The sequence below is a fragment of the Manihot esculenta genome, chromosome 11 (genome assembly GCF_001659605.2).
Source record: "Manihot esculenta cultivar AM560-2 chromosome 11, M.esculenta_v8, whole genome shotgun sequence".
Classification (NCBI taxonomy): domain Eukaryota; kingdom Viridiplantae; phylum Streptophyta; class Magnoliopsida; order Malpighiales; family Euphorbiaceae; genus Manihot; species Manihot esculenta.
The window spans coordinates 4150671-4214528 of NC_035171.2; the positions used below are offsets into that span (position 1 = coordinate 4150671).

Here is a 63858-nt window from a genome sequence, read left to right on the forward strand (position 1 = left end):
GTGCCATCATGCACATCAATTTTTGTTCTGGCTGTGCTCAAGAATGGTCTCCCAAGTAGGATGTCAGAGGTGATTTTGCCCTTATCCTCCTCCATATCAATCACATAAAAATCTGCTGGAAAGACTAGTTGGTCAACTTGTACCAACACATCTTCTAGCACTCCCTTGGGATAGACGACGGATCGGTCAGCCAATTGGATCACAATGCTGGTTCCCTTGAGTATGCCTGCATTCAACAAGTTAAAGATGGAAATGGGCATGACATTGATTGAAGCCCTAAGGTCACACATGGCCTTCTTTATCCCAACGTTGCTTATTTTGCATGAAACAGCGAACATTCCTCTATCCTTGCATTTGGTTGGAAGTTTTCTTTGAATGACAGCTGAGACACACTCCCCCACACTTACCTTTTCACTTTCAGCAAGTTTCCTTCGGTTGGTGCATAGCTCTTTGAGAAACTTGGCATATCTTGGAATTTGCTTCACAGCATCTAATAGGGGAATGTTGATTTCTACCTTGCAGAGTGTCTCAAGTATTTCTTTCTCCTCTTTCTCCTTTTGGGACCTTGCAAATCTCTTTGGGAAGGGAGAAGGTACCTTAAATTTTTCCATTGGTTGCTGGTCTGCCTTGGTCTGCTTGGAGCTGGACTCTGCTTGGATTATTGATTTGGGCAGATTGAATTCTGCCTTGTCTGGCGATTTGGGCAGATCACTGCTGGGCAGCTCAGTCTACCTAGCGATTTGGTCAGTGATTTGGGCAGATCGACTACCCTGATCACTTTCTGGCAGATTCTCCTCCATGGCCTGTTTCTTCAATTTCTCAGCCTTGTTGTCTTGCAGCTCTTTTCCACTCCTCAATGTGATGGCACTAACATTTTGTCTTGGATTTATCTCAGTTTGGGATGGTAGCTTCCCTTGTGACTCCCATTTGCTCATTGAAGTGGCCATTTGGCTCACTTATTGCTCAAGATTTTGCACAGTATTTGCTAAGGACTTCACAATCTCTTTAAGGGGTGTATTGGACTTTTGAGGTGCAGCTTGGGCTGGATTCCATTGCTGATAGCTTGGATATGGATTGGCCCTTGCATGACTGAAATTTGGATGGTTCCTCCAACCTGGATTATATGTATTTGCATAGGGATCATGTCTTGGCTGGCTATTGAATCCTCCAAAGGCATGTACTTGCTGGTAATCCTTATAAAGTATAGGACATCGATCAGTTGGGTGTCCTACATATGTGCAAATCTCACATGGTCTGATTCGCTGAAGTTGTTGAACTTGTTGAGCTTGACCTATACTATAATTTCTCACAATAGAGGTTAGTTTAGAAATTTGAGAAGAGAGAAGAGATATACTTATCGTAGCCATGCTTGTAAGGTCTTGGCAGTGCGTTCAATTTCTGGATCGTAAAGAAGAGCTTCTTTACGACCAGCCCTGGTCATAAAAGGAAAATACGTTAGTTAGATCAAATCCCCGGCAACGGCGCCAATTTTTGATAGCGATTGTCAAAGCCGTCAAAAATAAACCTATTATCAATCAACAAATAAATTTGCAGATAGTGGAAATAGGGTCGAACCACAGAGATTTGACACCAAATATCTTCTTAATAATGATTAAGGAAAGTAAATAGCAAAAATAAAAAGGGGGTTTTGTTTTGAAGATGTACTAAAGCTAATTAATAATAGAAAGCAAATAATTTAAAGATGCGTAAATCAATAAGAGAAAGGCTTCTAGTTGAAGTATGGATCTATTTCAGATTGTTTAGAATTGATCATTGATTCTTTAACACTCATATTTATTTCAATAAATTAGTTTAGGATGTGGAAGACGCTTCTCACAATCCAAATTCCTCCTTAGTTCTAGTTTGATTAGGAAACATTCGCTAATCAAACACTAGTTAACAAGTTGCCAAGGAACGTCCTTTGGGCTTTTAGCATCGAACAACTGTTAACTGCATTAAGACTTAGAGAAACCTAATTCTAACCTTGCCAACCGCGTGGTCAAGTTTAGATTATGCAACTTGATTAAATGTGTGTTTAAATAATCTAAGCAATTACGGACCTAAATTATTCAAACAATTGTTACTTAAGCAATTAAAAGCAATAGGCCTAAATTGATTCTAAAAGCAAAGCAACAATTATAGAAAGATCAAATTGCATAAATATTGAAAATAAATAGAAGTTTAACAATGGAGATTTAAATCTCCCAATTCATCACAAATCTGAATTTTCCAACTTCAACTAGAAAGGAATTGTTTTAGCCACTCATGGTGGACAAAAATACACAAAAGAAAGAAGAAAGAAAATCTGCCGTGTTTCTGGAGAATTTCTGAGGTTGAGAGCTCATGCTAAGATAGATGTAGTCCTCTTTTATAGCTGGAGAATTTTAATCCCATTAGGGTTTGGAAATCCCCATCTTGACTTGGTCTTTTGTGGTCTTTGATTCTCCTTTTGCTTTTAAATTTTGTTGTAGATTGAATTCTTTTGGTAGAAGAACATCCTTGTGATTTTTGAAATTGAGTTGGTGGTGTTTGAAGTGGATTTGGACATCTTTTCTTTGAATTCATATTTTCTGCTCCTTTCCCGCCTCTGCTGTCAATTTCTGCTGTCAATGTGATTGGAGCGGTGATTTGGACAGATCGCTGCCCCAATCGCTTTCTGTGAGTCAGTCCAGTTTTTAGCTTTCTGTCTCTGTTTCCTCCGCTTGATTTGGGTAGTGATTTGGACAAATCGTCATGCCCAAATCATTTCTGTGTGTTGCTTCCGGGTTTCTGTTCCTGCGGGTGACTTGGCCAATTCGTTGACCCAATCAGTCTCCTGTGAGATAGTTTAGGTTTCTGCTTTAGCTTGATCTGGGCAGTGATTTGGCCAAGTTACTGACCCAATCACTTTTCTGTCATTTTCTGCACTTTTTCTCCAGTTTTTCAATTTCTTCCTTTTCTGTAAAAACAAGGTAAAAACCATAAATTAAGCTAAAAAATGTGTAAATAAACAATAATAAAGATAATAAAAATGTGGCTAATTTATGTTTGATCACTCGGCAAGATCTACTGCAGAATTACAGTAGGTCGGAGCTCGGCAAGATCTACTGCAGAATTACAGCAGGTTGGAGCTCGGCAAGGTCTGCTGCAGAATTACAGCAGGTCGAAGCATGGCAAGTTTTGCTGCAGAGTCACAGGAGGTCGGAGCTCGGCTCCTGTGTTCACTTGCTTTGGGGAGATCATATTAAGAGATTACAGGAGATCAACCTCTCAGCCTACACTTGGTATCAGAGCTCGGGACCTTGTTTATGCCCAAATACATACCTCGGCACGAATCATCATCGTCGAGTGCTGTCCATAGTGGTAATGGTGGCAATGGTGATCAGACGGCAGAAACGGTAGTGAGAGCGCCCGTAAGAGAAGAGGGTGTCTCTCTATAGTATCCGCTCCTAACAAAGACAAATTATGCGGCTTGGGCAATCAAGATGTAAGTCTATATGCAAGCTCAAGGTGTATGGGATGTCGTTGAGTCGGAAGATCCAGTTGATCCTCGTTCAAATCGGATTGCATTGGCAGCAATCTTTCAAGGGATCACCGAAGACACCCTGTTACAATTGGGGGTAAAGAAATCAGCTAAAGAGGCATGGGATGCTCTCAAGGTAATGAACCTCGGTGCAGAGAGGGTCAAAGAAGTACGAGCACAAGCTCTTAGATGGGAGCTCGAAAGCATGAGAATGGAAAATGGTGAGTCTGTCGATGATTTCACAGGAAAAATCTCAACTGTTGTCAACAAGCTCCGAGCACTTGGAGAAGTGGTTAATGAAACTTATGTAGTAAAGAAAATGTTGCGATCAGTGGCCCCTAACTTCAGATTGCCTCAACCATAGAAGAATTCAGGAATTTGTCTATTGATAGAGCCAAATTTAGACCCATTTTCCATATTGATATTTATGTTAATTTACACATTTTCTGCCTGATTTTGTGATTTTGATATTATTTTGTAGAAAATGGAGTAAAATGGTAATTTGGCAAAAAATGGCCTTAAATCTACCCAAAAGAGAGCAAAACTGCACAAGTATAGTTTGCCCAAACCAAAGTGAAGCTGAAATGAAGAGGAAAATAGAAAGCTGACTGACCAGGCTGTTTGCCCAAGTCTGTTTGGGCAAACAGCGGAGCAAGGCAGAAACAGTGCTCAGGACAGCAGGAAGACAGCCTGTCAGCCACACCGTTTGCCCGCACAACCTGGGCAAACAACGCACAGCACGCTACCAGCAGGGAGACGGCCTGTCAGCCCGCGCCGTTTTCTCACACCGCTTGGGAAACAAGGACCAAGCATGCAGACAGCAGTGACGCCAGATAGCTTACCCAGCCTGTTTGTCCAAACAACACCGGGCAAACAGCACCATCAACCAGAAAACCAGCAAATCTGCCAAACTTGGGGACCAAGTCAACACGAGTCTTTTTACACTCAAATCACGTGGGACAGCTCAGCAACACATAATTCCACCTCAGCACTCTCTCCTACATATTCAGGAAGCCAAGAATCAAAAAGACACAAATGCCCTCCAAGAATCCAAGTCCAAATAGGAAAAGGAGTCCCAACTCAACAAGGAAACCCTAGAGCAGCCACTCCAGCCTATAAAAGGATCAGCAAACCAGCAGAAGAATCATCTTTGGATCAATATACATCCTCGGCAGAACCACTCCAGCAGCTGCGCGCCCCTTGCGCCAACCCTTCTCCATCCTTTCTTGCTTTCTTTCTTTTATTTTTGTATTAGTTTGAGTCATGAGTGGCTGAGACCTTTTTTCTAGTTGAAGAATAAGGTGAAGCTTTAGTTGTTTATGGATTGGGAGATCTGACCATGTTATGTTAATCTTTTATTTATTAATATTTATGCAATTTGATGTTGAATTCTATTATTGCTTTGTTGTTTAGATCAATAGAGCCCATTGATTCTTGATTGCAAAGTGATAATTTGTTAGTTTGGATAGTTTGAAGTCCGTAATTGCTTGAATTATTCAAACACAAGTAACCCTTGGTGTAAAAACCTAGGAAATTGCATAATCTAGCAATATCACCATACGTTTGGGTAGCTAGAATTAGGTCTCTCTATTTCTTAATGCAATTAACAGTTGTTAGATGCCAAAGGCCCAAGGACGTTCCTTGGCAACTTGTTGATTAGTGGTTAATTGGAGGACGTTCCCTAATTAACCTATGCTTAAGGAGGGATATGAAGGTGAGAAGCGTCTTCCACCTCCATAACTAATTTATTGAGTCAAATAAAAAGATATAAGCATCAATGATCAATCCCAACAACTAAAGTGGATTCAACTCTTCAACTAGACTTTTCTCATAATTGATTTCTCTTTACTTTATTATTAGATTTATATTATTGCTTTTAATTCTAGTTTAGCTCAACAATCTCAAAACCCCCCTTTTTCATTTTATTGTTTATTTACTTGGTCTTGATAAGGAAAATAAGTAAGTATCAATTCCTTGTGGATTCAATTCTTTTGCCACTATCTACAGTTGTAAAATTATTGATAACCAAAAAGGTTATTTTTGACCGGCTTCGACAACCGCGAGTCAAAAATTGGCGCCGTTGCCGGGGAGTTGATTTCACTCATTTATTTTTCTTTCAGGACCAGATCTGTCACACAAAGAACACCCCATCGCAGATCTGAACATAAAAAAAAAAAGGCCGAGGTAAGTACATCTTTTCTCTCTTCTCAACTTTTTGAACTAACCGCTATTGTGAGAAGTTATGCCACAGGTCAGCCCCAACAACTTCAACAAGCACATGCATTTAAAGGATTCTATGAACAGCCTAGACATGATCCCTACATTGACACCTACAATCCATGTTGGAGGGACCATCAGAACTATGGCTATGATTGGACTGACAACTACCAAAACTATCAAGGATATCAAGTCCAACTAGCACCTCCAAGTTCCAACATGCACCTTGATGAAGAGGTAATGAAGACATTGGCAATTTCGGTGCAAAGTCTCCAACAGCAAATGGATCAAATGGCCACCATATTGAATGCACTCATGATAAGAAGAGAGGAAGAATTTCAAGATGATAAAGCTTATTATGAAAGTTCAGAGGACAGCCAAGAAGATGAAAGAAGTCAAGGAGAGCTGAAATGGACAGCAATGGACTGCTGCCTACAGCAAACATACTGCTATTTGTCCAAACAGACTGGGTAAACAAGCAGACAAAAGGCAGAACAGGCAGACTGCTGTCTGCCCAAATAGCCAGCAAAGGCAGAACAAGGAAGCCCCTGTTTGCCCAAATAGGTTCAGCAGCCAGTTGAGAATAATGGTAGACTGTCCAAGTCACTCCAGCAAGCAGAAAACAGGATGCCCACGTTTTTGTTGGATTTTCTGAATTTATTAAAATCAATTTCTACAAAAACATTTTTGAAAAACTCAATCTATTTAAAACAAGAAAACCAATTTCCATAAAAATTAACTAAAAATAAAGTTTTACCTTTTAAGTTCTTTATTCTATATATTAATAAATAAAGTAAAATATATAATTTTACTAAGAACATAATATCACGAATAAACTTTTGACATTTTAAAAGTTTGACATTTATTAAGAATTATCATAACCTTTGTTATTAAATGACAAGCATTTTATTATACCTTATTATATTATTGATTTATATAATTTAATATTTTTTATATAATTATTTTTTCTAAAATAAACTGATAATATTGAGAAATTAATATGGTATAGAATGTGATTAGGCGTCATTGAATCAGAAATTTAATTAAAATCTTGCTTTTTTTTCATTTAAGTCAAAGAATATTGAGACATTCGGTTGATGGAGATACAAATATGGCTCATCCTTTAAAAATGTTTAATATTTCTTGTTGGGTAATGGATTTTCTCAATCTAATGTTTTCATATATCATATTCTTTTTCGTCTACCCATTTTTGTGTGAAACTTTACTTTTCCATTTTTTTTTATACAAGAAGGACAATTTGGAATTGGCCAATTGGTTTTTTTTTTTTTTTTTTTTTTTGATGAAATAAAAATTAGGGATTAGGAGAGTACTCAAATGCGCGGCCAATTGTTGAAAGTTTTCAAGTGTATATATAAAATTATTTATATATAAAATTATTGGAATCTAAGTCTTTTTTTATGTTCTTTTATTTTATTGGTCTATATATTATAAATTGTTAATTCTAGCAGGCTCAATAATCAACAATTCAATAAATTTTTTTTATTTGATGGCATGATCCCAACTCCATAAAAAGGGCAATGATTTCAGCACTCCAATGTCTTTCACACATGCAAGGACTATATATATATATATCTTGAAGGAAACCTCTGTCCAAGATATCTTCAACTCCATAAGTCTTAGCGACTCTGCAACTTCTGATGGCTTCTCGCCGGGAAAGGAGAAGGAATGAAAGTAGAGGTACTAATAGTTTTACAGATCCGAGGAGATCTAGGTTGTCGCCTGAGTTGAATAGAAGTACAAGTATTGGGCCGAGGCAATATTCATATCAACAACTGGCAAAGGCCACCAATTATTTCTCTAGTAACAGTCTTCTTGGCGAGGGTGGCTTTGGACAAGTTTACATGGGATCAGTAGATGGTCAATCCCTTGCTATTAAAAAACTCAAAAATCATCGAGATTTACAGTCTCAAGGAAAACTGCAGGATGAGATTATACTTGTTAGCAGCGTCCGTCACAAAAATCTTGTTGAACTAGTTGGTTACTGCGTTGAAGGGGCCGATAAATTGCTTGTTTTAAAATATTTTCCTAATAAGTCCTTGGGTTCTCAATTACATGGTGAGTCTTCTCCTTCCACTCTGTATTTTCATAACTATTATGAATATTAATATAAATAAAAATTGGTTTTTGTAGAAAGCGAAGAGGATTTAGACTGGGAGACGAGGATGGATATAGCGAAAGGCTCCGCAAGAGGACTGGAATATTTACATGAACACTGTAAGCATATAATTAACTATATTCATAGTTAATAATTGCCTATCTCTTTAGCTCTTGAGGTTATATTTATTATTTTTTTGGTTGAAGTTAATAATTTATTTTATTTTTATTTTTTTTTTATATTAGGTGATCCTCCCGTTATACATTTAGATATCAAATCAGATAATATCCTTCTTGATGATGATTTTAAACCAAAGGTAAGATATTTTGATAATGATTTTTTTTATATTGAGGCCATGCTATAGTGGAACCTCTCAAAAAAATATTGTTCGACATGAAAGTTTTATTTTCAAAAAATATTGAAATATTATGTGAAACTCTAATAATTTCGCTGTTGTATTGAAATAATAATTGAACCTTAATAGGTTAATTAGTTCTTATGATTCAATAAACTTCACATATTAGCATATGTACTTTTGAAAAAACCATCCATTTTTATTTCTTCTAACTTTAATTATATATATATATATATATCGTAATAAATCTATTAATCTACTTAAATCATTTCATTAATTAGGTGGCTGATTTTGGACTTGCACGTTTTTATTCGGAGGCTGCTACTCACATCTTTGAATCAGCAATTATGGGAACTAAAGCGTAAGATAATTTATATATGTCTGAGTTTTTTAGTGTCATTGTTATATTCTACTTCTAGAATAATTAAAATAAAATAAAATACATATGAAAATAAAAGGAAACTAGTGCTTCTTTAGATATTAATTTCTTGAATCTTGACATAGAATTTTGATTGAGCTTACTAAATTGCAGCTATATAGATCCATATGCAATAAAAACTGGACAGTACTCTGTAAAATCAGATGTTTACTCATTTGGCGTTATGCTTTTGGAATTAATTACCGGAAGAAGACCCATAGAAGACGACGGCTTTGATTTTGTTGAATGGGTAAGGTGTATACAAATAGTATACTTTAAAAATTTATGATATGTAATTGTATAACTAAAATATAATGAAAGCTATTTAAGATCCAAAACTCACCATTCACATGCTATCATCGATATTAATGCATTTGAAATTCTCAATTAATGTAAGCCTGAGTTAATAAATAAACATAATTATATTTTTATCGATATTTTACAGGCAAAATTTGAAATTAAGAGTGCTTTGCGGGATGAAGAATTTAAAGATTTTGTAGATTCTACATTGCAAATGTTTGACCATGGAGAAATGTATCGAATGTTGTTCTGCATTGATGTTTGTATAAATAACCGTCCAAAGTTTCGTCCATCAATGAAGAAGGTGAAAACAAAAAAAAAAGTTCATATATTATGTTAATAATTGATAATATATTCAATAATTTCATTATTGCTATGCCATATAGATACTTCTAGCTCTTGAAGGAATTTTGCCTCTAGATGAATTATGCAATGAGAAGGGTGATAACAAATTGCCACGGTACCCTACTTTATATAAAGATCCATCTCCTATGAAAGCTAATAATGGTACTAAAATGTGGAGATCTACTGATGAAGCTTCATCTAGTGAGAGATTTCAAGTTAGAAATCGGAGTACATCTAATAAAATGTGGAGATCTGCTGATGAAGCTTTAATGAGAAGATCTACTGGAGCAACTAATCGTTTAGCTGAAGGTATTAAACGTCTTGATCTGTCTGACGATGATGAGGAAGAAGAAAATGAAGAAGAAGATGATGATGAAGAAGCGGTTTCAGATGAAGAGGAGGAAGAAGAATTTGAAGAGAATGAGGACGTTGACAATGTAAGTCACTCAATTCTTGTTAATTCAGTTGGATATTGCATTGGAAAACTAAATATATCAATTATTTTATTAATAAGCACATCTTAGACTCTATTTGCTATTAGGGCATGCTCAATTTAGTAACTTTTGTGTTTTTAAATATCTGGTAGTGGAAATTAATTAAGGGAAAAAGCTCAGTAACTTTTATATTCTTGTAAATCTACATATAGTGTTTTGACTATGTTCTAAACATTACTTTAAAAAATTTTGTAGGACCTTAGTCATAAGTCAAAAATGGCTGAAGGAGGAGAGGTGATTGCCTGCCACACCGTTCGGGCATGGACCGAGCAGCTGGAGAAGGCACAGAAGGGAAAACAACTGACTGTGGTGGATTTCAGTGCTGCCTGGTGCCCGCCTTCTCGTTACATGAGTTCAGTTCTGGCAAAGATGGCCAAGGAGATGCCCAATGTCACATTCTTGGTGGTGGATGTTGATGAATTAACTTCTGTTTCTAAGGAATGGAAAATTGAGGCAATGCCAACTTTTTTGTTCTTCAAACAAGGAAAAGTAGTTGACAAGATTGTGGGTGCCAATACTGAGGAACTGCAGTCGACCATTGCAAAGCATGCTGTCGACGACACTCCAACGATATTTACTTATCAACAAATTGAATGGGCAACTCGAGGTTTCTCCAAATTTCTCGGTGAGGGTGGTCTGGGTTCAGTTTTTAAGGGATTCCTGGATGGCAAAGACGTTGCTGTAAGGAAACTTAAAGATCTTTCAGATGAAGAGGAACAAGAAGAACTTGAGCAGAGTATTAAGACCATTGGCAGTGTGAGTCACCCAAATCTTGTTCAGCAGTTTGGGCACTGCATTGAAGGATCCAATATATATCTCGTTCTAGAGTTTTTTCCCAGTAACTCCTTAAGATCTCTTTTAAATGGTGAGTCATTTTTCTTTATTTACGCATAAAGGCCCAATGTGATGTTAAGGTCTCATGATTAAGAAATTTTATTGCAGGAAAGAAGTGGCTGGCATGGTCAGAAAGAATGGAAATCGCTATAGATTCTGCAAAAGCATTGGAATATCTCCATGATGATTGTGAGTGTATATAATATATTTATGATATTCATTTCTATCTTGGTTTTAGGTAAAGTTTTCATTTTTCTTTAGTTTTTATGTTATTAATTTATTTTTAAATAAAATTTACTACTCTTTATTTATATATATATATATAGGTAATATCATACATGGATATATCATGACAAATAATATTCTCATCGATGATAATTTCCAGTCAAAGGTAAAATACATAGTTTTGTTTATACCACAATTAAATATCAAAATTTATTAGGTTTGGATGAAATTATAAATATACCACAACAATTAATTTATTAATTTTGATTTCAGGTTGCAAATTTTGGACTTATAATGTATTATAGATATGAGAGAACTGATGTGTAAGAAATATTTTTTTCCTTCCTTTCTTTCTAATATTTATATTGCAACTATGGTATATTTTTGAATTAGTTAAAATAAACTAAAAGCAGAAACTAGACTTTTTTTTTTTTTTATGAAGCTTCTCTATTGAAGACTTCTATTTTCTAATTTCTTATCTCAATTCTACATTACAGATATGCAGATCCTGAAGATAATGAAAGTATTTCTAAAGAATCTGATATTTATGCTTTTGGTGTTGTACTTTTGGAACTGGTTACTAGCAAAAATAACAATGACATTGATATTGTTAATTGGGTATGTACTTATCATTAGTTAAGTGATCTATAATAGTTAATAAAAAATAGAGGCAACAATTTTTTTTATGTGAACTATATGAATTTGTTTTAAAGAAAATAATGGATACATTTTTATTAATATTCAGGCAAGCACTCTAATAAAACGAGTTTTAAACGGAGAATCTGGAGTTCTTATTGATTCTAATTTGAGAGGTGATTATAATAAAAAAGAAGTACAACGGATGATTTATTGTGCTGCAGCGTGTTTATTTAAACCTCCAGAATATCGTCCACCAATGAAAAAGGTATTCATTCAATCATATGTTATGTCATTAATTGCAATTTAAAAAAAGTTATTATATACAAACATTGTCTATATAATAATTTTATTATAATCATTAATTATAATGATTTCATTAGTTTATATTTAATAATTAACCGTTATATTATATAATAAAATTTCTTATATTCTAGACTATTTGCTATTAATATTCTGTCAAAACATTCAAAGAATGAGAGATTATATCATTGACATCTAACCTTTTTTAACCTTTGCTGTGTTATAGATAGTTGGAGTTCTTGAAGAAAGTATTCCTCTGAAGAACATATGGAATGAGAATGACAATCAATTCCTACCTGGTACATTTCTTATTGATACTAAATTCATTTTCTTTATGGGATAAAAGGATGATTCCTATATTTTAATCAAATATGTCAAGTAATCTTATTAAGCACAAACAGATTTAAATAAAGTTGGTAAATGCATAGTTGTGGTTTATCAAAAGTCGTATACTTTCTTAATTCTATAATTATAGATTTTTTTCATTTATTTATTCTAAATTATGACCTATTTTATTAATTTATCGCCCTTAAATAAAATTTAATTAAATTAAAAAATATTTCGTATGAGCCATATAATTTTGATAACATAATATAAGCCATCAAATATAATTTTAATGACATAATATAAGCCATGAAATATAAATGAAAGGGTATAGTAAAAAAATTAAAGAGTCATTTTTATTACCATAGTATAGTTTTCTAGAAAAAGATGTATCTGGCTATTTCTAAAATGAATGAGCGGAATTAATTAATATATTTAGTTTATAATTACATATGCTTTTTTTTTATTTGAGAATGATTATTACACCAATTTCAATTATGTCTTTTTTTTTTATATATAATTTTAATGAAAATGAAAATGGACATAGTTTTACGGAACAAAGAGAATGAATTTGTATCATCATTAGAAAGCATTCTCTATCTAGAGGATCATGTATCAGCCGAGGGATTCTAATGGCTTTATCAATTAATGAATCAGGAAAAGGAGGCCGCTCATTGAAGAGGTCAGTCATAAAGAAAATCGCTACTAGCCGTGAATCTGAGTTTGACTATGAGCACAACTTTTTCACATAAATTCAATTATTTGGATATGAAATATCAGACTGAGTTGAAAAGTTTAATATTATTGTTCTGTATTCTTTTTTCTTCAGGAGATCAAAGAAAACAGCTCCACTTTACCGGGTGATATTGCATGATGAGGACTACCATACTGTGGACTATGTTATAGAAGTACTGATGAAGTGTATACCTGGAATGACACTTGCAAATGCAGATAACATAACGAGAGATGCGCATTACAAGGGCTTGTCAGAGGTGATTGTTTGTGCTCAGGCTGATGCTGAAGACTATTGCATGCAGCTGAAGGGTACTGGGCTTGGGAGTACAATAGAACCTGTGAGTGGTGGGCGCTGAAGACGGACAACTTATACGAGAATCTCCTCATGGTTCCTAGTAAAATATCTTCATCAGAGTATTGGATAGTGTATGTGTGTTGGCAATGTCAGTGTTTGTATGAATCTTCTCACCCATGTGCAAACGCGAATAAAGGTATACTAGGTGGTCATTTTTTAATAAAAGAAAACTGATGGCCTTCATAGCTATTTACATAAAAAAGAAGCAACCTTGATAACCGTTAAAAGAAATTTACCTGCTCTTTATGAAAACGCCCTTAGTTACTCATAATTAGATAATTTTTTTTAAAAAAAAAATTAAAGATAATATTGCAATGAAACCAAAGCGCCAGGGCCGAATACAATTCAGCGTAGAAAAACCTTCTAAGCTCAAGAAAAAAAGCCCAGCGAGCTACAACAAAGCCCAAATCTAAGTTCAAGGTCGAAACAGAAAGCCAGAAATTTAAAAATTAAAAATTTACCATTTAATATATGAATTTTGCCATTATAAATAAAATAATCATTCAAATTTTAAAAAATATATTAAAATATTATATAATTAAATCGTTTAACAACCAAATTCTTCTATCCATTTTCACCCTTAATGCATTGAGAAAAAACTAAACTACCTTTTATCTTCTTCTTCGTATAGCCTCTCTCCCTCTTAATCTTTCATCGCCTTCTTTTTTTGCTTCTCCAGCTTTTCTCCTTCATAAGCCACTGAGTTGTTGGTGTTGTCCCCTCATAGATGGAGCCACATCAGTCCTAAGCCTGCACAACATCACATTAGTCCAGCTTTTAAAGAACTCCTTGATCACATTCAAGACCAACGAGGCTATGTTATTTTATCTTTTTTTTTTTTTCAACGTTCCCCCACCTCCTCCTTTTCATTTCTGTAATCATCACTTTTTTATTCAAACATATCACTCATAACACACCAGTGCATTTTCCTTCACTTTTTCGGGAAAATTTGACCGCTTTTTCTCAATCGTCACTTTTCTAATAATATCCATTTGTAATTTTTGCATATCCAGATCTACTATCTCGAAGTTGTACTTCTAATTTAAGATCTAGCTAAAATTTTATGGCTTTAGATCTGGGTTGTTTTCTTTCTTCGATATCTTTGGTTTCTAGATTGAATGTGCAGAATCCCATGTTCAGAGCAATAAGAATACAGCAAATACATTCCCTCATGCAAAACAAAGGCTTAAGGGAATTGGGCAGGTAATAGATGTCGGCATGAATGATTTGGCTATTGCAAGAGTTGGTACCGGCACCGAATGTCAAGGCAAAATCCACCACTAATACCTCTCTACCCTTGAGAGCAAGCTCTCTCGCTTGTGTTATGCCCACAACACCTGCTCCTATCACCACACAATCTACCTTCTCTCTTGGTGTGCTCGAGGTTGAAATTAAGCTTATTTTTCTTTTGAAGCTTCAAATTGTGTGCTTGAGCGTGTTCCTCCGCAACAAATAATCTTCAAATTTAGATTTTGCCTATTTTATCGTAGGACTGAATGATCAGAGGATTAGTCTCCTTATCTCAATGCCGTTTGATTTGGTTTTAATATGCGAGGGAGAGTCTCCGACGAGTATAAAAAATGTTTTAATATATTTTTTCAAAATTGAGAAACTTGTTAATAATGTCAAAATCTAGATGTTAAATAATAAATTTCCCAACTAAAAAACCCTAGCTTACTGAGAAATTTCATTATCTTCTTCCTTCGCTGTCTGCGACGAGTATAGCACCTGAACACAACCGCGGCAAGCAACAAAGATTCAAGCACATGCAACCTAGAAAACGAAGTCACCTTGAAGCACCAGAGCTAAAGAAGATAGCTAGAAATAAGAAAGCGCTACTAAGCTTTCGTCTGAGCTATGGAAGAGGAAGTCGAGAGAGCTCAACTGGCAATCTCTTTGTCTTGAGGATCACTTGCCCATGATAAGGGGAATGGTAGTACAACTATCCTTGAGATCTCGACCACATAAAAAGTTTAACGTCTGCATAGCTGAAAAGGATAGAACCCTAACTGAAGATCTTGGACGAAGAAGGGAGGGAACTGAGAGAAGGATCTCAAAGCGTCTAGAAAATCGCCTCTATCAAGCATGCAACAACACTAAAGTGGCGGAACAAGCCTCTGGGAACCTGTATACAAACAAAACCCACCACAATCAAATACAAAAACAACCGGAAAATGAAATCCAATGGTATCCTACACGAAGAACCGCCGATTTGGAAAGAAAATATAAAAATAGAATAAAAGAAAAAAAATTATTTATCCACAACCTGCCATAGAAGGGTAGGGATCAAACTCACCATTGGGTAAGGAAGGAATCTATCGTACCTTGACCAAAAGAGGCAAAGGACGGCCGTATTGAGAGCGACTGAAGAAGCGAATGGAAGCTACAAAAATAAAGAAAAACAAAAAAAGTTGAAAGAGTCTCTCTAGTTTCAAATACTAGAGATAGATAATTAGACAAATTCTTTCAATGTTAAAAAAAAAAAAGAAATCTTGATAGGATTGATAATTTATAATAATGTCAATTTTATAAAAATGAGTAATAATTTTCAAATTAGTATATGTTTCATATTCATACAAAATCAATTAAGAATCAACATCTATTATGCATATATAAATTTCAATTAAGAAAATTGAAATTTAACTATGAAAATTAGCAACTATAAATAAATATATAAGAAAAGTAAAAAAATAAAATTTATTGATTAAATTATAAAAAAGTGATCGCTAAAATAAATTATCAATCCTTTATTTTTTTTTTTTTAACTAAAAATGTAATTGCATTCAAATTTGGAAGTCCAACATCAAAGCATGAACAATCAATTGTGGAGGGGTGCTCAGCCACTCCATCCTGTCTGAAATAGTAGAGGCAGCTCTAGCTATAAGATGTGCCACACTATTGGCAGATCGAGGAACAAAACTCATAGATACTGAATTCATCTCTGCTATTAGAGATTTACAATTATCAACAAGGGACCCAAAACTAGAAAAATCAGAAGTTGAAGAAGAAAGCAAAGCCTTCACTACCGTAAGAACATCTGATTCCAACACTATCTGATCATAACCCAGCCTCTTAATCCAACTCAGAACTTCTCTAATGGCAATTAGCTCAGCTGTTTTAGGAGAGAAGTAACCAAGGAGTCTATGTTGACAAGCGCCAACAAAAGAGCCATCATATGAGCGAAGCACTCCACCAACTATCATATTATCAATCCTTTATTAAAATACTAATGATTAAAATACCAATTATTTATTGATGAAATTCCGTAGTTAGTTTTTTATTTTTTATATATATACTTACTAGTTAATAATCAAAAAGAGTAAAGAAAAACCGTCAATGCAATGACTCACCTATAAATTGTTGACGAAACAGTACAAATGAGAAGTATGTCATGGGTGAATATAGTGCCAACAGGTGGAAAAAAATAACTGTAAATTTTGTCTAATTACTGACAAAAACCTTCAACGAAAATCACCGACGAGGCTGATTTTGTCGGCAACTTTACAATTTGTAAATTTAGACTTGTGATGAAAACCTTGCACTTTTGCAGCATTCCCATTTCCAACTCCTCTCTCTTTCTACTGGTTCTCTTTCTTATAAAATCTAGGTAGCTTTGCTGTGAGATTAAGAATGGGATATTCATGTGCAAGCGTAGTTCATATGAAATCTTTTTTCTCGTCAACTTTCAAAATTTTCATTTAAATGTCTGCTACTATCACTAAAATATGCACCAATGAGAGCTCCGTCGAGCTCGTACCTCTGATTTTGCAGGGATCATCAAGGTCCCTTACTCATTGGAGTCTGGCTCTTGCCCCAACAGCCGAATATAAGTCGCACACTTAAGCGCAATCCATTTTCAGGGCTAGTTGATTCAGCAGATGAGTTGTTACATGCTCCTTAACAGATTTCGACTTCTATAATCAAGATTAATACGTTTTGTAGATTCTAGATTAGTGTGCAATTAAGCACTATAACTCGACTTTCAATTCATTCCCTATTACTAGTTCTGCTTATCAAAATTAGCCTCCTTGAAATTCTCGATAATGGTGTGAATATGAAATTGATAGGCCAGTAAAAAAAATGGAAGATTGGGATAACGAGCGAGATCAAAACCAGGACCGTTACAAAGAGAGGGCCATGAGTAGAGATCAGAGGAGCACTGGGGCAAAAGAAGAAGAGCATATATAAGCTAATGCATATAAGCAATGAAGCATTTGGTTTTGTTTCACAAGGACTGATTTTGGCCAGTGAAACAACTCTACTTTTGTTTATAAGGTTGAAATTGATTTGATTTTAGTGTGTAATTCGATAACACTTATATATTTTTTGCTCTTTCGATTTTTGTTTTGTTGAATTTCAGGTGATAATATATATAGGCTATTTTGTGATATTTAAATTATTGTGTGTGAGGGCATGTATGGATCTCAGTATACAAAAGGGCCTGAATTTTTAGTCTAATATTATTGATTGAATGCTTAGGCTTTCCTTGTTTATTGCTGTGCAACTGGGTGCAAGAACAATATTTGATCACCCTAAAGCTAAGCCACTTAAAGATTTTAGAACCCTTCAAACACGTTATAGGAGAAAACATAGAATTAAATGTGCAGGAAACGCAGTAGAGGATGATGAGAGTTTTTGGCCTCCAATTGTGACTTGGCTGAAAAGTTCTGCATGTTAAAATTAATCCAAATAATTTCAAAATATTTTTTATATACAATTTGGACTTGGTCAATTGTGGAAATTCTTCATCTTTTCTGTGAAGTGGACTTATAATATTTGGGGAGTGCATAATTATATATAAAATCATGAATACGTGCTGACTAGTTGAAATCATTTACCCATCATCGTCGTTTGACATTAATAATTTTATAAAAAAATAAATTTAAATAGCTTCTTATAAAATTATTTATAATTTTATTTTTATATTTAAATAAAAAAATTTTATTTTTTCATTTTAAATAAAAATTTTATAAAAAAATTCAATTCAATTAAATTCTTAATTTTAGTATTTTATTAGAATTCAAAGTCTTGTGGTCTAGTCCTTTTTTTTATTATTATTATTTTATTCTATTTTATTGGAAAATGTTAATTCTACAAGGCTGAATAATCAACGATTGGACATGCTTCCATCTCATTGGATAGATAGTCACCTAACGATGCCAGCTCCATAATGAGGGGAGATATTTTATCATAGGACACGGCTTCAAAGCTCAATATCTTTCGCACTTGTAAATTAATGCTTTTTTATATTCTAATTTTTTAATTTTGATATTAATTAATTTTTATTGTGCTTATTTAACTGCAGTTATATAGATCCATTCGCAATAAAAATAAGATAATATTTTAATAAATTAGATATCTATTAATTTAGTGTTATACTTTTAAAATTAATTATCAAAAAAATATCCATAAAAAATGGTGTTGATATTGTGAAATGGGTATGTAATACACGTGTACTCTAAAAATTTATAATACTTAATTACATGAGTAAAAGGTTTTTCTCTAATAATGCTAGAAAGGTCAAAAATATATATATATTAATACATTTGAAATTCATGTTTAGTGTAAACTCAACTTAATAAAAATCTATTTTTTTATCAAATATCTTACAGGTAAAATATCAAATTAAAAAAGTTTTGAATTGAGAATTTGAAGCTTTTGTAGATTCTACATTGAGGTTTGATTATAAAAAAATATATCAAATAATTTTCTACGTGAATATTTATATAAATAATCCTCCAAATCTTCGTCCATCAATAAAAAAGTAAAAAATTTATTCATATATTATATTAATAATTGATAATATATAAAATAATTTTGATATTATTATATCATATAGATACTTCTAGCTCTTGAAAAAATTTTATTTTCAAGTGAATTATCGTCACAAAAAGATCTATATTATAACTGTTTAGCAGAAGATTATAAACATCTTCATCTATCTGGTGACGATGATTAAAAAGGAAGGAAGAAGAATTTGAGTACAATGAGGACGTTGACAGTGTAAGTAATTATTCAGTTGGATATTACATGGAAAAGCTAAATGTATAAATCATTTTATTAAAAAAAATATTATTTAATTTTTATAATATAAAAAACTCAATGCTTGAATTTATAATTTTAAAAAATCCACTAAAATATTCATAATATTTTAAAAAATTTATTAGTTATTCTCCCACTCAATTAATGTTAGTGTTAAATATTTTATTATTTAGTATTTATAATTTTGAACATTAATCGATCTCTTAAATTTAAAAAATTTTATTAATTAGATTCTAATTTTAATAAGTTTTTAAAATTTTTAATAATTAATACTCGATGGCTAAAAATAACAAAAAGACTATTTAATGGGCTTTTTAAAATATTATAAATATTGTAATACCCGGCTAGACTCCGGCATCGGAATTCCTACCGTTCGGCAGAATCTCGGATGTCGGAAACCTCTAGAAGGGTAAAATATGTTTTTCTAAAAGGTTTTCATGTATTTTATAGTTTTAAGTAAGAAAGAAATTGAGTTTTGAATGAAAAAGACCAAGGGAGGAAATCCAGGTTCGGCCGCCGAATATGGTGCACTTTAGGGAGCACCTTTGGCCTCCGAAGGTGGTCTGGCCAGCCACCTATAAAAGGCCCCATGTCCGAAAATGAGCGAGTTTTCTTCTCCATTTTCGGGCAGAGGTGAGTCCATGCCCTCCCATGATTAGTTTTGATGATTTTCTTCAAATTTTTCAAGTTTTAACAAGTTTTAACTTGGTATTTGAAGTTTTTGAGCTAAAGATCAAGTTTTGGAACTTGAAGACCCAAGGAGCTAGATTTCTCCCATCTCCAAGTTAAGGATCGTATCTCCTCTCGATCTTCAAGAGGTAAGCTTAGATCCTACCCTTCTTGTATGTTTTATGAAGTTTTGAGAGGGTTTATTGCATGATTAGAGTTTATGCATGATGTTAGGGTTTATGTGAGTTTTATGGATAATGTATGTTATATGTGTTGTTAGATGTGTTGTTTGTTGGGGTATAGGATAGTTTGAGACCCCTATATGCTTGTGAACATGTTTATGCATGTTTTGGGTGTGTTGTGCATGTTTTGGAAGGTTTGGGAGGCTAAATGTGCATAGAAGGCTGAGTTCTGCCATTTCTGAAAGAACTCAGGTTCGGCAGCTGAAGCCATGTTCGGCCGCCGAACCTGCCTGTGGTGGCATATTTTGGCTGCCGAACCCTCCCCCTGAAAGTTGGACTTTCGGCTCTGGAGGGCAGTTTCGGCCGCCGAAGGTGCCGCCGAACATGCATGAGTTTCAGCTCTGGAACCACTTTTGGCCGCTGAACCTGCCGCCGAAAGTGCCCTGTTCAGCCTTCCTTTGCATGTTTTCTATGATTATTTTAGGGTGTTTTAAGAGGGTTTTTGGGGAGTAGTTTAGAGCTATGTTAGTGTATGTTTGGTCCCTCATTTTGAGTCCACCTGTGTAGGTTCGGACCCGAGGAACTGAGGACCCCAGCAGTGAGCTAGCTGCTTCAGAGTCAGCCTGAGGTGAGTAGAATGAATCTTTATGTTGCAAGCAAATAAATTTTGAGCATGTTCATGTATCACGAATGCTATGATATATTTTAGGTTGTTGCATTAGAATTTCACGAATATATTGCATTGCATAATTTGATGTTGATGTGGATGGATGTTGGATGACCCATTAGTCCTCGATATGATGAGATATGATATGATATGATATGGAAGTCCAAGTGTGGCCTGCACTACGCCCCTGGCACAATGTAAGAGAAAGACTGAGTGTGGCCTGCACTACGCCCCCGGCACTACGCCCCCGGCACGATTGAATATGTATGATATGTTATGTGTAAGAGAAAGACCAGGTGTGGCCTGCACTATGCCCCTGGCATGATTGGATTATGTAGAGGGCTATTAGTGAAAAGTCCATCCTTGATGTGATTTGTTTGTGATGTGATGCATTTCATGAAAGCATGGATTTTAATATAATATTTTACTATTCTGCTCACTGGCCTTTAGTAGCTCACCCCTTTCCCTTAATCCCAGGTTTGCAGATTCGGGATAGACCAGGAGGTCGGCAAGAGTAGAGGCATAGTGTATGTAATAATTAGTAGTGGACATGTATTAGAAAAGGCTTTAATGTTATGTAATGTAAAGAATTGTATTGATGATAGAATTGTGCTTGGCCCTAGTGTGTGGTTAATCCCTTTTGGGTACATGATCTTTTTAATGAAATGTTTTAATGATGTTTTTATGTTAAACCAAGCTTAATGTATGATATGTTACCCCATTGGAGCATTTGATGAGGGCTCTAGTGTGGGGTTTTATGTTTATGGTTATGTGCATGCATAGATTAAGCTTGGGGATGAAAGAAAAAGTTTAAAGTTTTTTTTTTTTATGTATATGTATGATCATGTATGGGATTTAACAGGTATTTTCAGGATGTATGTTAAGCTTGCTACAGGTCCCAACGACCTTAAGTCGATCTGGATCCTAGCGCCGGTAGCGGTCCGGTTCCAGGGTCGTTATAAATATTTTAATATATTTTTCAAGAAAAATCAAATGATAAATTTTTTTGTAATGTAGGAATTAAATAATAAATTTTTTTTATTAATTAATTAGTATTTGAGTTATTGAAAAAAAATTTAAATAATTATGATAATTTATATTTATATCCAAATTTTTAAACTTTAAATAACAAAAAGCATATCCTTTTAATTTGACATGATTATAATAAAGAGCATTAAATTAAATCTAAAAAAGTTAATAATAAATTATAATACAGTTCTTAAAGTTTTATATTATTAATAAAATATATATTCTTTTAATTTAAATTTTATGTCGAATTAAATAAATTATATTAAATAAATATTTATTTTAAATAAATTTTTAGTATATAAAATATCACATATAAATAATTAATATATATTAAAGTATTTCATTAAATGTTTATACATAATATTATAAATTATGTGTGTATTTTTTTTACTTTTTATTAATAATATTTTAAATAAAATAAAATATTATATATTTTAAATTTTAAAATATTTTTTCATATTATAAGTTTTTATTAATAATTTATGATATCGTATAAAAGTGATAATAGAGAGTAAATAATGGAATTAGTAATAAATAATATTATTATAATAAAAATATATATTTAAGCATTATTTTATTAGTCAAATAGAATTTTAAGACTATTATTAGTCAATAATATTTTAATTACAGAGTTATAGTTCTTGTTAGTTCATTTTCTTGTTTCGGTAGCTTGTTTATCATCCTGTTTGCTACGTTTGCTTCTTAATTTTATGTTATCACAAGTTTTAATAAAAAAAGAAAAGATTCAGATCTAGAAAATTTACAAGCAAGAAAAAAACCAACTTTACAATCTGTTTGACATATACCTTGATTAAACTTTTAGTTTGAGGTTCTAGAATTATTACACGCCTAAAGTTTTTATTTTTGTGTGGTTTTTGCTAATTTAGGCTTTCGAACATTAGGTATTAGTTTAAGTTCAATTTCAGCTTCCATTAGGGGATGCAAAATTCGTTTTATTTTCGGATTAGCATTTTCTTTTAATCTTTGTCATCTTTGTTTCATTTCATTTGTTGGCATTCTATACACATGGGGTGATGTAGTTGCTGCATGTTACTAATTAAATTGCATCTTTATCATACTTATTTTCATTTTGTGCTAATATTTTATTGTGTACATTTTTGCCTCTAGATTTTGCTTTTACGTTTCTTTATTGTTTAGGATATCGTTGTTTAATTTCTATTGTTGCAATCTTATAAATCTCGTGTTGTGTGTTGGTTTCAAAGTATAACACTCTTAAGTTGAACATCGAGAGATAAAAAGGCTTGAGTGGTGAGTTCATAGGAGAGTAAAAGCCAACTTGTAAGCGAAACACGAGCATAAACAATTTTTCAAGAGAAACACATGAGGAAGTATGTGAGGATCAAATTTATTTTCTTTTGTTTGTGTCTTTGAATTTGTTTTAGGATGGAAAACAAAGAAAGAAGAGATGGTTGTAAAAGATCCAAGAAATTTCATTCAAGGAACCAATTAGAGATTCTTAAATCCTTAAGTAAAAATTGTAATATCATAAAAGCGCATATCAAAGAATTCCACGAAGAAGCAAAAGTCTTAGAGAAGCTTCTATTGCAATGGGCAAAACAATCTCAGTTACCCCCACAATATGTTGATAGTAAAGAGGTTTCAACTATATTTAAGAAGAAATCTTTTGAGGAATAAATCATAATTGAGAGCAAACATGATAAAGATTTGGAGACTATATTCAAAGATTATTCCGTTGAAGAAATCAAAGCCGTTGAAGTACAAGATTATTTAATAGATGAAAGTCATGACAATCAAGTTACTTATGAGATTGGTGCTTAAGATCGTAAGGCTGAAGATGAGTACTGTACATTGACCTTTTTCTTATCTATATGATTGCAGTTCGAGGACGAATCTTCTTAAGGAAGGAGGAATTGATGCGTGCATAAGGGGGCAATATTTTTCAACAATTTGAAACATAAGAGAATTCAATCATTCTTTAAGAACACAAACTCTAAAATTCACATTCGACTTCTAAATTCTGAGAAATCAAGTTACCATCAAGTAATTCAAGACTTATGAGATGAAAACTATATTTAGAAAGTATAGGAGAATAAAAAAAAAGCAACACGCTGCTTAACGTGTGTGCACGTGCAATATAAGTTCAGCTCGCGTAATGCCTGCGTGGCTGAAATACACTTAGGCCTTTTTTTATTTTGGTATTTTAATATTTTATTGGACTTATTTTAAGTTAAATAGATTCAATTTAGGTGGCTAAATTCATGCAGCCCATAAGGAGAAAGAATTCTCCTAGTCCAACTAGGAAAATGATGTTTATTGTAATTCTTGTTGAAGAAAGTTTGACTGTTTGACAAAAAATCTTTCCTACAATGAAATTAATCCTTTTACCATAAGGATTAGGATTTTAGAAGACTATAAAAACCCTTCTAAGCGGTAGACACAAATTTTAAGACTTATTTTGTGCATAATATTTTTTTTGTCAATAAAATTCTAGAAAAAAATTTGTTTAACTCTGTGTTGCATCAAGAATTGGTATTTTATCAATGTTAGTAATTTTGTGGCGATTTCATTATTATTTTTTGTTCGATTACCTATACTCTTGTTTATTCATTATTCAATGGTGGAGTAGAACGCTTAAAAATTAATCTTAGCGTGTAACTTGATATTATTGTGTGTTGAAATTTTAGATTGCATTGTTAATTTGGGATTCTACATCATCATGTGTGTTTAACTTTTAATCTAGAGCATTTGATGTAGTTTGAACTCTTATTATATTTTGGACTTATATATTAATTTTTCTTATTAATGCAAATGTTTATTATTATACTTAATGCTTTTGAGCTCTATTGTGTTGTGAATCAGATTAAAATGATAAGTATTTTAGGGATTTTAATTTTAGTGAGAGCAATATAGTTAAACACCTTGAAGTTGAAATTAATTATTATTTATACTTATAAACTAATTAAGATTTATGCTACTATTAGAAAATAGTATTTAAAGTTTAATTAGTATTTTAAATAGATTAGAGTTATATTTTTTTCATTAATAATTAAATTGATTATTAAATATAAATATTAAATTTGATATTGGATTGAGTGAAGTTAATGTTTTAAATATCTATTTTATTGAATTCTTAATTTTTTACACATGAATTTCTTTTGATTTTATTTATTTATTTATTTTAATTTATAAAATTTTAATTTAATCAAATTAATTCTCACTTTTATTAATAAAATTAATATAAATTTTAATATTTAATTTCAATTTCTATAAAGGTGATACTTACTCATTACTTTATTACTTAAATCATCATAAATATTATCAACGAATAATTCGCATTGCTTATTCACTGACTAGTGATTTCACTGTTAATTCTGTCGTAAAAGCAGAATACTCTTTATTCGTCGACACGTGTCTCCCAATGACACAACCATCTGAATCTAAATTATCTTAATCCATTATATATTATTAATTGGTTAATCAGTGATTAGTTATTTAAACCATTTAATAGCTCTATACCTCATCAACTATTAAAATACATTTTATTAATTATTATTATAATAATTATAAAATATAATAAAAAAAATCATTCAGGTCAAATTGTAAATTTACTAATATAATAAAAATACAGCCTGTAAAATATAAATTAAAAAATATCATAAAAATTAAATAAAATAATTAAATAAAAATAAAATAATTAAATTTAAATATTACATTTTAAATAATAAAGAAGTAAAAAATAATCTCATTAATTTTATGAATTATATATTTTTAAATCTCGTAAACTAAAAAAATTAACTTTAAAATAAAAATTATAACTTTAATTTTAATTTTTCAGAAATTAAAATTTTAAAATACTTTCTGAATGTTATTTTAAATTTTTTAGAAATATAACTAATTTTAATTTTATAGAAATTTAAAAATAAAATATATTTTGCACATCATTTTAACTCTTTTTTAGACGTATGACTACTTTTAAATTTTGCACAAATAAAAAAATTAAAAAATTTCTACATATTAATTTAAAATTTTTCATGATTAATTTTAATTTTATAAAAATTAAAAAATAATTTATGTATATTATTTTAACTTTATTTCGAAAATCTTACTAATTTTAATTTTTTAGAAATTAAAAATTATTATATCTGAAATAATTGCAGAAAAATAAAATAACGTGTCTGCAAAATATACCATAGATGTAAAAATATGATTAATTTTAATTTTTTAAAAAATAAAAAATAAAAATAAAAATAATTGAATTGATATATTACTTTCTTAATAATAATAAAAATATAAAAAATTTAATTAGTGTTATATTCAAACCAAATATAAAAATTGAATACAAGATGGTTATTTATTAATTAATCAATAAAAAATTATATAAAATATTTAAACCAATCCAACTGGTTGGTTTAAATTGAGTTGGATTTTATGATTCGACCTGAGAACCCTATCCTTAATGATGTTATTGATTAATGATTTTAACTTTTATGTAATGACCCGAAAATTGAACCGCTACCGGCGCTAGGATCCAGATCGGTTTAAGACCGCCGGGACCCGTAGCAAGCCAAACATCATCCTGAGAACCTGTTTAATCCCATACATGATTAACATCATATATAAAAATTTTGAACTTTTCTTTACATTCATTCACCAAACTCAACCTGTCCATGCACTATACATAATCATAAACATTAACCCCACCTAGGAGTCCTCATCAATGCTCCAATGGGGTGGCATAACATAAATTAAGTTTAGTTTACAATAAACATCATTAAACATTAAGATCATATACTAGAAAGGGATTAACATAATACTATGGTCAAGCACAACTCTAAACTCCCATAAGCATCATTACATAGCATTTCTATACCATACTTTTACATTACATCACATTCATGTCCACATCTAGCTATTACAAACAACCTGACTCTACTCCTGCTGACCTCCTGGTCTATCCTGTACCTGCAAATCTGGGGGTTAAGGGAGAGGGGTGAGCTATAAAGTCCAGTGAGCAGAATAATAACATTCAATTTAAATTTCATGCTTTCATGAGATGCAACACATCACAAACAAATCATATCAAGGATGGTATTGTCACCAATAGTCCTCTACATTCCAAGGTGCCGGGACGTAGAATGGGTCAACCGGAATTTCTCTTAAACATAACATATCATAACATTCCAATGTGCCGGGACGTAGAATGGGTCAACCGGTCTTTCTCTTACATAGTGCCGGGACGTAGAATGGGTCAACCGGACTTCCATACCATGCCATACCGTATCATATCACATCGTATCATAATGAGGACTAAGGATCATCCAACATCCATCCACATCATCATCAAATTATGCAATGCAACATATTCGTGAATTCTAATGCAACAACCTAAAATATTACATGGCATTCGTGATGCATGAACATGCTCAAATCAATATTTAATTGCTTTAAACATAAGTGTTTATTCTACTCACCTCTGGCTGAAGCTCTACTGACTCTGAAGCGACTGACTCACTGCTGGGGTCCCCGGTTTCTCGAGTCCGAACCTACACAGGTGGACTCAAATGAGGGACCTAACATCAAGAACATGACTCTAAAATACTCCCCAAAAACCCCCTAAAACACCATAAAATAATCATAGAAAACATGCAAAGGAAGGCTGAACAGGGCACTTTCGACAACAGGTTCGGCGGCCGAAAGTCCCTCCAGAGCCGAAAGTCATGCAGGTTCAGCGGCACCTTCGGCGGCCGAAAGTGCCCTCTAGAGACAAAAGTCCATTTTCGGAGGCAGGCTTCGGCAGCCGAAAGGCTTGCCTCACAGACAGGTTCGGCGGCCGAAAGTCCTTTCGGCGACTGCCGAACCTGGTTTCTCCCAAAGGGCAGAAACACAGCTCTTCAATGCACACTTTCCTCCCAAACCCTCCAATCAAGCATACAACTCAACCAAAACATACATAAAGACATACATAAGCTCCTAGGGGCTTCAAACTAACTTAAACCCCAACTACAACACCTCAAACATGCATATCCAACACACATTGTCCATATAATCACATAAAACCTAACAAAGTTCAACTAACCTATACATGCATTTCTACCCCATAGATCAACTTAAAACTTGTTTAAAACATACAATGAGCTCAAGATCGGCTCTTACCTCTTGAAGATCGAGAGAGAGACGACCTAAACTTGGAAACCAAAGGAAAAGAGCTCCTGAGTCTTCCAAGCCCTCAAAACTTGCTTAAATGCTCAAAATCTTCAAAACAAAGTAAAAACTCATGAAAATCATGAAAGATTTGAAGAAAAGAACTCAAAATCGGCGAGGGACGGCGGAGAACTCACCTTGGCCGAAAATGGAGAGAAAAGCTCGCCCATTCGGACAAGGGGACCCTTTTATAGGTGGTTGGCCAGGCCACTTTCGAGGGCCTAACGTGCCTCCGCATGCATGCCATGTTCGGCGGCCGAACTTGAGGTTCGGCGGCCGAACCTGGACTTCCCTCACTTATGCCTTCGGGGGCCTAAAGTACTCCCGAAGTGCAAGCATGTTCGGCAGCCGAACCTGAGTCTTCTTCTCAAGACTATTTTCATTCAAAACTTAATTTCTTTCTTGTTCAAACCCATGAAATATATTAAAACATTTTATAAAAATATGATTTTACCCTTCTAGAGGTTTTCGACATCCGAGATTCCACCGGACGGTAGGAATTTCGATGCCGGAGTCTAGCCGGGTATTACATTCTTCCCCCCTTAAGAATATTCGTCCCCGAATGTTCACCAAACAAACATGGCATGGCATAGCATAAAACATGAACATACAAACCATAAAACATAACCACACAACAAAACACATAACACTCACCTTAGAAAAGATGAGGATATTGCTGGAGCATGGACTCCCGTGTCTCCCAGGTACACTCTTCGATGTTGTGGTGATTCCAAAGGACTTTCACCATCGGGATTTTCTTGTTCCTTAGCTTTCTGATATGGGTGTCTAGGATCCGTACCGGCTGCTCAACATAGGTGAGATCCTCTTGGATCTCCACATCAGGCTCACTAAGAACCTTGCCCGGATCTGACACGAACTTTCTTAACATAGAAACATGGAAAACCGGATGGATTCTCTCCATTGAAGCAGGTAAATCTAGCTTATACGATACATGCCCAATCTTTTGCAAGATCTCAAAGGGTCCGATGTACCGTGGAGCTAGCTTACCTTTCTTTTCGAACCGAATCACCCCTTTCATTGGAGGCACCTTAAGTAATACCAAATCCCCCTCCTGAAACTCTACTAGTCTTCTGCGGACATCTGCATAACTCTTCTGCCTGCTTGCAGTAGTCTTGATCCTTTCTCTGATTATGGGCACCACTCTGCTGGTGATCTCTACAAGCTCAGGCCTTGCCAAGGCCCTTTCTCCAACTTCTTCCCAGCAAACAGGTGACCTGCACTTCCTTCCATACAAAGCTTCATATGGGGCAATCCCTATGCTGGCATGATGGCTGTTATTGTAGGCAAACTCCACCAAGGGTAGATGCTGCCTCCAAGAACCGCCAAAATCCAGCACACACATTCTGAGCATATCCTCTATTGTCTGGATGGTCCTCTCTGATTGTCCGTCCGTCTGTGGATGGAAAGCAGTGCTAAAATCCAACCTGGTACCCATAGCGTTCTGCAGACTCCGCTAAAACCTGGAGGTGAACTGGGGCCCTCGATCAGATACTATTGAAACAGGAACCCCATACAGCCTGACAACCTCATCAACATATACCTGCGCCAACTTGTCCACAGAATAGCCACTCCTGACAGGGATGAAGTGAGCAGATTTGGTGAGTCTGTCCACAATCACCCATATGGAGTCCAATCTGTTGGACGCCGCCGGTAGCCCCACCACGAAGTCCATAGCTATATTCTCGCATTTCCACTCTGGAATAGGTAGTGGGTTAAGCATTCCAGTCAGCTTATGATGTTCCAGCTTCACCCTCTGACACACTTCGCAGGCTGACACAAACTGTGCCACTTCTCTTTTCATAGCTGGCCACCAATAAACCTTCTTCAGATCTTGATACATCTTGGTGGCTCCAGGGTGAACACTGTATCTGGCATTATGAGCCTCCCTCATAATGTCTCCCTTCAGCCTTACGTCATCTGGTACACACAATCTGTTCCCATAGCAGAGGATCCCCTTGCTGTCAAATTTGAACTCACTATCCTTGCCTGACTGAACAGTCCTGGCAATCTTCACTAACTCTGGGTCCTCATGCTGTTTCTAAGCCACCTGCTCCAGAAACACGGGTGCCACTCTCATCTGGGCTATCAAAGCACCTGTACCAGACAACTCCAACTGTAGACCTTCATTCATGAGCTTGAAGAACTCCCTTACTACTGGCCTCCTCTCTGCTGAAATATGGGACAAACTGCCAAGTGATTTCCAGCTTAAGGCGTCTGCCACAACATTCGCCTTACCCGGATGGTACTGGATCTTGCAATCATAGTCACTGAGCAGTTCTACCCATTTTCTCTGCCTTAAATTCAGCTCTCTCTGGCTCAGGATGTACTGCAGGCTCTTATGATCTGTGAAGATCTCACATTTTACCCCATAAAGGTAATGCCTCCACATCTTGAGTGCAAAGATTACCGCTGCCATCTCTAAGTCATGTGTAGGGTAATTCAACTCGTGCTTCTTCAGCTGCCTAGAAGCATAAGCAATCACCCTTTCATTTTGCATTAGCACACAACCCAGTCCCACACGGGACGCATCACAATACACTGAGAAGTCTTCATTACTAGTCGGTAGCGCTAACACTGGTGCTGAAGTCAACCTCTTCTTTAGCTCCTCAAAGCTCTCCTCACACTGGTCGGTCCACACAAACCTCTGGTTCTTCTTAGTCAGTCTGGTCATGGGAGCTGCAATTTTAGAGAAGTCCTGAACGAACCTCCTGAAGTAACCTGCTAAACCCAAGAAGCTCTTGATCTCTGTCACTGTAGTGGGTCTAGGCCAGTTAGCTACAGCTTCCACTTTCTTGGGGTCTACCTCGATTCCATTTTCTGACACCATATGCCTCAAGAAGGAGATGCTCCTCAGCCAGAACTCACACTTGGAGAACTTGGCATACAAGCCATGTTCCCTCAAGGTCTGCAAAACCAATCTCAGATGATGGGCATGCTCCTCTGCGTTCCTGGAATACACTAGGATATCATCTATGAAGACAATAACAAAGTGATCCAGGTATTGACTAAACACTCTGTTCATGAGATCCATGAATGCTGCAGGGGCATTGGTTAACCTGAACGGCATTACAAGGAACTCATAATGCCCATATCTGGTCCTGAATGCTGTCTTCGGCACATCCTCTTCTCTTATCCTTAGCTAATGGTACCCCGATCTCAGATCTATTTTGGAGAAACAACCTGCTCCTGCTAGCTGGTCGAATAGATCGTCGATCCTCGGCAACAGGTACTTATTCTTGGTAGTGACTTTGTTCAACTGCCTATAGTCGATACAAAGTCTAAGAGATCCATCCTTCTTTTTCACAAATAGCACTGGAGCACCCCATGGTGAGATACTCGATCGGATGAAGCCTCTATCTACCAACTCTTGCAACTGCTCCTTAAGCTCTTTCAATTTTGCTGGTGCCATCCTGTAGGGAGGGATAGAGATCGGTCTCGTTCCAGGCATCAACTCAATTTCGAACTCTATCTCCCTAGCAGGCGGTAAACCTGGCAGCTCGTCTGGAAAAACATCTATGAACTCTCTGACCACTGGCACTGAGGCGGGCTCTCTGACATGACTATCCAGCTCTCTTACATGAGCTAGAAAACCTTGACAACCCCTCCTGAGCAGCCTACGAGCCTGAAGGGCTGATATCAAACCTCTAGGTGTACCCCCCTGTCTCCTCTGAAGACAACCTCTGACCCATCTTGACATCTGAACTTAACTACCTTGTCTCTGCAATCCAAGGTAGCACTATGGGTAGATAGCCAATCCGTCCCTAGAATGACGTCAAAATCTGTCAAATCTAGAACCACAAGGTCGGCGGACAAGCATCTTCCCTCCACAAAAACTGGACTACACTAGCAGACTGACTCTGCCACTGATGGGTCACACTTGGGTCCATTGACCCATAGGGGACACTCTAACCCAGAGACCATCAATCCCAACCTCTCGACGGCCCTTGGAGCAATGAAAGAATGAGATGCACCAGGGTCCAATAATGCATACACATCTGAGCAACCAATGATGAGATTACCTGCCACCACGGTGTTCGATGCATTTGCCTCCTGCTGAGTCATGGTGAAGATCCGTGCTGGAGCTGACGGACCCTCACCCCTGAAACCCGCTGAAGAAGAGGCTGCCCCTCTCCCTCGACCTCTACCACTAGCCTGAGTTGCGGCTGGAGCTGCTGGCTGAGCCACACTACCAGAAGCTGTCTGTTGAGACTGTGCTACAAAAGCTGCTCTAGGACACTCCCGAGCCATGTGTCCCTCCTGCCCGCACCTGAAGCAGGCTGCCGTCCCAACCAGACATACGCCCTTGTGTGGCCTCCCACACTTCTTGCATACTGCATTATCTGCACCTGAGCTCGAGCCACCTCCTAATCCCAGACCTGACTTAATCTTGCTCCAGAACTTGTTCTTCTTTGACTTCCTAGTGGTGTTGCTCCACCACTTACTGCCTGAACTCAGAGAAGAAGGGTCCATCCTTCCCCCACCTGGGGTCTTGGAACCAGAAGGCTGTGCCACTGACTGCTTGACCTTCCCTTCGATGATAGCACTAGCCTCCATCCTTCGAGCCATATCCACTATGGCATGGAAACTCTCCCTCTCTGCTGACTGAATCAAGGAGGAATACCTGGAATGGAGCCTCATGATATACCTCCTTGACTTCCTCTGATCTGTGTCTAGATTTTGCCCAGCAAACGACAACAGCTCCAAGAATCTGTCTGTATACTCATCCACACTCATCTCATCCATCTGCCTCAGCTGCTCGAACTCAATCATCTTCAATTCTCTTGAACTGTCAGGGAAAGCCCATCCTGCAAACTCATTTGCAAACTCCTCCCATGATAGGCTGTCCAACCTCGGGTTCACATAGTTCTTAAACCACTCTCGGGCCTTCTTGCATTTTAGTGTGAACCCAGCCATCTGAATGGCTCTACTGTCATTGTAACAGCCCGGAAACCGAACTGCCATCGGCACTAGGATCCAGATCGACTTAAGGTCGCCGGGACCCGTAGTAAGCCTGCTATCCTGTCTGTATACCTGTGAAATCCCCTACATGATCATACATTTGCTGTAAAAACATAAAACTTTTCTTTATTCCAAGGCTTAACCTGTGCATGCACTCTCTCTGTGCTCTACTAATCCCTACTAGAGCTCCTCATGGCTCTAGGCGGATCAAACTCATAATGTTAAGCCTGGTTTTGCTCATAAACATACAAGAATAAAGAAACATATATAAACTGATCATGTGACTCCACAAAGGGATTATAAGTCTTATCAATCAAGCACCATTCTATACATATACACTATATCTATACAATTACATGTCCACACTAGCTATTACAAAACTCTGTACTCTTCCTGTACCCTGCTAAGTGCTCTCTGACCTCTGAACCTGCACAACTGGAATTAGGGGAGAGGGATGAGCTACAATAGCCCAGTGAGTAGAATAGTAAAATAACAGGTGATAAAACATGCTCTCATGGAATGCAACACATAATCACATCACCTCGGCCGGACGGATCAAAACTCCCTCTATCTCATCTGGGGTACCTAAGTACCATGTGCCTGGTCCCCGTAGGGCTGTTCCAGGTCTTTGTTTTGTGCCTGGTCCCCGTAGGGCTGTTCCAGGTCTTCCTCTGAGGGCTAATGAATCCTCATGAAGTCTGTGCCGTCTCACATAAGCAATGTACAAGGAGCAGTGCCAAGTACAAGGATAAATGCAATGCATCATCTTTGTGTACACTAATGCACTCACCCTAAAGCATATTCATGATGCATGAAGCATGATAAAATATTCAGTTGTCATATTAAAACATTAAGTTAAGTTCCACTCACTTTTAGTTAGCTCTGAACTGACGCTGCAGGTTCTGACACTGGACTCACTGCTGATTTCCCTGATTCCTCTGGTCCGTACCTACACAGGTGGACTCAAATGAGGGACTAAACTCACTCAAGAACATCTCTACGAAACTCCCCAAAACCCCTCTAACCAATCCTAAAACCATCACATAAAACATGCAAAAGAAAGCTGGACAGGGCACTTTCGGCGGCAGGTTCGGCGGCCGAAACCCCACTCCAGAGACGAAACTCATGCATGTTCGGCGGCACCTTCGGCGGCCGAAGGTCTCGTCCAGAGACGAAACTCACACACTTTCGGCGGCCGAATGCCCTCTTTCGGCGGCCGAAAGTCTCTATCTAAACCGAAAGCCTAGCTTTCGGGGGCAACCTTTGGCAGCCGAACTGCCTCCACAAGGGGTTCGGCGGCTGAACCTGGTTTTGCCCGAAGGGCAGAACCCTGCTCTGTTTCATGCAAACTTTGCCCAAAAACCTACAAACATGCATATCAACTACTCCCAACTAGCATATACACATATATATGCACAAAGGGGTCTAAAACTACCCTAAAACCCCAAACAAACATAGCACATAACACTTAAACATGCTGGAACACCACAAATCACCAAAAACCTCACCTAAACCTAAACATGCAAACTACCCATACAAACTTCATAAACCCTTTCAAAATCATCAAAGAAGCTCAGGATCTTCACTTACCTCTTACACAACTTGAGGATGAAGGATCCTAACGTGGAGATATGAAGAAAAGCTCTTCCAAAGCTCCAAGCTTCAAAACTTGCTTCTTTTGCTCAAAACCTTCATAAGTCACCAAAACTCTTAAAACTCTTGAAAGATTTGATGAAAATCATGGAAAACATGAAAGTCAACGTAGGAGAGGCTGAAACTCACCTCTGGCTGCAAGTGGAGGAGAAATAACCTCCTTCCACCGACCCTTGGCCCTTTTATAGGTGGCTGGCCAGACCACCTTCGGCAGCCGAACGTGAAGCCGCAACCATGCAATGTTCGGCGGCCGAAAGTGACCTTCGGCGGCCGAACCTTTGCATTTCTCCCTTGTTGCTTTTCTTTCAAAACTCAAGTCTTTTGCCATGTCAAAACATGAAAACCAGTGAAAAGACCTTGGAAAACATATGCATTACCCTTCTCGAGGGTTCCGACACCCGAGATTCCACCGGACTACAGGAATGCCGATGCCGGACTCGAGCCGGGTATTACATTCTCCCCCCCTTAAGAACATTCGTCCCCGAATGTCCCTAACACAATATAAACACATAGAAAAGGGGAAAAACTAACCTTAAAATAGATATGGGTATTGCTGGAGCATGGACTCCCGAGTCTCCTAAGTGCACTCTTCTAGGTTGTGGTGGTTCCATAGAACTTTCACCATTGGTATCTCCTTGTTTCTCAGCTTTCTGATCTGGGTGTCAAGGATCCGCACTGGTTGCTCTACATAGGTGAGATCACTTAAGATTTCCACCTCCGGTTCACTAAGAACCTTCTCTGGATCTGACACAAACTTCCGCAACATAGAAACATGGAATACCGGGTGAATTCTTTCCATAGAAGCCGGTAAATCTAGCTTATACGATACAGGCCCGATCTTCTGCAAGATCTCAAAGGGACCAATGTACCGTGGGGCCAGTTTACCCTTCTTTCCAAAACGAACCACTCCCTTCATTGGCGAGACCTTAAGCAATACCATATCCCCCTCCTGGAACTCTATCTGCTTCCTACGGATGTCTGCATAGCTTTTCTGTCTGCTTATAGCTGTTCTGATCCTCTCTCTGATAATAGGCACTACCTTGCTGGTTATCTCAACTAACTCTGGCCCTGCAAGAGTTTTCTCTCCTACCTATTCCCAGCAAACAGGTGTTCGGCACGTCCTCCCATACAGAGCTTCATAAGGAGCCATCCCTATGCTAGCATGATGGCTGTTGTTGTAGGCAAACTCCACCAGAGGTAGATGCTGCCTCCAAGAACCGCCAAAGTCTAACACACACATTCTCAGCATATCTTCAATGGTCTGGATGGTCCTCTCTGACTAACCGTCTGTCTGTGGATGGAAAGCAGTGCTGAAATCCAACCGTGTGCCCATTTCATTCTGCAGACTCCGCCAAAACGTGGAGGTGAACTGAGGTCCTCGATCTGATACAATCGACACTGGAACTCCATGCAACCTTACTATCTCATCTACATACACCTGCGCCAATTTGTCCACAGAGTAGTTACTCCTGACTGGAATGAAGTGAGCAGATTTAGTGAGTCTATCCACAATCACCCAGATGGAGTCTAGTCTGTTAGACGTCGCCGGTAACCCCACTACAAAATCCATCGCTATGTTCTCCCATTTCCATTCTGGAATCGGCAGTGGGTTAAGCATTCCAGCCGGCTTCTGGTGCTCTAGCTTTACCCTTTGACATGTCTCGCAGGCTGACACGAACTGTGCCACTTCTCTCTTCATTGCTGGCCACCAATACACCCTTCTCAGATCTTGATACATCTTGGTGGCTCCCGGGTGAATGCTATACCTCGCATTATGAGCTTCCCTCATAATGTCTGCCTTCAACCTGCTATCATCTGGTACACATAACCTCTTACCGTGCCGAAGAATCCCCTCACTATCAAATCTGAACTCTGCACTGTTGCCCGACTGAACAGTCCTGGCAATCTTCACCAACTCGGGGTCTTCGTGCTGTTTCAGAGCCACTTGCTCTAGAAACACTGGTGTCACTCTCATTTGTGCGATCAAAGCACCTGTACCAGATAACTGCAACTGTAACCCTTCTTCCACGAGCTTGTAGAAATCCTTCACCACCGGTCTTCTCTCTACTGCAATGTGGGATAAACTGCCAAGTGACTTTCGGCTTAAGGCATCAGCTACAACATTAGCCTTGCCCGGATGATACTGGATCTTACAATCGTAATCACTGAGCAATTCTACCCACCGTCTCTGCCTCAAGTTTAACTCTCTTTGACTTAAGATGTGCTGCAGGCTCTTATGATCTGTGTAGATCTCACACTTTACCCCATAGAGGTAATGCCTCCACATCTTAAGTGCAAAGATAACAGCTGCCATCTCCAGATCGTGTGTCGGATAGTTCAGCTCGTGCTTCTTCAGCTGTCTAGAAGCATAAGCTATCACTCTGTCACTCTGCATCAACACACAACCTAATCCCACTCGGGATGCATCACAGAACACTGTGAAATCTTCATCACTGATCGGCAGCGCTAACACCGGTGCTGAAGTTAACCGTCTCTTCAACTCTGCAAAACTCTCCTCACATTTCTCTGACCACACAAACTTCTGATTCTTTCTGGTCAGTCTGGTCATAGGAGCAGCTATCTTCGAGAAGTCCTGAATAAACCTCCGATAGTAGCCTGCCAAACCCAGAAAACTCTTGATCTCTGTCACTGTAGTGGGTGTAGGCCAATTGGCTACTGCCTCTACCTTTTTGGGATCAACTGCTATACCTTCCTCTGATACAACATGTCCCAAAAAGGAAATGCTCCTTAGCCAGAACTCGCACTTGGAGAACTTAGCATACAAGCCATGCTCTCTCAAGGTTTGCAGCACTAGCCACAGATGCTGGGCATGGTCCTCTGCATTCCTGGAGTACACCAAAATATCATCAATAAAGACGATCACAAAACGATCCAAGTACTCCCGGAAAACCCTGTTCATGAGATCCATGAATGCTGCAGGGGCGTTAGTCAACCCGAACGGCATCACAAGGAACTCATAATGCCCATATCTGGTGCTGAAAGCAGTCTTGGATACATCTCCTTCCCTGATCTTCAACTGATGGTATCCGGATCTCAGATCTATTTTAGAAAAACAACTTGCTCCTGCCAGCTGGTCGAATAGATCATCAATCCTGGGTAACGGATACTTGTTCTTGATAGTGACTTTGTTCAACTGTCTGTAGTCGACACAAAGTCTCAGAGGTACACATCTCTAGTTACGATACGTAGCTACAAAAAAAATTATTGTGGCTAATATATTTATTTTATTACGGCTAAAAACCTATTGTGGCTAATTTAAACTATTTAGTAACAAAAATGCAACAATTATAACTAATATGTATTTTTTGTTTTATTTTATATATGATGTAACTATTTGTTGACTATTTGCCACAATTAATTTTAGCTACAAAGTAATATCATAGCTAATAGATATAATAGCTATAAATTTAATTTTTTTGTAACAATTACTACCATTATAGTCACAACACATTAATATTATAGATAATACTTTTAATAGCCACGAAACTAATATGATTGTAGTAATAATTATTTTATTAGCTACAATTTATTAGTCATTACAAAAAATTTGTGGCAGAAACATAAAAATATTAGTCATGTAATTATGTTTGTCATAACTATTACTAAATCATTAGCCACAATATCGTAGCTAAATGAATTATATGAGTACTATGATACTTTAGTTATAATTATCAAAGAGTCATTGAATTAGCTATCAAATTAGCCACAATTATATAACTATGATAGAATACTATAACTAATAAAATAATTTGGAGAATTACTCTGAGGTCCTCTAAGTATTATATATTGGTTTATCAAGTTCAAAAAATATGCTTAGAGGTTCTAAAAAATTTCATATAATATGTTTTTTTTTATCTCTCAATCAATTTTTCTCCTATTGTCCATTTGTTTAGATAGAAAAGTTATTGAGAATTATTTTCTAACTTAAAAAGTTACATATTAGTGAATCAATTTTAGTTATAATTATCAATTTTAGTTTTATTTTAATTGAAAATTTGAATAAATAATTTCTAATAGATAACAAGTTTGTTTATAATATATAAGTATAATACTTTGGGGTAAAAAAAGTATTGTTATTTATTTTACACCCATCATTTCTTTTTTAATGTTTAGACACTGTCGTTTATTTTGCACCCGATTGTTTCTTTTTTTATTGTTCTTGTCTTTAAACTAATTAAAGCGAATAATTAAAGTTTTATTTTAATTGAATATTTGAATAAATGATTACTAATAAATAACAAGTTTGTTTATAATGTATAAGTATAATATTTTGGGGTATGAAAGGCACTGTCGTTTATATTGTGCGTTTCATCTTTTTTTTAATGTTCTTGACTTTAAACTAATTTAAGTAAAGAATTAAAGTTTTATTTTAATTGAATATTTGAATAAATGATTACTAATGATTAACAATATAATATTTTGGGGTAAGAAATGCACTGCTGTTTATTGTGCGCCACGTTATTTCTTTTTTAATGTTATTGACTTTAAACTAATTAAAGTGAACAATTAAAATTTTATTTTAAATGAATATTTGAATAAATAATTACTAATAATTATTATATTTTGTTTATAATGTATAAGTATAATATTTTAGGGTAAGCAAGTCACTGTCATTTATTTTGGCCCCCATTGTTTCTTTTTTAATGTTCTTGACTTTAAACTAATTAAAGTGAACCATTAAAGTTTTATTTTAATTGAATATTTGAATAAATGATTACTAATAAATAACAATTTTGTTTATAATGTATGAGTATAACATTTTGGAGTAAGAAAGACACTATCGTTTATTTTGCGTCCCATCTTTTTTTTTAATGTTCTTGACTTTAAATTAATTTAAGTAAAGAATTAAAGTTTTATTTTAATTTCCAGGAATCATTTTTTTTATATAGTACCGCTTTCTTCTAGGAATCAGTTTGAGAACCGGTACTACACACCCTTAGTAACATGAACTTTACACTACCATATGCTTAAAGGTGAGCATTTTATAACCATCACCATGACCAATTAGCAAATTTGGAAATTATGGTAATTGAAATTTTTTTACAGAATTACTAATTACTAAACATAATTACTAATCGGTAACCAAAAAACCAAAATTCTTTATCCACAATATATAAATTAAATTTATACCAAAATTATTCCAAATTTTTAACCAACGATTTAACACTTTTAGGGTCTTATTCCATCAAAAAACACAATTATGCCAAATTTGGCACATTTAAAATTTTTTTTTTACATACTTGAATTTTTTTTTTACCTACATATTTGTATTTTGCGTATAAATTAATTTTAAAGTTTTTTTTTTGAAAATAAATTTATTTTGATGTTAAAAATACAGCTCTACGAAGGTGTGGTCATGATTTTTTTTCTTTTAAAAAAAAATTCATAGCGTTGATTTTGAATCTGCTTAAGCAAATTAAAATTATTTTATTTTGCTTATTTAATTAAAAATATAAAATATTTTAATTACAAAAAAATAAAAATAAATAATATTATATTAATTAATAAAGGGAACCCTATCAATTAGTGGCGGCAATATAATGATAAGCTTTTTGGCTTGGGGGGAATGAAAACCTTAAAATTAAAAATTCCCTCCTTACAGCCGCTACTGATTCATTCTCACTCATGATTCATTCAGTTTTCAATTTCTGTCCACTATCAAAAGGAGAAGCTCCCACTATCAAATCCAATCAGGTATGTTTAAAATTACAAAAGCCTTAAAATTAATGTTTCATTGTAATTGTTCTAGGTTAAACACGTGAAAGGCATTTGATATTTACTTTTCATTCGTTTTTCATCTGTTAAAAAGCTTTGATTCACTATTTTTATATTAATTTATCCTCTATGTGTAATATTCAATTTTTTCCATGAAGCAGAAGCAAACATCATGGCTCGACGATGCAAGTTGCGGAAAGGGAATTCCATCAATATTAACTTGGAAAATGAGACTGAAAATAATGTTAACCAGAACTTTCAAGAAACTCAAGAGTTATACCAAAATCAGGCTTCAAATTTTCAAGGTAAATAATATTTATGTGATTTATAAATTTTAAGTTGTTTTCATAAATAATTATATGGCTAACTTTAATTTTTTTTTTTAGGGAATACTAGTCAGAAGACAATGAGGTATCATTATGAAGGTCATTTTATATTTTCACCAAATAGAATATATGAAAATGGTAGGTTCATGGAGAAACCTAATTTTGATGTTGATTTCATCTCATTTTTTGATATATTGGATGACTTGAAAAAAGGATTGTGGATTTGATGTTATAAAAGGAGATAAATTTTATTACTTGAAGGCTGATAAATCTCTTAGTGATCTTGATGCATTGATAGAGGTTAAAGATGAAACAGATGTGAAAAATATGATGGATAGTTATAAGAAGCTCCCTTCGAAACCCATTGATATATACACTCTATTTCGAGATTATGATATTTTACCAAATGGACTTGGTGACGAGCTACCCGCAGTTACTGTTGATCACACTTCTAATCAACTTCAAAATCCAAATGCAACTGCAGCAACAGGTTTACTCATTTAATTTTATTTAAACAATTGATTATGTTTACTTGTTCTATGTACAGAAATTCTTGTTATTATATGATTATTGTTTTACTTTTATTTTGAAATAGGTTCCAATATAATTAAAAGAAAAACTAGAGGACCAACACGATGCTTGAAAATCACACAATTGGAGAATGGACAAAAATTGCCAGTAGAATTTGATGAAGATGATCAAGCTATTGGTGATAATGCTACTGCATTTGTTTGGTTTTTAGGACAAATTATTAGAAGTGTGTCGTGTTGTCCATTGCAAGTGAAACAATGGAATAAGATTACCGATGATAAGCTCGACCTTATGTGGTCTACCATATTAGTACGAAAATTTATATTAAATTACATCCATTATAAAATGATTATAATTTTTTTAGTTCTATTAAGTATCATAATATTTATTTCTTACTTCTTTGCTAAAAGGAAAGTTCACTTTTGAGTATTCTGATGCAAGAAAGGGAGCAATTTTCGGTCATATGAATGCATTATATAGGAATTATAGGCATAAGTTGAAGAAGAAGTACTTTGATTCAAAGGCAACTTATTCACTTCGTCTCCGAAACAAGCCTAAGGATATGGATGTAAAAGATTGGAAGTATTTGGTTAATCTTTGGACAGAAAATGCATTTCAGGTATTAAAAATTCGTGTAAAATTTAATAATTTATTTTATATGAATTCAGTTTCTGTTAGCTAACATAAATTCTGAAAATTTTTCATTGTTTTTCTTTAGAGAGAAGCAACAAAAATAAGACAAATAGATGCAAGCGTTTTATGCCGCCATACACGGGGACAAAAAGCTTTGCTTGGCTGAGAGATCATATGGTATGAGTTTGTTTTTATTTTATTAGTATTATAGTATTTTTTATTAATTAAATGATATACAAATAATCCCTTTTTACTGCTGTCGTTTTGTGGACTATGGCTAGAAAGAAACAAAATAGTATTTGATAATTCTAGTTTAGAACTTGAGAAAGTTTATGATTTGATCTTTTATGGATCTTTTATTTGGTTTAAGATGTGTCTAGCTTTCCTTATTCCTTAATCCAAATTCTTTTTAGTAGTTCAACAATCAAGAACTGGTCAACCTGTAATGGTATAAGCTAGCTGCTTGTTGTTATTCTTTGTATTCTGCTATAACTCTCAAAGTTCTAATAAAAGCTATTTTTATCAAAAAAAAAAAAAATAATGCCTTTTGAAGTTCATATGATTGTTAGAACTTTTTGATATGCCATTTATTATTTTTTCTGTAAATGCCTAATTAGATTCAGACTGCCATTATTAACCTTCATTTCCCACATCAAAACAAATCCCCTTTTTCTTTATGCTCATTAAAGTTAAACATGACAATTTTTTAGTAGTATTAGATTAGACAGCAAACACCATTAATAACTCACTCATTTAATGGTGAAATTTGACCATGTTTAATATTCTAAATATAGGAATGAATTATGATTGGTCAACCCTATGAGCATCCAAACTTGTAGAGTAAATAATAATCAACAGTATTATGAATTTTAACGCTTGAATTGATATCATTAGCTGTAAAAATGTTAGCTCTTTTATACAAGTTTTGTTTATCTGCAGCATATTTGTAGTTAAGTCAATTGACTCTTTTACGGAAAGTTTGGTTTTGCTTGAACTCAAATTTTTATTGATATAGATCTATGATAAACTAATACTAATTGTTATATTTATTTGAACAGAAGAACAAAAAAAATGGAAAAACACTTTCTCGCTTAGAGCTTTTTCTTGAATCCAGAAAGAGAAAGCAAGGCAAAGAAATTGATCCAATATCACAAGAAGCCATTGTAATACTTTTTACATATGTTTTATTTATTTGTTATGTATTTTATGCTATATTTTGATTTTTTTTAATATCAATAAATATAAATATCTCTACAGGAAAAGTTTCAGCAACTAAAGAAATAACGAGAAGAAGGACAAATTTCACTGGATGATGATGCTATGTTTGCTGATGTACTTGGGCCAGAAAAAATGGTTATGTACGTGCTTATGGTCCTGGAAAAAATGTCACGGAATATTTTGGTGCTAGACCTACAAAGATAGAACTACTTAAACAACTTGATACTTCAAGAAGAGAAGCAAACGAGCGTGTCCAACAAATTCAAAAAGAAGGAAGTGAACAAGTAAATGATGTTAAGAAGCAAATGGATGAGAAACTTGCAGAGATGAATAGAATATGAGAGCAGAAATTCAAGATGCTTTTGGAGAAAAACAATAATATTGCATCAGTAAGTGATTAAAAACTAAGTCTCATTTTTTTTCTAATATAAGAATTTTTGTAAGCTATATAACTAGTATGAACCTTATCTATTTTATATAATTTTGTTATTAATATTTTGAAATAAAATTTTATACAGCCTATGGAGGATTCCCAAGATGATGAAATTGGAGGATGATTTGCAGTATATTTGAAGTTTTGGATTTTGAAGCAGCCAGCAGCCTTATAATACTACTTTTAAAAAATTTAGATATTAATATTAGTGTTAGTATGGTATTATAATTTCAAGTATTTTTAGTGTGATTGGTTTATGACTTAAATTAGTTTATTTTGGATATTAGTTATTTTGACTTAAATGTATTGTTATTTTATAATTGTCATTCTGATTGAGTCTTAATATTAATATATAATTATTTTATAAATTTAAATTTTAGCTAAATTTTTTATATAAATTTTATATTCTATTATAAATTTTACCAAAATTATTAATAGATAAATAACATATGTAATAGTAAATTATAATATAATCCCATTAAATAATAATAAATTAAATAAATATTACATTTTAGCTACAAATAATTAATAGTAGCCGTATGTACTATATTTAGAGTAGCTTCTAATTTAATAATTTTGTGGCTTTATTCAATAGTTATAAAATAAAATTAAGTGTAACAATTATACTAGAACTTGTCACTTTCTTATTTTTGTGGTTATAAATTTTATTCTTGCATTATAATTATTTAAATGTGGCTAATAGTAAATATTTTTTGTCATACAATTAAGTTTATGGCTAAATTTAGATATGTTAGCCATAAAATTAAATTTGTAACTATACATAAGTTTAAATTGCCACATTATTATTTTTGTAACATAATCATAGCAAAATCACTTACAAAAAAAAGTTGTTGTGGCAAAAAGAAAATGTGGTTACAAATATTCCATTTGTGGCTAATAACTAGCCACAATATTTATTTTTAATGGCAATATTTTTGCTTCATTTAAATAAAAAGTGTGACTATAAATATTTATTTTAGCCACAACACAGGTAAATCCTGTAACTAAACTTTAGTTACGCCACTTCTAGCTACGGTATGTCACGGGAAAAATATGTTGTGGCAAAATCATCTAGCCACCAAAATTCTATTTTTAGCTACAATTTATTTTGTGACAAGATATGGATAATGTTGTAGTGGGTCCATCCTTCTTTCTGACAAATAATACTGGAGCACCCCAGGGTGAGGTACTCGGGCGGATGAAACCCTTAGCTACCAAATCCTGTAACTGCTCTTTCAACTCTCGCAACTCTGCTGGTGCCATCCTGTAGGGAGGAATAGAGATCGGTCTGGCATTGGGCATCAACTCAATCTCGAACTCTATTTCCCTATCCGGTGGCAGTCCTGGAAGCTCTTCAGGAAACAAATCTGGAAAGTCTCGAACCACTGGTACTAAGGATGGTTCCCTAACCTGACTGTCTAGCTCTCTCACATAAGCTAGGAACCCCTGACACCCCTTCCTTAACATTCTACGAGCCTGGAGGGCTGATATCAAACCCCTAGGTGTCCCTCTCCTGTCTCCTCTAAAAATACACTCTGACCCATCCTGGTCTCTGACACTAACTACTTTATCTCTACAGTTCAGGGTAGCATCATACGTAGATAACCAGTCCATCCCTAGAATGACATCAAAATCTGTCAACTCTAGAACCACCAGGTCAGCTGGAAGGTATCTACCCTCTATGCACACTGGACTGAACCGACAGACTGACTCTGCCAAAGATGGATCACATTTGGGTCCACTGACCCATAGAGGACACTCTAACTCAGACACCATCAGACCCAACCTCTCTGCAGCTCTAGAAGAAATGAAAGAGTGAGAAGCACCGGGGTCCATTAAAGCATACACCTCGGAACACCCAATGATGAGATTACCTGACACCACCGTGTTCGACGTGTCTGCCTCCTGCTGAGTCAGGGTAAAAATCCGTGCTGGGGCTGACGGACCTGTACCTCGGGAACCCATCCCTGATGAAGAGGCTGCCCCTCTTCCTCTTCCTCTGCCACTGCTTGGTGGTATGGCTGAAACTACTGGCTGTACTACACTGCCCGAACTCATCTGCTGGGATCGTGCAACCAAAGTCGCCTGAGGACATTCTCGTGCATAATGTCCCTCTTGCCCACATCTATAGCAGGCTGTGGATCCCAACTGACAAGCTCCTCTATGCTGTTTGCCACACCTCTTACACACTGGAAAATCTGCGCCAGAACTGAAGCCACTACTCATTCCCAGACCCGACTTAAGCCTGTTCCAGAACTTGCCTCTCTTTCCTCTGAATTTCTCCCATCTCTTCTTACTTGCACTTGTTGTACTTTGTGAGGAGGAACCGGGTTTAACACCAGAAGACTGTGCCTTGACTACACCTTGACTTATGGCACTGGCCTCCATCTTTCTAGCAGCATCCACAATAGCGTGGAAACTTTCCTTCTCCGCATGAAGAATCAAAGAGAAATACCTGGGATGAAGCCTTGTGGCATATCTCTTTGCCTTCTTCTGATCTGTATCATATGCCTGACCGACATATGGCAACAATTCCAGGAACTTATCTGTATATGCATCAACACTCATCTCCTCCGTCTGTCGCAACTGCTCAAACTCCACAACCTTGAGTTCCCTGGAACTGTCAGGAAAAGCCCATCCAGCAAATTCGTTGGCGAACTCTTCCCATGTCATACTCTCCAGTCTCGGGTCCACATAGTTCTTGAACCATTCTCTAGCTTTCTTGCACTTTAACGTGAACCCTGCCATCTCAATGGCTCTACCATCATCAGCTCCCAACTCACTTGTTATCATTCTGACTGCACTGAGATACTCAAAGGGATCATCTCCTGTATTGAATTTAGGAGCATCCAACTTTAAGTACTCGGTCATCTTCACCTTACTTCCCCCTGAAGAACTGGGTTGCTGTGCTTCCACAACAGGGGCTACTGGTTCAGGAGGTGGTGGTGGAGGAACTGGTTCCCTCACTTCAGGGTGTACTGGACTTGGATAAACAGGTGGGGGTGGATACATGTGATATGGTGGATAAAAGGAAGGATAGGGCATATATGGCATGTAGGGTGGATATGGAGCAAAACTGGAGTAATCCGACGTGCCTCCCATCGGATACTCTGGGCCCTGTGGAAAGGGTGGATAGCCAAACCCAGAGGCCTGAACGCCTCCCTGGGACTCCCCCATACCTTCTTCTGACCTTTCTACACCCATGCTTACATCTCTACTCTGATCCTCTTCCATCTCACCTCTTTCTGCTACTGACCTTCCCCCTCTGCTTACTCCTCTCCTGCTCTCGTCAGAAGACCTTCTCGGGTCTCGTGACGTTCCTTCCCTGCTTGACCTGTGAGATCTTGCCCTTGGCAAGGCAGGTGGACGAGCAGCTGTACCCTCACTTACAGGTGGGACTCCAGTCAATCTCGCGGATCGACGAGTTCCTCGCATCTTCACTCTCTGAGAAAACAACAAATCACATAACACATAAGCAACACAGCAATAAATGCACATGTATAACGCATGGCATTGCACATCAGCATAACATCCTATCCTTGTGGACATGTTTTTCCTATGGTGCTTGACCTGCTAAACCTCTCTATGAGCCCAACTCTCTCTATAGGTCCGACCATGTGAACCTAGGGCTCTGATACCAATCTGTAACAGCCCGGAAACCGAACTGCCACCGGCACTAGGATCCATATCGACTTAAGGTCGCCGGGACCCGTAGTAAGCCTGCTATCCTGTCTGTATACCTGTGAAATCCCCTACATGATCATACATTTGCTGTAAAAACATAAAACTTTTCTTTATTCCAAGGCTTAACCTGTGCATGCACTCTCTCTGTGCTCTACTAATCCCTACTAGAGCTCCTCATGGCTCTAGGCGGATCAAACTCATAATGTTAAGCCTGGTTTTGCTCATAAACATACAAGAATAAAGAAACATATATAAACTGATCATGTGACTCCACAAAGGGATTATAAGTCTTATCAATCAAGCACCATTCTATACATATACACTATATCTATACAATTACATGTCCACACTAGCTATTACAAAACTCTGTACTCTTCCTGTACCCTGCTAAGTGCTCTCTGACCTCTGAACCTGCACAACTGGAATTAGGGGAGAGGGATGAGCTACAATAGCCCAGTGAGTAGAATAGTAAAATAACAGGTGATAAAACATGCTCTCATGGAATGCAACACATAATCACATCACCTCGGCCGGACGGATCAAAACTCCCTCTATCTCATCTGGGGTACCTAAGTACCATGTGCCTGGTCCCCGTAGGGCTGTTCCAGGTCTTTGTTTTGTGCCTGGTCCCCGTAGGGCTGTTCCAGGTCTTCCTCTGAGGGCTAATGAATCCTCACGAAGTCCGTGCCGTCTCACATAAGCAATGTACAAGGAGCAGTGCCAAGTACAAGGATAAATGCAATGCATCATCTTTGTGTACACTAATGCACTCACCCTAAAGCATATTCATGATGCATGAAGCATGATAAAATATTCAGTTGTCATATTAAAACATTAAGTTAAGTTCCACTCACTTTTAGTTAGCTCTGAACTGACGCTGCAGGTTCTGACACTGGACTCACTGCTGATTTCCCTGATTCCTCTGGTCCGTACCTACACAGGTGGACTCAAATGAAGGACTAAACTCACTCAAGAACATCTCTACGAAACTCCCCAAAACCCCTCTAACCAATCCTAAAACCATCACATAAAACATGCAAAAGAAAGCTGGACAGGGCACTTTCGGCGGCAGGTTCGGCGGCCGAAACCCCACTCCAGAGACGAAACTCATGCATGTTCGGCGGCACCTTCGGTGGCCGAAGGTCTCGTCCAGAGACGAAACTCACACACTTTCGGCGACCGAATGCCCTCTTTCGGCGGCCGAAAGTCTCTATCTAAACCGAAAGCCTAGCTTTCGGGGGCAACCTTTGGCAGCCGAACTGCCTCCACAAGGGGTTCGGCGGCCGAACTTCCTTCGGCGGCCGAACCTGGTTTTGCCCGAAGGGCAGAACCCTGCTCTGTTTCATGCAAACTTTGCCCAAAAACCTACAAACATGCATATCAACTACTCCCAACTAGCATATACACATATATATGCACAAAGGGGTCTAAAACTACCCTAAAACCCCAAACAAACATAGCACATAACACTTAAACATGCTGGAACACCACAAATCACCAAAAACCTCACCTAAACCTAAACATGCAAACTACCCATACAAACTTCATAAACCCTTTCAAAATCATCAAAGAAGCTCAGGATCTTCACTTACCTCTTACACAACTTGAGGATGAAGGATCCTAACGTGGAGATATGAAGAAAAGCTCTTCCAAAGCTCCAAGCTTCAAAACTTGCTTCTTTTGCTCAAAACCTTCATAAGTCACCAAAACTCTTAAAACTCTTGAAAGATTTGATGAAAATCATGGAAAACATGAAAGTCAACGTAGGAGAGGCTGAAACTCACCTCTGGCTGCAAGTGGAGGAGAAATAACCTCCTTCCACCGACCCTTGGCCCTTTTATAGGTGGCTGGCCAGACCACCTTCGGCAGCCGAACGTGAAGCCGCAACCATGCAATGTTCGGCGGCCGAAAGTGACCTTCGGCGGCCGAACCTTTGCATTTCTCCCTTGTTGCTTTTCTTTCAAAACTCAAGTCTTTTGCCATGTCAAAACATGAAAACCAGTGAAAAGACCTTGGAAAACATATGCATTACCCTTCTCGAGGGTTCCGACACCCGAGATTCCACCGGACTACAGGAATGCCGATGCCGGACTCGAGCCGGGTATTACAGTCATCGGCTCCTATCTCATCTGTAATTGTCTTGACCCTCTCAAGGTACACAAACGGATCATCACCGGTTTCAAACTGGGGAGCACCCAGCTTCATGTAATCGGTCATCTTGACCTTGCTCCCCCCAGATGAGCTAGGTTTAGGCCTTTGGGTTTATGGGACAGTAGGTGCTGCTGGTGGTGGAGGAGGTGCAACATCCCCTGGGGTAGGGTTTGCTGTACCTGGATGGTAGGGTGGGGTGGATACATAGGGTACTGTGGGTAAAAAGGTGGGTATGGCATCTGGGAGTGATAAGGGTTAAAACTGGGGTAATCCGATGTACCTCCCATCGAATACCCGGGATTATGTGAAAAGGGTGGGTAGTAAGGTGGCTGAACAAATCCCGAGGCCTGAGTGCCTCCTTAGGACTCTCCCATACCCTCTTCCGACATACTTACTCCGAGACTGAAATCCCTCCTCTGATCCACATCCATTTGATCCCCCATATCCTCTGACATATCCCCTTGCACTGTTCCCCTCACTGATCTGCTTCTATCCAGATCCAAAGACCTTCTAGGGTCTCTTACTGCTCTTTCTCTGCTGGACCTACTTGACATTGCCTAGGCAATGTAGGAGGACGGGCATCAGTGCCTTCGTCCTGGGGTGGTACTCCAGTCAATCGTGCAGATCGACGAGCTCCTCTCATCCTGTTTTCTGAAAAACAGCACACATCACATAGAACATTAGCATCAAATGGTTCATGTGGAAACACATGAACCCGCAACACATACATCACACACATAGCATATCATTAATGCTCATGCATAAAATCATGGCATTTCACACCATCATTCAAGACAGGACTCTACATCCTATCCTGGTGGACATGATTTTCCTATTGTGCTTGACCTTCTAGAACATCTATGAGCCCGACACTCTAGGTCCGACCATATGAACCTAGGGCTCTGATACCAATCTGTAACGACCCGAAAATCGGACCGCTACCGGCGCTAGGATCCAGATCGGCTTAAGGCCGCCGGGACCCGTAGTGTAACGACCCGAAACTCGGACCGCTACCGGCGCTAGGATCTAGGTCGGCTTAAGGCCGCCGGGACCTGTAGCAAGCCTGACATGCAACCTGTAAACCTGTTTAATCCCATACATGATCAATAACATACATAAAAATTTAAAACTTTTCCTTACATTCATACACCAAACTCAACCTGTGCATGCACTAAACATAATCATGACCCCTCAGTGGGATCTCATCAATGCCCCAATGGGCAATACAATATATGCTGCGTTGGTTGACATAAACATCTAAGATCATGTATTAAAAGGGATACCTTACACATAGAGTCAAGCACAATCTCTAATCCACAATATCATTATTACATGACATGACTACATAAGACATTACATTACAATTTCATCATGTCCACAACTTCTAACTATTACATACACAGACTTTACTCCTGCTGACCTCCTGGTCTACCCTGTACCTGCAAACCTGGGGGTTAAGGGGAAAAGGGGTGAGCTACAAGAGCCCAGTGAGCAGAATAATAATAACAATTTAAAACACATGCTATCATGTAATGCATCACATCACAACCATATCACATCAAAGATGGACTTATCACCAAGGGTCCTCTACATAGTCCAACTGTGCCAGGGGCGTAGTGCAGGCCACACCTGGTCTTTCTCTTACATAAAACATAACATACATGTCCAACTGTGCCGGGGGCGTAGTGCAGGCCACACCTGGTCTTACATATCATATCATATCTCATCACACTGAGGACCAATGGGTCATCCAACATCCATCCACAACAACATCAAGATATGCAATGCAACATATTCGTGAATTCTAATGCAAACAACCTAAAATATCACATGGCATTTATGATGGATGATTCATGTTAAGACTTTCATTTATTTAAAACATAAGAGTTTATTCTACTCACCTCTGGCTAGCTCTAGGAATGTTATGATATGTAAGAGAAAGACCAGTGAGGCCCATTCTACGCCCCTGGCATTTGGAGATGTTGAGGACTAATGGTGACAATACCATCCTTTATGTGATTAGCTGTGATGTGTTGCATTTCATGAAAGCATGAATAAGAAAAAGAAAGGAAAAAGTTAAATAATAATGATAATAATAATAAAATGAATAATAATATACCTAAAAATGGAGGAATTAAAACAAATGTTTTTAGTTTCTAAAATGAATAATAATATACCTAAAAATGGAGGAATTAAAACAAAGGTTTTTAGTTTCTGCTCATTGGGCTTTATAGCTCACCCCCTCTCCCCTAATCCCAGTCTTGCAGGTGCAGAGTAGACAGAGAAGTCAGCAGAGTAAGAGAAGTTTATGTAATAGCTTAGCTGTGGACATGATTTGTTGGTAATGTAATAGTATGAGATGTAATGTAATGTAAGTTTGATAATGTGCTTGACTAGAGTCTGTTGTATTCCCTGTACACATGGTCTTGTATGAGATATAATGTTTTTATGATGCCTATGTAATCCAAGCCTATGTTATGTTATGTTACCCCATTGGAGTATTTGATGAGGACATCTAATGAGGGGTTTATGTTATGTTTGTGCATGCACAGGCTAGGCTTGGCAAAGAAATGTTTGAATGAAAGAAAAGTTTTAAATTTTTATGTATGTTGTTGACCATGTATGGGATTAAGCAGGTTCACAGGATGTATGTTTGGCTTGCTACGGGTTCTGGCGGCCTTAAGCCGACCCGAATCCTAGCGCCGGTAGCGGTCCGGTTTTCGGGTCGTTACAGAGTGGTATCAGAGCCCTAGGTTCATATGGTCGGACCTAGAGTGTCGGGCTCATAGATGTGATAGAAAGTCAAGCACAATAGGAAATCATGTCCACTAGGATAGGATGTAGAGTCCTGTCTAGAATGAAAGTATGATATGCCATGAGATATGCTATGTATATGATGTGGGTTCATGTGTTTCCACATGAACCATTGGATGCTAATGTTTTGTTATCTGTGCTGTTTTTCAGTAAACAGAATGCGAGGAACTCGTCGATCAGCTAGATTGACTCGAGTACCACCGGAGGATGAGGGCACGAGCGCCCGTCCTCCAGCATTGCCAAGGGCAATGTCGAGTAGGTCCAACAGGGACAGAGCAGTGGGAGACCCTAGAAGATCTCTGGATCTGGGTAGAAACAGATCAGTAAGAGGAACGGTTCAAGGAGGCAGGTCAGTGGATGTGGGAGAAGAGATGGATGTGGACCAGAGGAGGGATGGTAGTCTTGGTGTGAGCATGCCAGAAGAGGGCATGGGTGAGTCTCAGGGAGGCACTCAGGCCTCGGGGTTTGTTCCACCACCCCAGTACCCACCTTTTTCACCATACCCCGGGTATTCGATGGGAAGTACATCGGATTACCCCACTGTTAATCCTTACCCTTCTCACATGCCATATCCACCTTTCTACCCACAGTATCCACAGTACCCTATGTACCCACCTCCATCCTTCCATCCAGGCACAGCAAACCCTATCCCAGGGGATGCCGTACCTCCACCACCAGCAGAAACCGCAGTTACAGAAACCCAAAGACCTCAACCTACCTCATCTGGAGGGAGCAAGGCCAAGATGACCGACTATATGAAGTTGGGTGCTCCCCAGTTTGATACCGGTGATGATCCGTTTGTGTACCTGGAGAAGGTCAAAACAATTACAGATGAGATAGGGGCTGATGACAGTAGAGCCATTCAGATGGCTGGTTTCACTCTGAAATGCAAGAAGGCACGAGAGTGGTTCAAGAACTATGTGAAACCAAGGGTGGACAGTTTGTCATGGGAGGAGTTTGCGAATGAGTTCGCAGGATGGGCTTTCCCTGACAGTTCCAGGGAGCTGAAGGTGATTGAGTTTGAACAGCTGAAGCAGACAGATGAGATGGGTGTCGATGAGTACACCGATAGATTCTTAGAGTTGTTGCCATTTGCTGGGCAGCATCTGGACACAGATCCGAAGAAGTCGAGGAGGTATATCATGAGGCTCAATTCCAGGTATTCCTCTTTGATTCAGTCAGCTGATAGAGAAAGTTTCCATGCCATTATAGACATGGCCAGGAGAATGGAGGCTAGTGCCGTAATAGAGGGAAAAGTCAAGCAGTCAGTGGCACAACCTTCTGGTTCTAAGACCCCAGGTGGGGGAAGGATAGACCCTTCATCCTTGAGTTCAGCTAGTAAGAAGTGGAGCAGTACCACTAAGAAACCAAAGAAGAATAAGTTCTGGAGCAAGATCAAATCAGGTCTGGGATTAGGAGGAGGCTCAAGCTCTGGTGCTGATAATGCAGTGTGTGCAAGGTGTGGTAAGCTACACAGGGGGGTATGCCGGTTTGGGACGACAGCCTGCTACAGGTGTGGGCAAGAGGGACACATGTCTTGGGAATGTTCGAGAGCAGTTCCTACGGCACAGCCCCAGCAGACAACTTCGGGTAGCGTAGCACAGCCAGCAGCTTCAGCCGCAACACAGGCTAGTGGCAGAGGCCGAGGGAGAGGGTCAGCCTCTTCTTCATCAGTTTACAGAGGGGAAGGTCCGTCAGCTCCAGCACGGATCTTCACAATGACACAGCAGGAGGCAAACGCATCCAACACCGTGGTGTCAGGTAATATCATCATTGGTTGTTCAGATGTTTATGCCTTAATGGACCCGGGTGCATCCCATTCTTTTATTTCTCCGAGAGCGGTCGAGAGGTTGGGTTTGATGGTCTCTGGGTTAGAGTGTCCCCTATGGGTCAGCGGACCCAAATGTGACCCGTCAGTGGCAGAGTCAGTCTGCCAGTACAGTCCAGTTTTCATAGAGGGAAGATGCCTATCCACCGACCTAGTGGTTCTAGACTTGACAGATTTTGACGTCATTCTAGGGATGGATTGGCTATCTACCCATGGTGCTACCTTGGATTGCAGAGACAAGGTAGTTAAGTTCAGATGTCAGGATGGGTCAGAGGTTGTCTTTAGAGGAGACAGGGGGAGTACACCTAGAGGTTTGATATCAGCCCTACAGGCTCGTAGGCTGCTCAGGAGGGGTTGTCAGGGTTATCTAGCTCATGTGAGAGAGCTAGACAGAGATGTCAGAGAGCCCGCCTCGGTGCCTGTGGTTAGAGAGTTCTTAGATGTTTTCCCAGACGAGCTGCCAGGTTTACCGCCTCCTAGGGAGATAGAGTTCGAAATAGAATTGATGCCAGGAACCAGACCGATCTCTATCCCTCCCTACAGGATGGCGCCAGCAGAGCTTAAAGAGCTTAAAGAACAGTTGCAAGAGCTGGTAGACAAGGGTTTCATCCGACCGAGTGCCTCACCTTGGGGTGCTCCAGTGTTGTTCGTGAAAATGAAAGATGGATCCCTTAGACTTTGTATCGACTATAGACAGTTGAACAAGGTTACTACCAAGAACAAGTACCCGTTGCCTAGGATCGATGATCTATTCGACCAGCTAGCAGGAGCAGGTTGTTTCTCCAAAATAGATCTGAGATCTGGGTATCATCAGCTGAGGATCAGAGATGAAGATGTGCCAAAGACAGCATTCAGGACCAGATATGGGCATTTTGAGTTCCTAGTGATGCCGTTCGGGTTAACAAACGCCCCTGCAGCATTCATGGATCTCATGAACAGAGTATTTAGCCAGTACCTGGATCACTTCGTTATTGTCTTCATAGATGATATCTTAGTGTATTCCAGGAATGCAGAAGAGCATGCCCATCATCTGCGGTTGGTCTTGCAGACTTTGAGGGAACATGGCTTGTATGCCAAGTTCTCTAAATGTGAATTCTGGCTGAGGAGCATTTCGTTCTTGGGGCATGTAGTGTCAGAGAATGGTATTGAGGTGGACCCCAAGAAGACAGAAACTATGGCTAACTGGCCTAGACCCACTTCAGTGACAGAGATTAGAAGTTTCTTGGGTTTGGCGGGTTACTACAGGAGGTTCGTTCAGGACTTCTCAAAGATAGCAGCTCCTCTGACCAGGTTAACCAGGAAGAATCAGAAGTTCCTGTGGACCGACCAATGCGAAGAGAGCTTTGAAGAGCTTAAGAAGAGGTTGACTTCAGCACCAGTTTTAGCTCTGCCATCTAGTGATGAGGACTTTACAGTCTTTTGTGATGCGTCCCGTGTGGGACTGGGTTGTGTACTGATGCAGAATGAGAGGGTGATTGCTTATGCTTCTAGACAGCTGAAGAAGCATGAGTTGAATTACCCCACACACGACCTGGAGATGGCAGCAGTAATCTTTGCACTCAAGATGTGGAGGCACTACCTCTATGGGGTAAAATGTGAGATCTTTACAGATCATAAGAGCCTGCAGTACATCCTGAGTCAAAGAGATTTGAATTTGAGACAGAGAAGATGGGTAGAACTGCTCAGTGACTACGATTGCAAAATCCAGTATCATCCGGGTAAGGCTAATGTTGTAGCTGATGCCTTAAGCCGGAAATCACTCGGCAGTCTATCCCACATCACAGCAGAACGAAGACCAGTAGTAAAGGAGTTCTACAAGCTCATCGAAGAAGGGCTACAGTTAGAGTTATCGGGTACAGGTGCCTTGTTGGCTCAGATGAAAGTGACACCCGTGTTCCTTGAGCAAGTCGCTCAGAAACAGCATGAGGACCCCGAGTTAGTGAAGATTGCCAGGACTGTTCAGTCAGGCAAGAATGATGAGTTCAGATTTGACAACAAGGGGATCCTCCGCTATGGGAGTCGATTATGTGTACCAGATGACATAGGGCTAAAAGGAGACATTATGAGAGAGGCTCATAATGCAAGATACAGCATTCACCCCGGAGCCACCAAGATGTATCAAGATTTGAAGAAAGTTTATTGGTGGCCAGCGATGAAGAAAGAAGTGGCACAGTTCGTGTCAGCCTGCGAAGTGTGTCAGAGGGTGAAGCTGGAACATCAGAAGCCAGCTGGAATGCTTAACCCGCTACCGATCCCAGAATGGAAATGGGAAAACATAGCTATGGACTTCGTAGTAGGGTTACCGGCGACGTCCAAAAGAGTGGACTCCATATGGGTGATTGTGGACAGACTCACCAAATCTGCTCACTTCATCCCTGTCAGGAGTGGCTACTCTGTGGACAAGTTGGCGCAGGTGTATGTGGATGAGATTGTCAGGCTGCATGGGGTTCCTGTTTCGATAGTATCAGATAGAGGGCCTCAGTTCACTTCCAGGTTTTGGCGGAGTCTGCAGAATGCCATGGGTACTAGGTTGGATTTCAGTACTGCCTTCCATCCCCAGACTGATGGACAGTCAGAAAGGACCATCCAGACTATAGAGGATATGCTTAGGATGTGTGTGCTAGACTTTGGCGGTTCTTGGAGGCAGCATCTACCTTTGGTGGAGTTTGCCTACAACAACAGCCATCATGCTAGCATCGGGATGGCTCCATATGAAGCTTTGTACGGAAGGAAGTGCAGATCACCTGTTTGCTGGGAGGAAGTTGGAGAGAAGGCCTTGGCAGGGCCTGAGCTAGTAGAGATTACCAGCAGGGTGGTACCCATAATCAGAGAGAGAATCAAGACTGCTGCAAGCAGACAGAAGAGCTATGCAGACGTCCGCAGAAGACTAGTAGAGTTTCAGGAGGGGGATCTGGTATTGCTTAAGGTGTCTCCAATGAAGGGAGTGGTTCGCTTCGGGAAGAAAGGTAAGCTAGCCCCACGATACATCGGACCCTTTGAAATCTTGCAAAAGATTGGGAATGTGTCGTACAAGCTGGATTTACCTGCATCGATGGAGAGAATCCATCCGGTTTTCCATGTTTCCATGTTGAGGAAGTTTGTGTCAGATCCGAGCAAGGTTCTTAGTGAGCCTGATGTGGAGGTCCAAGAGGACCTCACCTATGTTGAACAGCCAGTGCGGATCATAGACACCCAGATCAGAAAGTTAAGAAACAAGGAAATCCCGATGGTGAAAGTCCTGTGGAACCACCACAACTTGGAAGAATGCACTTGGGAGACACGAGAGTCTATGCTCCAGCAGTACCCTCACCTCTTTTAAGGTTAGATCCCTATGTGTTTATGTTTGCCATGTTATGTGTTGTTTGGTGAACATTCGGGGACGAATGTTCTTAAGGGGGGGAGAATGTAATACCCGGCTAGACTCCGGTATCGGAATTCCTACCGTCCGGTGGAATCTCGGATGTCGGAGACCTCTAGAAGGGTAGAACCATGTTTTATAAAAATGTTTTCATGTTTTAATGATTTTAAATATGATTTTAAATGAGTTTTTGCATGAAAAGTCCTTGAAGGAAAACCCAGGTTCGGCCGCCGAAAGTCAAGTTCGGCCGCTGAACATGCATGCGTTTTGGAGGCACGTTAGGCCCCCGAAAGCATGAGTGAGGGAAGTGCAGGTTCGGCCGCCGAACCTCATGTTCGGCCGCCGAACATTTGCATGGATGCGGAGGCACATTCGGCCCCCGAACGTGGCCTGGCCAGCCACTATAAAAGGGTCCCTTAGCCGAAAATGGGCGAGCTTTTTCTCCCCATTTTGGCCAAGGTGAGCATTCCGCCGTCCTCCCTCGATCTTGAGTGTTTGCCTTAGATCTTCCATGATTTTCACGGGTTTTAACTTTGGTTTTGAAGATTTGTGAATAAAAAGCAAGTTTTGGGTACTTGGAGGTTCAAAGAGCTCAATCTCTCCATCTCCAAGCTAGGATCGCTCTTCCTCTCGTTTCTTCAAGAGGTAAGCTCGGATCCACCCTTGTTATGTGTTTTAAGTGAGTTTTAAGTTGTTTTATGGGTAGAGATGCATGTTTAGGCTTGTTGATGAGTTTATGGGTTTTGATGAACAATGCATGTTGTTTGTGTGTTGAAGTGTTGTAGTTGGGGTATATGATAGCTTGAGACCCCTAGGTGTATTGTATGTGATGTATGCATGTTTTAGAACAAGTTTATGCATGATTTAAGAGTTGGGAGGCAAATGTGCATAGAGGAGCCAAAGTTTCTGCCCTTTGGCAGAAACCAGGTTCAGCAGCCGAAGGGAGTTTCGGCCGCCGAACATGGCTTGAGAGGCAGCTTTAGGCTGCCGAAGCTTGCCCCCGAAAGTTGGAGTTTCGGCTCTGTCCGAGACTTTCGACCGCCGAAGGTGCCGCCGAACATGCATGAGTTTCGCCTCTGTCTGGGAGTTTCGGCCGCCGAAGGTGCCGCCGAACCTGCCTGACTTTCGGCTCTGGAGGGACTTTCGGCCGCCGAACCTGCCGCCGAAAGTGCCCTGTCCAGCCTTTTCTTGCATGTTTCCTAGGAGTGTTTTGAGGTGTTTTTAGGAGGTTTTTGGGGGTATGTTTAGAGTTATGTTCTTGTTGTTTGATGCCTCATTTGAGTCCACCTGTGTAGGTTCGGACCCGAGGAACCGAGACCCCCGGTTGTGAGATAGTCGTTCAGAGTTCGTTGTTAAGCTTCAGTCACCAGGTGAGTGGAACAATCCCTTAAGTTTTAAAGTAATGTAAATGAATAAATGAATGAATCATAAAGCATTGCCCATGCATCATTATGCCATGCAATATTTCAGGATGTTTGCATTAGAATTCACGAATATGCTGCATTGCATAAATTGATGTTGATGTGGATGGTTGTTGGGTGATCCATAGTCCTCTGATGTTATGTTATGATGATATGTTATGGAAGACCAGTGAGGCCCATTCTACGCCCCTGGCACTATGAAAGAGAAAGACCAACGAGGCCCATTCTACGCCCCTGGCATTTTAGGAATGTTATGATATGTAAGAGAAAGACCAGTGAGGCCCATTCTACGCCCCTGGCATTTGGAGATGTTGAGGACTAATGGTGACAATACCATCCTTTATGTGATTAGCTGTGATGTGTTGCATTTCATGAAAGCATGAATAAGAAAAAGAAAGGAAAAAGTTAAATAATAATGATAATAATAATAAAATGAATAATAATATACCTAAAAATGGAGGAATTAAAACAAATGTTTTTAGTTTCTAAAATGAATAATAATATACCTAAAAATGGAGGAATTAAAACAAAGGTTTTTAGTTTCTGCTCATTGGGCTTTATAGCTCACCCCCTCTCCCCTAATCCCAGTCTTGCAGGTGCAGAGTAGACAGAGAAGTCAGCAGAGTAAGAGAAGTTTATGTAATAGCTTAGCTGTGGACATGATTTGTTGGTAATGTAATAGTATGAGATGTAATGTAATGTAAGTTTGATAATGTGCTTGACTAGAGTCTGTTGTATTCCCTGTACACATGGTCTTGTATGAGATATAATGTTTTTATGATGCCTATGTAATCCAAGCCTATGTTATGTTATGTTACCCCATTGGAGTATTTGATGAGGACATCCAATGAGGGGTTTATGTTATGTTTGTGCATGCACAGGCTAGGCTTGGCAAAGAAATGTTTGAATGAAAGAAAAGTTTTAAATTTTTATGTATGTTGTTGACCATGTATGGGATTAAGCAGGTTCACAGGATGTATGTTTGGCTTGCTACGGGTTCTGGCGGCCTTAAGCCGACCCGAATCCTAGCGCCGGTAGCGGTCCGGTTTCCGGGTCGTTACACATTCATACACCAAACTCAACCTGTGCATGCACTAAACATAATCATGACCCCTCAGTGGGATCTCATCAATGCCCCAATGGGCAATACAATATATGCTGCGTTGGTTGACATAAACATCTAAGATCATGTATTAAAAGGGATACCTTACACATAGAGTCAAGCACAATCTCTAATCCACAATATCATTATTACATGACATGACTACATAAGACATTACATTACAATTTCATCATGTCCACAACTTCTAACTATTACATACACAGACTTTACTCCTGCTGACCTCCTGGTCTACCCTGTACCTGCAAACCTGGGGGTTAAGGGGAAAAGGGGTGAGCTACAAGAGCCCAGTGAGCAGAATAATAATAACAATTTAAAACACATGCTATCATGTAATGCATCACATCACAACCATATCACATCAAAGATGGACTTATCACCAAGGATCCTCTACATAGTCCAACTGTGCCAGGGGCGTAGTGCAGGCCACACCTGGTCTTTCTCTTACATAAAACATAACATACATGTCCAACTGTGCCGGGGGCGTAGTGCAGGCCACACCTGGTCTTACATATCATATCATATCTCATCACACTGAGGACCAATGGGTCATCCAACATCCATCCACAACAACATCAAGATATGCAATGCAACATATTCGTGAATTCTAATGCAAACAACCTAAAATATCACATGGCATTTATGATGGATGATTCATGTTAAGACTTTCATTTATTTAAAACATAAGAGTTTATTCTACTCACCTCTGGCTAGCTCTGACACTGACTGAAGCAGCTGACTCACTGCTGAGGTCCTCGGTTCCTCGGGTCCGAACCTACACAGGTGGACTCAAATGAGGGACCAACATACTATAACATGACTCTCAGAACATCCCCCAAAAACCCTCTAAAATACCTCAAAACATCCATGCAAAAACATGCAAAGGAAGGCTGGACAGGCACTTTCGGCGGCAGGTTCGGCGGCAGAAAGTCCCTCCAGAGCCGAAAGTCAGGCAGGTTCGGCGGCACCTTCGGCGGCCGAAACTCCTAGACAGAGGCGAAACTCATGCATGTTCGGCGGCACTTTCAGCGGCCGAAACTCCCAGACAGAGACGAAAGTCTCCTTTTGAGGGCAGGCTTCGATAGCCGAAGGCTGCTTCCACAAGCATGTTCGGCAGCCGAAAGTTCCTTCGGCTGCCGAACCTAGTTTCTCCCTTAGTGGCAGAAACTCAGCTTTTCTATGCATATACGCCTCCCATTCCAACCAAACATGCATAAACCTATTCTACAACACACATACACAAGCATACAAGCTCCTAGGGGCTTCAAACTATCTAAAACCCCATCTACAACACATCAAACATGCATTTGCAAGCCACATTGTTTAAAAACACAACATAAACTCATAAACTTAACCATAAGCTAAACATGCATTCTACCCCATAGATCTCCATAAAACTTACTTAAAACATGCAATGAGCTTAAGATCGGCTCTTACCTCTTGAAGATCGAGAGAGAGACGACCTAATCTTGGAGATGGGAGATTTTCAACTTCCTTGGGTCTCCAAGCTCAAAACTTGCTCAAAACTTGAAAATCTTCAAAACAAGATGAAAACTTGTGAAAATCGTGAAAGATTTGAAGGAAGAACTCAAAGATTGGTGAGAGACGGCGGAGAGCTCACCTTGGCCGAAAATGGGGAGAAAAGCTCGCCCATTTCGGCTAAGGGACCCTTTTATAGTGGCTGGCCAGGCCACGTTCGGGGGCCGAACGTGCCTCCGCATGCATGCCATGTTCGGCGTCCGAACCTGGACTTCCCTCACTTATGCCTTCGGGGGCCTAAGGCATACCCGAAATGCCTGCATGTTCGGCGGCCGAACCTGGGTTTTCCTCCAAGGTTATTTTCAAAAAAAAAACTCATTTTCCTTTTTACTTAAAATCATCAAATACATTAAAACATTTTATGAAAACATGGTTTTACCCTTCTAGAGGTCTCCGACATTCGAGATTCCACCGGACGGTAGGAATTCTGATACCGGAGTCTAGCCGGGTATTACATTCTCCCCCCCTTAAGAACATTCGTCCCCGAATGTTCCTCAACTAGCACATAGCATGGCATACACATTTCATACATACAAAGCACATAAAACTCACCAGGAATTAACCTCAGAAAAGATAAGAGTATTGCTGGAGCATGGACTCCCGTGTCTCCCAAGTTCATTCTTCCATATTGTGGAGGTTCCACAGGACTTTCACCATCGGGATTTCCTTGTTTCTCAGCTTCCTGATCTGGGTGTCTAGGATCCGTACTGGCTGCTCAACATAGGTGAGATCTTCTTGGATCTCCACATCAGGCTCACTAAGAACCTTGCCCGGATCTGACACGAACTTTCTCAACATGGAATCATGAAAAACCGGATGGATTCTTTCCATTGAAGCAGGTAAATCCAGCTTGTACGACACATTCCCAATCTTTTGCAAGACTTCAAAGGGTCCGATGTATCGTGGAGCCAGTTTACCTTTCTTTCCGAACCGAACCACTCCTTTCATTGGAGACACCTTGAGCAATACCAGATCCCCCTCCTGAAACTCTACTTGCCGTCTGCGGATGTCTGCATAACTCTTCTGTCTGCTTGTAGCATTCTTGATCCTTTCTCTGATTATGGATACTACCCTGCTGGTAATCTCTAATAGCTCAGGCCCTGCCAAGGCCTTTTCCCCAACTTCTTCCCAGCAAACAGGTGATCTGCACTTCCTCCCATACAAAGCTTCATATGGAGCCATCCCGATGCTAGCATGATGGCTGTTATTGTAGGCAAACTCCACCAAGGGTAGATGCTGCCTCCAAGAACCGCCAAAGTTCAGCACACACATTCTAAGCATATCCTTTATGGTCTGGATGGTCCTTTCTGATTGTCCGTCCGTCTGTGGATGGAAAGCAGTGCTAAAATCCAACCTGGTACCCATGGCGTTCTGCAGACTCCGCCAAAATCTGGAGGTGAACTGGGGCCCTCTATCGGACACTATCGAAACAGGAACCCCATGCAGTCTGATGATCTCATCGACATATACCTGCGCCAACTTGTCCACCGAATAGCCACTCCTGACAGGGATGAAGTGAGCAGATTTGGTGAGTCTGTCCACAATCACCCATATGGAGTCCAATCTATTGGACGTCGCCGGTAACCCCACTACGAAGTCCATAGCTATATTCTCCCATTTCCACTCTGGAATAGGTAGCAGGTTAAGCATTCCAACCGGCTTCTGATGTTCCAGCTTTACTCTCTGACACACTTCGCAGGCTGACACAAACTATGCCACTTCTTTCTTCATCGCTGGCCACCAATAAACTTTCCTCAGATCTTGATACATCTTGGTGGCTCCGGGGTGAACGCTGTATCTTGCATTATGAGCCTCCCTCATAATGTCTCCTTTTAACCCTATGTCATCTAGTACACACAATCGACTCCCATAGCGGAGGATCCCCTTACTATCAAATCTGAACTCACTGTCCTTGCCTGACTGAACAATCCTGGCAATCTTCACTAATTCTGGGTCCTCATGCTGTTTTTGAGCCACTTGCTCCAGAAACACAGGTGTCACTCTCATCTGGGCCACTAAAGCACCTGTACCAGACAACTCCAACTGTAGACCTTCATCAATGAGCTTGTAAAACTCCTTCACCACTGGTCTCCTCTCTGCCGTGATGTGGGATAGACTGCCTAGTGACTTCCGGCTTAGGGCGTCTGCCATAACATTCGCCTTACCCGGATGGTACTGAATCTTGCAATCATAATCATTCAACAGCTCTACCCACCTTCTCTGTCTCAAGTTCAAATCTCTTTGACTCAGGATGTACTGCAGGCTCTTATGATCTGTAAAGATCTCACATTTTACCCCATAGAGGTAGTGCCTCCACATCTTGAGTGCAAAGATTACTGCTGCCATCTCTAGGTCATGCGTGGGGTAATTTAACTCGTGCTTCTTCAGCTGTCTAGAAGCATAAGCAATCACCCTCTCATTCTGCATTAACACACAACCCAAACCCACTCGGGATGCATCACAGAAAACTGTGAAATCCTCATTGCTAGCTGGCAAAGCTAA

At 38.4% G+C, this 63858-nt stretch overlaps 1 protein-coding gene and 2 long non-coding RNA genes across 4 annotated transcripts; all 3 read left to right on the plus strand.

Annotated features, from left to right (window-relative positions):
- The first annotated feature begins 7275 nt into the window (after positions 1 to 7275).
- LOC110627982 lies at positions 7276 to 13404 on the plus strand. The gene is made up of 16 exons (XM_021774407.2): positions 7276 to 7795; positions 7871 to 7954; positions 8081 to 8151; positions 8472 to 8551; positions 8723 to 8858; positions 9054 to 9212; positions 9295 to 9690; positions 9943 to 10612; positions 10690 to 10770; positions 10908 to 10972; positions 11080 to 11129; positions 11304 to 11424; positions 11552 to 11710; positions 11972 to 12044; positions 12727 to 12751; positions 12899 to 13404. The coding sequence occupies exons 1-16, from the start codon at positions 7378 to 7380 to the stop codon at positions 13158 to 13160; spliced, it is 2850 nt and encodes a 949-aa protein (XP_021630099.1). The 5' UTR covers positions 7276 to 7377; the 3' UTR covers positions 13161 to 13404.
- A 26582-nt stretch (positions 13405 to 39986) lies between these two features.
- Positions 39987 to 40836, plus strand: LOC122725098. The gene is made up of 3 exons (XR_006352507.1): positions 39987 to 40279; positions 40462 to 40605; positions 40687 to 40836. It is a non-coding gene; the product is annotated as an uncharacterized LOC122725098 (long non-coding RNA).
- Positions 40837 to 40984: 148 nt separating this feature from the next.
- LOC122725097 lies at positions 40985 to 43754 on the plus strand. Of its 2 annotated transcripts, XR_006352505.1 has the most exons (6): positions 40985 to 41116; positions 41222 to 41776; positions 41876 to 41967; positions 42849 to 42953; positions 43048 to 43397; positions 43527 to 43754. It is a non-coding gene; the product is annotated as an uncharacterized LOC122725097 (long non-coding RNA). The 2 variants fall into 2 exon arrangements; XR_006352504.1 differs by having other exon boundaries at positions 40985 to 41776; positions 43527 to 43751.
- The last annotated feature ends 20104 nt before the right edge of the window (positions 43755 to 63858 follow it).

What these genes read in the sequence shown, in the direction of transcription:
- LOC110627982 (XM_021774407.2), top strand. Translation starts at nt 7,378, where the DNA reads ATGGCTTCTCGCCGGGAAAGGAGAAGGAATGAAAGTAGAGGTACTAAT. An exon ending in GCAATTATGGGAACTAAAGC is followed by an intron (nt 8,552 to 8,722) that starts GTAAGATAATTT and finishes ACTAAATTGCAG; the next exon opens with CTATATAGATCCATATGCAA. An exon ending in AGATATGAGAGAACTGATGT is followed by an intron (nt 11,130 to 11,303) that starts GTAAGAAATATT and finishes TCTACATTACAG; the next exon opens with ATATGCAGATCCTGAAGATA.